This window comes from Galeopterus variegatus, unplaced genomic scaffold (assembly GCF_000696425.1).
Source record: "Galeopterus variegatus unplaced genomic scaffold, G_variegatus-3.0.2 Scaffold3252, whole genome shotgun sequence".
In the NCBI taxonomy this organism is placed as follows: Eukaryota; Metazoa; Chordata; class Mammalia; order Dermoptera; family Cynocephalidae; genus Galeopterus; species Galeopterus variegatus.
Genome location: NW_007729363.1, coordinates 1 through 67548, shown reverse-complemented (window position 1 = coordinate 67548; position 67548 = coordinate 1). Strand labels below are relative to the sequence as shown.

The 67548-nt window shown below is 37.8% G+C and overlaps 1 protein-coding gene and 1 non-coding gene across 2 annotated transcripts; one reads left to right on the top strand and one right to left on the bottom strand.

Moving 5' to 3' along the window:
* Positions 1 to 15617: 15617 nt before the first annotated feature.
* ATP11C (ATPase, class VI, type 11C) lies at positions 15618 to 67171 on the bottom strand. Its single transcript, XM_008584377.1, has 18 exons — positions 67019 to 67171; positions 66227 to 66378; positions 65522 to 65593; positions 63585 to 63658; positions 61814 to 61917; positions 61183 to 61364; positions 59626 to 59889; positions 56342 to 56516; positions 51530 to 51632; positions 50208 to 50353; positions 43716 to 43775; positions 39956 to 40083; positions 35432 to 35567; positions 33229 to 33294; positions 30963 to 31066; positions 27386 to 27539; positions 20771 to 20875; positions 15618 to 18095 (listed from the first exon to the last, which is right to left on the bottom strand). Exons 1-17 carry the CDS (start codon positions 67127 to 67129, stop codon positions 20774 to 20776), a joined length of 2133 nt encoding a protein of 710 aa, XP_008582599.1. The 5' UTR covers positions 67130 to 67171; the 3' UTR covers positions 15618 to 18095; positions 20771 to 20773.
* On the top strand, positions 52513 to 52588 carry TRNAI-GAU. Its single transcript has one exon. It is a non-coding gene; the product is annotated as a tRNA-Ile (tRNA).
* Positions 67172 to 67548: the final 377 nt, after the last annotated feature.

Here is a 67548-nt window from a genome sequence, read left to right as displayed (position 1 = left end):
TTTTTATGGCCCCCCCCCCCCCCCCACTAAAAGGACAAAATTACTCATTAATTTGGCATCTTATGAATATTCTTTTGGAAAATCTAGGCTCGTGCATTTTAATTTCTGCTACCTCTTTTCTCCAATTCTTTGTGAACATTTACTGGCACGACAATAGCATCAGATTCTCAACCCAGGGCATAGAGAACGGAGGTACAAGAAAATCACCCCAATGTGCACCGTACAGGAGAAGACGGAGCGGGAGATAGAAGATGGCTGGGAAAGCGCCCTGGGAATGAGCGGTGTCACATCACGCACAGTACTGTCGTTAATTTGCACCAAGGAGTCCACAGTTACTCCATCATGCAAGCTTGCCATGTTTGAAAACGAAATTGGAAATGAACGGAAGTATCACAGCCCTGGTGTTCTGCATAGCGTTTCACTTGCACCGTGTTTCCCACACAAGAGCAGCTTCTATGGATCAACAATGTATATTTCAGTAATTAGCTAAAAAGGGTCCACTGACAAAGTTACACATGATTCAGATAGAAGCTCTTACTTAGGAAACGGGAGTACTAAACTGTTCAAACTCATTACACATTTTTTCTTTGAGAATAACTGATTTTTCAAATTTTTGTTCATTTTTATTGTAAGAAGAATACATGCTCATTGCAGAAGATTTGCAAACTATGTAAAAGCTAAAGAAACAGAAAAGCAAAACCCAGCCTTAATCACATCACTCAGTGGCAACCACAGTTAACGTTATGGCATTTTTTCCCCAGTCATTTTGAGCTCATACTGTTTATAATTTTGAAATGTATTTTACTAAGCATTAACGCATTCTCATTTCCCATAGCTTTTTAGTAAGTGTGAGGGAAAAAGTGTCTAGGCTTTCAATATCAAACTAGTGTTGAAATAAGGTTAACAGACTACATTTGCACAGGTTGTTCCTTCATACCTCCATTATTAAAAGTCTCAAATAGATAAAATTACATTTTTAATTCCACAAGGATAATTAAAGTAAAAAAATAAAAAGCAAACACTGAAATCTAAGCATTCGATTAGACAGTGATTTTCATCAAATGGTCAGAAGATTTCTCAAAATCAAAAGTATGGCCGTTAGGGGGACATATTTAATATGTCATCAGTGAACACAATATTACATATACCGTTTGATGACACATCAGTGATTGACAAGAAAGAATAGCTATCCAAATTTTATGTACAGGCCAACTTTAAGGCATGGAAAGAAAACAAGATAAAAAACTGTCATCCTTTTCTATTTCCAAAATTATCCAAAGGAACAGATAATTTAAATGTCAGGAAAAGACTTTTCAAAAGCTTCCAGAAATATTGACAAATTGCATAAATAAGCTTTGCCTGAGTAACATTTTTGTCATTTAAGATGGATTCTTACTTTATTTTAAAAAGACACTCTGAAGTGTTCACATCAGCTTTACCTGTTAAACAATAGTACTATTCAATTAAAATGCAAAGCAAATTTATAATTAGATTTCAGTAATACATGTTCATCCTTAAAGGTTGTAATTTGTTTTAAATAGCAGAGCCATCTGTCCTGTGATGGCTCACACGAGTTTAATTATTGGAGAAGTCTAAATGGAATTTCTCCCACAAATATTCATCCCACTGAATTGTACTGGAAATGTACTATTTGACTCTGATACTTTTATCTTACAAGGAAATTACACTCTTAAATTGATTCTATCTGCTTATAAATTCACTATTGAATTCAATATTAGGTTTACTACTTTTTAGTAGTATAAATCACTGTCTTCCACCTTTCACATTAGCTATTGTCTATCATATATTCATAAAAGTTATTACTTCTAGAATTTTCTCACTTATGATTGCTAACCTGTTATTGTCATGATTATATATTTAGGTTTGTCTCATACATAATTTTTAATATATAGACTTTGTGTAATTTATTGCAGTAAAAGTTATTTATTTTGAATCAATGACTTGAATCAAATCTTAAAAGGCATGCCTATCAAATTTGCAAACATCACAGAGTTTGGAGGTAGCATTTTTTTTTTTTTTTTGTGACTGGTAAGGGGATTGCAACCGGCCATCCCTATATAGGATCTGAGCTCGCGGCAGGAGCGCTGCTGTGCTCCCAGCGCCGCACTCTCCCGAGTGCGCCACGGGCTCGGCCCTGGAGGTAGCATTATTACCAGAGATTATAGAATCAAGATTTAAAAGATCTCAGTCAGTTGGGACACAATGTTAAAAACCAGTATAGTGAGGAAGAATAAGATGTAATGTTCTATAGCCATATAGGGAGACTGCAGTCAGCAAGAAATTACTGTAAAACTTCAGGTAGTTAGTTGAGAAGATTTCGAATGTTCCCAACACAAAGAAGTGACAAATGTTGAAGGTAACAGATATGCTAAATACCCCTATATAATCATTGCACACAGTATGAATGTACCCAAACATCATATTGTACTCCGTGATTATATACAATTACCATGGATCAATTAAGAAAAAAATAAAAAGAAAAAAAATTCAGATATGGAAGTAGATTAGAGGTTACCAGAAAAGGGGGTGGGGGGCAGGAAATAGAGGTTATTGCTTAAATGGGTAAAGAGTTTATGTTCACAATGATGAAAAAGTTTTGGAAATAAAGGTAGTGGTTGCACAACACTGTGAATGTAACTAATTCCATGTAATTGTATGTTTAAAAATGCTTAAAATGGCAATCCTTATGTTGTATATATTTTAGCACAGCAAACAAAAATTAAAAAGAAAGAAAAAAAGCCAGTTCAGTGAGGCCTCCGACTTGGGCCTAAAATTGTGCTTTCTCTAGGATTCATCCACATGGGAACATGTCTAGAAGATCTGTAAAGGCAACTTGGCAGTCGGTCTAGAACTAAAGAGAGGGACCGAAGAGCCTCATAGGAAGGAAGTCACATAAGAGAGATGGCAAAGCACGGGGACAGGAATTAGGCTAGTTATTAGAAGGAGAGAGAAAGATTTTGAGTACAGTGGGTTTATTAGTTCATTTGTCCATTCATTCAACAAATATCGAGCCCATACTATTTTCCAGGCATTGTGCTAGCCTCTGAGGGATATATGGGGAGCAAAACCAGACAGGGGCCCTGTCCGCAGAAGCTTATAAGTAGAATTGGGGGAAATATGGAAGCCAATAAAGTATGATGTTATCATTTGATCAAACTTATAAAGGGCTACTTTGTGCCAGGTACTGTTCTAAGCATGTTACGTGTAGTCCACCCACACAACAGCCATATGATGTAGGTACCATTATTATCTCCAGTCTACAGATGAAGAGCCCGCTGCACAGAGATGTTAAGTGACTTGCTGAAGGTCACCACACTTGCTTAGCTCCTATGCCTTGGGATGAAGATGGTGCAGGTACAGGGTGACAGACTATGACTCTCACAACTTTCTCTCAGGTGACCTGGTGCCACCAGTTGTTCAGCACTTGTTCACTCAATAAGCATATACGGAGGGTCCTACTGTGTGGCCGGCACTGCACCGGGCAGTGATGAACTGAGTCACAGCCCTCAATGGAGCCTGCAGGCCAGCAGGAAAGTAAGATGCTGAACAAGTGACATGAAAAAGGAAGCACAGAGAGTAACGGGACCAGATAGTCTGGAACCTTGGCCCAGGTCAGGAAGCAAATGTCCTCATCACTCAGGATGTCCTTTGGCTCAGTCTTATGGAGGAGCAGGCCCCATAGGCCCTCTCTGTCCTAGAGAAAGATGGCAGTATATGTCATCTGCATGAGATATAGACTGCACAAGGGAAGTTGTTTAGGGAGCACAGAAGAGATGGAGAGTGGAATTCCCCAGGACACCTACATCTGGGGAGACAATCAATCATGTGGTGGTGTCCATGGAGGGAGGTGGTATTAGTGTGATCAGGCAGCCATGAGGCACCTTCACAGTGGACACAGACACCTCACTGTAGGGAGGCAGAGCAGGAGCGGAAGAGAACATCAGATGCCATACAGAAAGAGCCTGCAGGAGACATGACTTTGATGGGGGACAGGAGGTCCCACAGTGGCAGGTAAGCACAAAATCATCAAAACACTATACTCTTAATATTATAACCCATTTCTTTTTAGTTTTTGAGATTTAAAAAAATTTTATCACATTTTTATCACAATTTTATTACATTTACATAATGTAAACATTTTTTTGTGGCCCTTAACCAATTTCTCCCTAACCTCCCTCCCCCTCCCCCTTTCCCACTTCTTCTGGCCTCAGTTCCATTCTCTCCTTTTGAAAGTTCAAGGAATTATTGTGGTTATTGTAACTCTTTCTTTCTTTTTCTTATTTTTTTTTCAGTTCCCACTTATGAGGTAGGACATATGGTATTTCTCTTTCTGTACCTGCCTTATTTCACTTAACATAACTTTCTCTAAGTTCATCCATATTGCTACAAAGGGCAGAATTTCATTCTTTTTTATGGCAGAGTAGTATTCCATTGTGTAGATATACCACAGTTTCCTTATCCACGCATCTGAAGATGGACATTTAGGTTGGTTCCAACTCTTGGCTATTGCAAATAGAGCTGCAATAAACACGGGAGTGCAGATAACCCTTCAACATGATGATTTCTATTCTTTTTGGAATATACCCAGTAGTGGGATTGCTGGATCATATGGCAGCCCTATGTGTAGTTGATTGAGGAATCTCCATGCTGTTTTCCATAATGGCTGCACTAATTTACAGTCCTACCAACAGTGTAGGAGGGCTCCCCTTTCTCTGCATCCTCACCAGCATTTCTTGTTCTCTGTCATTTTGATAATAGCCAGTCTTACTGGAGTGAAATGATATCTCAGACTGGTTTTGATTTGCATTTCCCTGATGCTTTGTGATGTTGAGCATTTTTACATGTGTCTGTTGGCCATTCGTATATCTTCATTTGAGAAGTGATTATTCAGCTCCTTTGCCTTTTTAAAAATTGGGTTACTTGTGTTTTTACTGTTGTTTGAGTTCCTTGAATATTCTGGGTATTAATCCCTTGTCTGATGCATACTTTGCAAATATTTTCTCCCATTCTGTAGGTTGTCTTTTCATCCTATTAACTACTTTTTCTGCTGTGCAGAAGTTTTTTAGCTTGATATAATCCCATTTGTTTCTTTTTCTGCTAGTTTGTTATTGGAGTATAAAAAAGCTACTGGTTTTTGTGTGTTGATTTTGTATCCTGCAACTTTACTGAAACCATTTATCAGCTCTAAGAGGTTTTTTTGGTAGAGTCTTTAGGATTTTCTATTTATAGGATCATGTCATCTGCAAACAGGGACAGTTTAACTACGTTTTCAAATCTGGTTGCCCTTTATTTCTTTCTCTTGCCTGATTGCTCTGGCTAGTAAATATGTTAAATGGGAGTGTCTTATTCCCATTCTTATGGGAAAAGGTGAAAGTGTTTTTGGCATTATGACCTAACATATGGTCTATCCTGGAGCATGTTCCATGTGCTGATGAGAAGTATGTTTATTCTGTAGTTGTTGGATGAAATGTCCTGTAGATATTGCCAGGTCCAGTTGGTCTAAAGTGTATTTTAAATCCTATGTTTCTCTGTAGATTTGTTGCCTAGATGATCTTTCCAGTTCTGAGAGTGGGGTGTTGAGGTCCTGTGCTATTATCATATTGGGGGTCTATCTCTTTCTTTAGGACTAATAATGTTTGCTTTATATATCTGGGTGCTCCAGTGTTGGGTGCATATGTATTTCTGATTGTTATGTCTTCTTGCTGGATAGATCCCTTTATCATTATACAATGGCCTTCTTTGTCTCTTTTTATGGTTTTTGGTTTAATGTCTATTTTATCCAATATAAGAATACCTAGTCCTGCTTGTTTTGGGTTTCCTTTTGTGTGATGTTTCTTTTTCCATCCCTTCACTCTTAGTCTATGTATGTCTTTACAGGTGAGGTGAGTCTGCTAAAGACAGTGTATGGTTGGGTATAGCTTTTTAATCCAATCAGTCAGTCTGTCTTTTGAGTTGGGAATTTAATCCATGTACATTTAGGGTTGTTACTGAAAGGTATTTTCTTACTTCCAGCATTTTATCAATTTTTGTTTGGATGTTTTAAATATCTTTTGTTCTTTTCTTCTCCTTTTATTGTTTGTCTTTCGTGTTTGTTGGTGTTTTGAGGTGGTAAGATTTAGTTTCTTGCTCTTTCTCATTTGCATTTCTGTTCTACCAGTGGATTTTGTTCTTTCTTGTGTATTCATGGTAGTGATTATCATTTTTTGTATTCCATAGGCAGGACTCCCTTGAGGATTTCTTATAGGGCTGGTCATGTGTTGGTGATCTCCCACAGCTTTTGTTTGTCTGGAAAATACACTATTTCTCCCTCATTTCTGAAGGATAGCTTTCCTGGGTATAGTATTCTTGGCTGGCAGTTTTTTTCTTTTAGTATTTTGAATATATCATCCCATTTTCTTCTGGCCTATGGAGTTTCTGTTGAGAAGTCTGCTGTCAGTCTGATGGGGCTCCCTTATAGGTGACTTGATGCTTTTCTCTTGCTGCTTTTAGGATTCTCTCTTTGTCTTTGAGCTTTTTCAGTTTGACTATAATGTGTCTTGAAGAGGATCTTTTTGGATGGAATCTGTTTGGTGGTCTTTAAGCCTTCTGGATCTGAAGGTCCTTGTCTCTATCTATATTTGGGAAGTTTTCTGTTATTATTTTATTAAATAGGTTTTCAATGCCTTCTCATTTCTTCTGCCCTTCTGGAATACCATGATTTGAATGTTTGTGTGCTTAAAGTTATCTGCCTGTTCTCTTAGATTTTCTTCATTTTTTTTTTTTTTTTTGTCTTTTGTCTTTTTCCGTGTCCGGCAACGGATCGCAACCCTCAGTGTTGCCCTCGTACCGGACCGGGGACCGGCAACAGGATCGCAACCCTCGGTGTTGCCCCCGCGCCTCGCTCAGCCAGTGAGCGGGAACCGGTCTGTATGTGGGATCCGAACCCTTGGGCGGGAGCGCCGCCACGCTTCCCAAGCGGCGCACTATCTAGTGCGCCACTGGGCCGGCCTGTGATTTTCTTCATTTTTTAAAATTCTTTTTTCCTTTTATGTGTCCACCCCCCTGGGTTATTTCAAAAAGACTGTCTTCAAGATTAGAAATTTTTTTCTCTGCTTGTTCTAGCCTGCTTCTTAATCTCTCAGTTGTGTTTTTTATTTTGTTGAATAAATCTTTCAGTTCCATCAGTTCTGCTATATCATTTTTTAAGATATTAATTTCTTTGTAAATTTCCTCCTTCATATCTTGGATTTTTTTTTTCTAATTGAAAAGACAAGTCTTCTTGTTTCTCATTGTGTTTCCTTAAATTGTTATACAGAATTCCTTTTCAGTCATTTCAAGGGTTTCCTGCTCTATAAGGTCTGGTGTTTGAGAATTACTGTATTCTTGTAGTGGTGACATATTTTCTTGGATTTTCATATTTCTAGTATCTCTAAATTGATGACTGGTTATATGGTAGAGCAGTTGCTTCTCCTATTACTCTGAAGTGGGCTTTGAGGAGAGAGACTTCCTCTTCTTTTTTGAGTCTCTGCTGGTGACTCTTCTTGTAACAATGTTGTCTAGTGGCTGGTGGGCCACCTGCACAGTGGCTGTGGCTTCTACTGTTGAGGTGAGCTGCCTTTGTTGTAGCTGTGACTGTGGCAATGGCTGTGGTGAGCCACCTTCACAGAATTGGTTTTTTGGGCATGCTCCTGCCTTCTGCTAGGTGAGGGTCACTGCCCACAGCTCCTGCCTTGGACCCCAGGTGAGCTCCTTGCCTGCTCCTGGGCAGTGGGGACTGCCCATGGCTCCTGCCTAGGACCTGAGGCATGCTCCTGCCTTCTGCAGGCAGAAGTGATATAATTTTTAAACCTACTGGTGTGGTCTTGGAAGTGGAAATTAGAACAATGATAAATAAAACATAGTTAAATAAAAAGTTCTGCCTTCATGCTCCAAAAAACAATTGTACAATTATAGGCTAGGAAGCTGTAGTGGTTTGATGGCCCCCTAAATATAGGTCCATGCCCTAATGTCTGGAACCTGTGAATGTGGCCTTCTTTGGTAAAAGGGTCTTTGCAGATATAATTAAATTTAGGATCTCAAGATGAGATCATCCTGGATTATCCTGGTGGGCACTAAATCCAATGACAAGCATCCTTATGAGATACATGCAAAGGACAGACACAGAAAGAAAAGGAGGAGGACATGTGAAGATGGAGGTGGAGATTGGACTTATGCAGTCACAAGCCAAGGAACTTTTGGAACTGTGAGAAGCTGAAAGAGGCAAGGAAGGATTCGTACAGAATCTTTAGAGAGCATGGCCCTGATGACATTGTGATTTCAGAGTTCTGGGTTCCAGACCTGGGAGAGAGTAAATTTGTATTTTTTTAAGCCACAAAGATTGTAATAATTCTTTACACCAGCCCAAGCAAAGCAATGGAGGGACCAAAGCTTGGCAACAGTTTATGTGAAAAATACCTGGGCAAACAGTATGATGAGACAGATAAAGAAAGCAGATGCTGTCTTCAGCTGTGGCAACAGAAACAGAGGTAATAATTCTACCGTTTAGGGCTGAGCCTGTGGCGCACTCAGGAGAGTGTGGCGCTGGGAGCGCAGCAGCGCTCCCACTGCGGGTTCGGATCCTATATGGGGATGGCCGGTGCGCTCACTGGCTGAGCGCGGTGTGGCCGGTCTCAAAAAGGACAAAAAATAAATAAATAAATAAATAAATAAAAATTCTACCGTTTAGCTGCAATACTGTACTCTGCTCTTACTGCCACTTTTTAGGAGGAACATTGATGAGTGGGAGCCTAGTTAGAGAGAGGTGATCAGGATGGTAATGATTCTGGAAAGCTTGCCGTACAAAGGATGAATTGATAGCATTGAGGACGGGGATCCTGGAAAAGGAACAGATGAACATGAGGTCAACTCTGGAATATGTGAAAAGCTGTCTTGTCAAAGAAGTCTGTATTAGTCCATTTCTGATGCTTATAACAAAATACACAGAACTGGGTGATTTATAAAGAAAATGAAATTTATTGCTTACAGTTTCAGAGGCAAGGAAGTCCAAAGTCCAGGGAACACAGCTGGTGAAGGCTTTATTTGGTCAAATGCTTGTGCCAAAGTATATGCATTAGTGACCATAAATCTTATTCAGAAAAATCCTTAAGCTTCCTCACTCAGAGCCTTTCCCTCATCATTTCATACACAGTGTCTGATCGTCTTCTCCAAAGAGAAGGGCAAGCTGGAGGGCTGGTCAGCAGCATCCTGGAAGCCTGAGACAGCCTGGGTTGTTGGGCAGTGGCACATGGAGGTAAAGCCTAAAAAGAGTAGCAGTGTCCTATGGAGGTTCCACAAGAGGGGAAGATGACTAGGAAGGCCAGTGGGTCTAGCTCCTTGGAACTGCAGGCATGAGGGGGTCAATGTGAGAAGTAGGTTGGAGAGGCCTAGAAGAACGCCTTGACCTAAGGAGTATCCAGCCAGCTGCAGGGGCTTCTACATGGCTCCTGAGGCTTTGGGGTGGGACGGAGAGGGCACCACCCCAAGAGGGAAGTTCAAAACAATAGTGCACACTCAGTTTTGACACACTCATCTGGATTTTGAGTCAGTTACGTACTATAATTTAAAAAGAAATAAGTAGGGGAAGTTAAGAGAAAGAAGGTAGATATGGATCGATATGTGTAGCAAAAAGTAATCATTGACAATGACAGAGCAAGGGAGGTGACAGGAAGACTATAGAAAGTAATACAATATCCTCCTAAAGCCAAGCAGTATGGAGACATACAAATGCTGGTACCATTGTACTTATTGCTCGGTCCTACAAAGGATACCTGCTGTCATCAAGAGAAGGGGAGGTGGCATTCTGCGCCTTCTGTATGTGAAGGCCGAGAAGAGTGCAGCACGTTATAAAAAGATTTCCACCAAAAATGATCTAAAGGAAAAGTTGCGATGCCCAAAGGGGTAAACTGCAATTATCTAGCAAATCCAATTATGTAGAAATTGACAGTGCAGGATGAAAGAGATCACGCTTTAAAAATAACATAAAAGGCAGCTGTTAAGGAATGTAGCAAATGTGGGGGAAGAGCCTCTATCCTGCTGGGGTATATAAATAAATGAATGAATGAGTGAATGAATGAATGAAAATCATCCTTCCTGAGATTCCCCTTCTCCAGGGGTTTTCTGAGGTTCTTGGAGCTAATGCAGTGTCAAGGTGCTGGAGAAGGGTGAGGACACCTATCTAGTCTTTAGTTATCATCCACACATTACCGTCCAAGAGGTCCAGCATCCCAATCCAATCTGCTTGGTGTCTTCTGGGAGCACAAGCTCTGCTGTGGTCTTGTCATGTTGGGGCATGGAAGTATCTGCCTCGAGGCACCCCACTGTTGTCCTCTTTTCTTGCTGCTTCCCTGCAGGTGCTGTCGAGGAGGAGAGAATAGGTCTGTGCACTCAAAGATCCCTTTCTCATTTCTCCTCCCCGCAGCCTGGAGCACTCTTTTCTTCTAGTCTGGGGAAAGTCTTTTGTCATCACGTAATTCCAAGACACTCTATGCCCATGGCGCCCCTCCCCCCTCTCCTCTGCAAACCTTCTACATTCTTCTTGATAATCCGCCTTTGGAACACAAAAGCCAAGAAGCTGTGCAGGCAATCAGACGCTTTCCTGGTGCTATATACTTCTCCTAAGGTAATGAGCATGGGGCTGGCTGTTTGAATATGAAGAGGGTAAAGCGGAAAATACCCCATATATCGTCATATCCTTTCCTCCTCTGAGTTCAAAGCCAGTTGACAAATTGGCCCAGACATCAGACATAAAATGTATTCCTTTATTCAACAAATATTTCTTAAACACCATCTGTGTTCCTAACACTGCTCTAGGCACCAAGAATACAGCAGCAGCGTTTAAAGCAGACAAAATAGCAATCTATTATTTACAAAGATGCACTTTAAAACTTTGCGGAGTCTGAGATCAAAATGACCTTCCTATTCATTCCCCCCTGAATTGAATGTATTCATTTTGTCACAGACTGAGTGGCTGGATAACTGGCGCCACATCCTCCACTCCGCCAATCTGGTTCCCTGCCCCCAATTAGCTTACGGAGGCGGGGGTGGAGAAAAGAACCGGAGCAGCCTGCAGGCTGACGGCTCTACAGGAAGGGCCACAGCGGGGCTGAACCACACACGTGGGATAACCCCTCCTCCAGCCCCATCAGTCAGCTACTTGACGGGGTGGAGAGAGGAGCAGAAACCTTCTTCCACAGGCTTCATGGGTGGGCGTTCCTATATTATAAGTGGAGGAGGTAGAAACATGGAGAGAGGGAAGAGTATTCCCTTTGCAATTAATATTGTGGCTTTTTATCCAGACCCTGGTGAATTATTCTTGAATTTTGAATATGATGTAGATAAATTCCATGCATCTAGATATGCTAACTCCATTTAACTCGTTTTCTTTTTAATGCTGTGTCTTTATTATTACTAATTAAGAAGGATGTATTATGCAAGGACCTTCTACTTCCATTAATCTATGCATCCATAAAAATGTTATCATCTGTGAGACACTAAATATATTACAGGAGTGACTTCAGATTCGTTTCTCCACATTTATTTTCTTCGTACGGGAAATATAAAGGATAATTACAAAGAAGCTGAAATCTAGCTCCCTAAAGTTTCACCTTTGTGCCTGTATACTCAATTATAATAGTAAATCTGAATCTGACCCCTTAAATCCTTGATGTGCCAGTCCTGGGCCTGTTTCTCCTCAGATGCATTCCTCATGCTTCCCCACTCTGCTCTGTACTGTTTCCCAGGCCCCCCATGTTAGCGGCTTCCAGCTGGGTCCAGCCAATGGGAGGGACAGGAGGCTTGGAGGTAGGAGGAGCCAGGGTATTTCTACCTCGGGCTGCATCTTCAACACTGGCTGAGACCCTGCTGTAGCCCTAGCTGCTCCAGATAGGCTCACTGGGATTCCCACTTCTGCCACGTGAGCAGGCCATAGGTTGCAGGATCTCCTCCTCCTCTCTTTGTTCCCCCAGCCTAGGGGTGGTTCTGCCCTCCTCCCCTTTCTAATCTCTGGGCTGCTATGCAGAGCCCCAATTTAGCTTTTCAGCTGCATCACCTGTGTAAGCAATTAGCTGTATTAAGTCCCCCTCCCCCATTTAAAATATATGGGATAGTCTGTTTTCCAGATTGGACCTTAACTGATGCTTTTGGCATGATAACTATCTTTATTTCCATCTTTCTCAGATCATGAAAACAAATCCCCTCAAGTGAGAGTGGGGAGGAAGGTGTGAGATTCAGACAATTACTAGTTTAGAGAACCTACCTATTGCATTATTTCTCAAAGTGTGTTCCATGGAAAACTTGTTTCCAGTGATTTGTTATTAGATGGTCTGGGCAAATAAGATTCTTTGGTCCAGTGTTTGGAACATACTGGGTTAAATGAACTCAAATGGGTTTCTTTAATATTAGGTCTCTCATGGACTTTAATGTTCTAGTCTGCATTCTAACTTCTCAAACTATCATACACAGAACTTCTCAAGTGTATTTAACCAGTGAACCTACTTTTTCAAGGAATATTTAGTTAACACTTCCCAGGACTCTTAACATTTCTTTCATACAACCCAGTCTGGGAAATGCTGAATTAATGATCAAACTTTTGAAAGGAGTGGGATAGAATCACTTGAGATAGAGTGTGCCAGCAATATCCCCATGTTCTTTAAGTGACTGACATATCTTAGATATCGGAGGTAGGTAGCTAACCTGGTACTTCATTTAATAATTTAAAGCATGCTTGTATTCTCGCTCAAAGGGTGGGAAGCAGGGGTAGGATGCTAAAACTTGCCTTGAGAGACACCCGAATAAATACTGGTGCTTAAGCCCGGTTCAGCACCATCAGGTTAGATGACAGGGAAAACCTGGGCTGAGACATTCTGAGGCCACTCGCTTCAACCCTAAGAGCAATGGCATGACTCCTGTCTATGGTTTGATTTGGGGTAGGACTGACTGCATCCTGAGGAGCCCAACACAAAAATGACTTCAGTGAGGTTTGCTTTTTAATCTTTCCAGAATCCAACAGGAAATGCTTTAGAAGTCCTAGACAAACTGCAAGCTGTGGTACAGCGGGAAACACGAGTCATAACCAAGTTCAGTCCTGAGGGATCAGGGACAAGATAACTAACTTATCGGAGCCTGTTTCTTTACTTGTAAAAATCTGGAGTTTAATAATCTCTATATAGGGCTGTTGTAAAGATTAAATGGGGTATATAAAAACATTCGATAAAGTACTATGTAGATGTTAGCTATTATAATTTAGTCTTCTGCATTGTTTAATGCTCATTCCCATTAATATTTTATGCTTCATTAACTATTTTTAACTTATAATTGAGATAATTTCAGCCTTAAGTTGCAAAAACAGTACGAAGAATTCCCATATACCCTCCACTAAGATTCCCCTAGATTTATCATATATAATCACAGCAAAATTTCAAATATCAGAAAATTAAGATTAATATACCTATATAATGTTATTTAACATACATACTCTAATCAAACCACTAATTATCCCACTCATGTTCAATTCCTGGTCCAGGATCCAATTGAAGATCACATGCCTCACTTAGTTGTCACATCATCTTGGTTTTCCTTATTTGGACAGTTCCTCATTCTTGGTGTTTTATGATCTTGATAATGTGGAAGATTACAAGCCAGTTATTGTGCAGAATATCCTTCAATTTCGGTTTGTCTGACATTTTCTTCATGGTTAATACTAATATTTTGATGGTTTGTTCATGCCATCAGGGGTGGTATAATGATGAAAATATAGTGTCCTAGTTAAGTGCACAGAATACCTTTGTTCAAAATCTGGCTCTACCAAACTGTGACCTTGCTTTTTTTATGACTAAATTTCTTCATCTGTCAGATGGAGAAATGTCAGTACCTATCACCTAGGGTTGGGATGATTAAGGGAGTAAATATTTGTGAAGTGATTACAACAGTTCTGGCACATAGTAAGGGCTGTGTGTTAACAACTATGAGTTGGGTTTTTAGTGGCTTTACTGACAGGAAGCATGTGCTTGGCAATTGATGAAGAGACCAAAGCAGCAGCAGGTATTTTAGCTATGTACATCCTTTACTCATCCCTGCCCGAAGAGTCAGGGCCAAAGACCTGCTGCCAGCAGAAATTCTGGCCCATCGTGAGATGCACTGTGCAGCCACAGGCTTGCTCTTGCTCCGAAGACTATGAGATGAGGACTTGCTTGATGCATACAGCATTTCTTAAGCATAATATGTCCATACACTAGGAACTGAACCCATGTTTCCTTGCCCAACAGTTGCTGGGAAAAATATGTTGAACTAATAAAAAAAAAGTTGCAGAATAATTAAGCCCCCCCCCCCCCACAACTATTCCCAGAATTCAGGCCTTCAGGCTTAATTAGTATGCATCTAGCACTTCACCCATGGGCACATTTGCTGAATAACCATAGTGATAACAGCCCTAATCATTGCATGTGCTTCTTATTGAAGGGACCAAACCACTCAGACCCTCACAACACTCACTGTATTGGCCAATCCTGGGCAGACTGAGCAGTGAGGCAGAAGAGGGAGATCCCCACAAGGCTGGATGGGGGAGAGAGAAGGGAAGGAAGCCTGAACAGACTGCTTCCAAGAAGCTAGAAAGCATGTAAGACATCTGTGAAAAAGTGGTAAATGACAACTGTTCATTAAAAAGTCAAAGCAATTAAAAAAAACCCCAAAACCCTTAATATAAAAATAACAATGCTTACACCTGAATAGCAAATGAGTCTAAGGCCATACCACCCTGAACACGCCCGACCTCATTCGAACAGCAAATAACACTTTATAATGCAATTTTGATCCTTTACATCATTTGCATCCCCCGTCCCCACCCCAACACAATTTTACAAATGAGAAGAGAGGATTGAGAGGTGACCAGCTCTAAGTTGCAAAGCTGAAACTTTAACTCAGGTCTTGCCTCTGATTACAGCACATTTTCCACTTAAAAAAAAAAGAAAATATGCACTAAATATAGGTAAAGGACTAACACTATTAAAAGACTACCAAGCATAGAGACTGAAATGTAAAAATAAACGCAACCAGCTTCAGTAGAACAACTTTGGTCCCAGCAGTTAAGGGGCAACAGGGTTTCTCAAGAAAAGGGATTTCACAGGTCTTGCGTGCAAGCTGAGCAATGTAAGGGGTGTGTGCGTGTGTGTGTGTGGAGACACACACCTTTGAACCAAGTTTTCAACTTCACCTTTAGCTACTTAAGATTTAAATGATTTTAATGGGTTGGAGACACAGTCCACACATCACGCTACCTCCAACGTGTGGGCAGCACCAAGCACCCCGCCAAGCACACAGCAGACTTTTCATACGTATTTGTTGATTTGGCTGAATCTCTATCTAAGCATTAACAAGATACAGTATTAGTAAAAACTCCCACAAATATCTTACCCTCCTGAAATTAGGTACTGCCATAAAATGCCAGTTCAACTCATGTAGAAATGGTCAACCTTTTGTGAATTGTACAGGCAAAGAGGAAATTAGAAACTTATTTCCCATCACCAAATTGCTTCTATATTATTTTAATGTCAAACTGAGACCTTTCCAAAAAAGAGGCTAAAATGTCAATCATATCATACCAAAGTTTATTGGTTACATCAAACAAAAATTTCTGTAATGAAAAAGGCAAGTTGCATTCCTAAAAGATGGCATTCACATTCATCTTAGAAGGTGACAACATAGATGTAAAAAATTACTTAAGTGAAAAATGTAATATTGCAGTCCCATTTTGCAAGCGGAAAAATGATTTTGTCAACATTTGCATAAAACCTGCACATTTATATACTGCATGTTATTAAAAAATTCCATCACTATATTATGAACTTTGTAAATTTACGCTTATATCTATACTGTTGCTGGTGTATATGTGGTAGATACGGAATGAAGGTTTTTCAGTTTACTAGATAACATCCTCAAACAACAGACAACAGTTGTGAAAATAAATTTGATAGTCCAAAATTATTCAAATTATGGGTATATGATCCCATTACATTTTCCCCCTCTCTTTGTCACAAATAGGATGGTTAGACCATAGTGCTAGGAATACTGGACGGCTTATTTCAAGTTATTCCATCTGTTTAACCCCACACTAGCCATTTTTTAGCTCATTACTAAAGTATCTTTCAAAAAGGAAAGCCAGGTCCCTCTCAGAGATCTAGGCTGTGATATTACACATTGCTGCCATTCTGAATCTGGGCTGCAATGTACAGTGTAATGTGTACCTAAGACATAACTCTAAATCTTCCTTACTCCTCATTTAACTTTCTTCCTGGCTGCAAGGAATTTTACATTCAACCAGTTATATTTCTACTACCCTGGATATTCTGATTATGTCAACTCTCCAATGGTTCTGCATTAAACAAGGCCCTCAATTGTGGCTCTCTTATTTGTATTCACAGTCCCTATAGTTCTTACATCAAACAACAATAACAATATAGCAACAACAACCGTAAGAACAAAAACAAGATTAACAACACATCAAAAGCTTTCCTGGATTAGATGTTTTAGCTCTTTGGAATAGGCAAAGAATATAAAGACTTTGTTTTTAGTAGATTACCTCAAACACAGGCTGCCAGAACACAGTACACTTTAGGTAAGCTGTGAATGACATCTAACAAAGTACTGCAAAATAATACTGATAGATGAGAACAAATGAAATAATGAAAAAGGGTCAGTAATGATGAAATGGTTTCTGATAACTGAAATTATGTCCTTTCTGGAATTTAAGAAAAATTACACCTAAACATTAACACAAAATGTATAGAGAAGAATCAAATGTGCCATATGGACTATATAAATATATTGGTACAGAATGAATCCAAATCAAGGTACAATAAAAACATTAATAGTACAGGAATGCCAGAAAGAGACAAAAATGAAAACTGACAAAAATATATATTTTTTAAGACCATTTCAAACTAGCAGTCAAATGTGGTCAAAAAAGTGTGTTTAACCATGAATAAAGACATTTCACATTTATTTCTATGTTTTAAGTGAACTCACTAGGAGGCTAAAACCTCCTTTTAGTCCAGCAAGCCAAGGACTTTTAACAAGGTCAATCTCATGGTTTAGAGTTAGACCACTGCCCTGGACAAGTTAGCTACAAGTTACAACACTCATGTTTATAGAGTCATGGCTCTACAGGTTGAACCACCATCTTGGGATGGATCCCTCCCCTTCCCAAATTGGCAAGTTAAAAAAAAAAAAAAAAAGTGCTATACATATGCACAAATGCAACCTCTTTCAAATAAAAACAGTTAGCAGTTTAAAATATTCTTCCTTCCTCTGCACATAAAATTATGAAAGGCTGATGATGCTCAGAATGGCCTTTATTTTTGTATAACTATAGTTCTACCCACCTTACCTCATATCCCAGTGAAATTAATACTTTCACGTAAGTGTTCAAGGTATTTTTTGGCAAGAATATTCTACCAAGACACATTTAGCATGTGGGTGAACAGAAAGGATTAACTATTCTGTCTGATGCATTGATACCATTTAGTCCTCCTGTATTTTCAAGTACTCCTTTCATGTGTTTGAAAAAAAAAAAAAGAAATAACTTAAGATGATCATTCAGCAGGAATGAGAAATGTGATCCAAACAGCCTATTTCTTCTGCCAGGCAAAGAAAATAACGTTAGCAAAATATATTCATTCCCATTGCATGACTTCTGCTTTACACTAATATATTGAAATCCATTCACAAAGTTCATTGGTTAGAAGAGCATCCATTTGGTAGTTATATAATTCTATCTAAAGCCAGAATTCTAAGTACTCTTGCTTTCAACTTTCGTATAATTCTTAACTTAGTGCTTTGGCCATATCGGCTACTTATAATAACTGTAAATGCTTAAGAGAGTCATTTGGTATTTTAATGGACATTTATCCTGAATCCTAGACATAAAAGATTGGTTTAGTTTGTTGCATATCGAGTATCCTGAGATGATAACTTTTTGTAGTTGTTTCTTCATGCTTCCTTTTTTAGCTGTAACCACTGTCAGTATGCTTGTAGGACAATAACATAGGCAGTTCAAAATTCGGATTCTGCAAAATTTAAAATATAGAGAGTTAAAAGGTTTATTTTAATAATAATGTGAAGCCAACTGGTTAGCATTTTCAAAAATAAATCAAGTAGTAAAGCAACCACCTTAGCAAAGTGCCAAGTTTTATTCACATGCAGGGGGAAAAGAAGAGTGACATAATAACCACATTTTAATCCTTTCTTCATTTGTCACCTGAATAGATTCAGGCTTGCTTTGCTTTTGGATTGCTCCAGGGTTCTCCTAATACTTTTTACCTCTATTATCTATCTCCTAATACTATTTACCTCTGATTATCTAACACAGCAGAGGTTTAGCTCACTATGATCCCTTCTGCTAGGCTGGGAGCTCCTTGAAAACGGGGACATTTTATTTATCTTTTAGTGCAGTGTCTGGCACATAGCAGATGTTCAGGAAATGTTGAATGAATAAGTGGATGACTTTTTTGAATATGTTAATTTTGACAGAGGAAATCTGAAGATATATTCAGTTTTGAAAGATTATTGTGAAAATATTCTTCCTTTACTTTTACTTTTATTCTTCCTTCCTTTTGGCAAGTCATGTATTGATGAGTTGATTGACTCTTCCATTTTTCTTATGCATCACCTTTTTAGAAAAGGGATCACAGAAATTTCCCTAACAAATCTACAGATTCTTCTCTGTCCTCTAAACATCATCAAATGGTATGATCAGGATGGAGCATGACAGACAAACTGATCATTAAGTATAATTCATGTAATGTTGAGAAATGGAAGTCGTTATGTCAAGGGACGGAGCCTAACTTTGATTCTCCACTCTAAAATTCAACTTTTTTTTTTTTTTTTTAAATCAACGTTTTTGAATGTGAGTAATGGGAAGGCCTAAAAATGTGTGCTATTTTCTTCCCATTCTGGGATACCTTCCTTGCCATGTTTGGACTATAAGTCCATTAGAATACCTTCCATTTCTATTTATGTTCCACATTCTCCAGAACCATTGTTAGCTCTTCAGGTAGCTCTGCAGGGTTGTGGAGACTCTAACCAAAATAAAGTTCTCATTCACACTGAGAACTTATAAAAGGAATCAGATAGTTTCCTCACCAACCAAGGAACAAACTCAGTGGCTAAACTAATTGCCAAATATTTTCATAGAGGAGAAATGATGCCACATGAAAATCTATTCCTGAAAAAAATAACTACATTAAATATATCACAATTGTTTTTAAAAATAACTTCTTCAGTTCTATGTTAGACATTGTAGGAGTTAAGGCCCTGGAGAGGCCAAAAGCAGTAGCAGTATCTGCTACCCAACCCAGTCCCCCAAACCACAGACCAAGCTGAAGAAAGCAATCCAGGGGGATACAAAATTAACTGGAAACAATATAGCTAAAATGCATCACACAGTTTAGGACAAAGCAATCTGGAACAAACGGGTCAAAGACTTTGAAGGCTACTGTGTAGAAGATTCATTATTGAGGGGAAACATATACAGGTGAGTCATTCAAAAATGAGTAAAGAGACGCTGACTGCAGCAAAATGAGTCTGCTTCCAAAATAACACTGCAGATGCAGACTGTGATCAACTGCAGAAGATACAAGAACCAAAGGATTCAATGCATTAGTTTAATTTTTATTCTTTGTCAGAGGGCGGGGGAGTTGATAGCTAATGAAAAAATGAGCCTATGAAGTGGACTCACAATTGTTAGCTTCAAAGTGAACTGACCCACAATTTTGTTCATGATCGTTAATTTTTATGTGTGCATGAAAGATAGCCCTGCCCTAAGCTGTATATATAGTTGTTTCCAAGCTGACAAGCTTATAAACCTTGTTCATGAATTACTCTCAATTCCTACAGATGAATAAAATATCTCTAAAAGTCTGGGATGCCAGAGGCCCCTGCAGTGAATAATACAGGGTGCACATAAAGGAGTCATTCTGAGTTCATGGGTTCCTCCCATGGTATTATCATCAATTCCTTCGAAATATTTTTGTGGTGTAAATGAAATATGTCATAATGTGAATATACTCATTTTTGAAACATTACCTATGAAGTATTTTATATCATTAGGCAAGCATCCCCCTGAATGGCTAGAAAAGATTTTACCTCTGAAAATTAAAACATTTAGCTTGAATAAAACTTGACATTAAAAACAGTTATGATTAGAGTAGACTGGTTCATTAACACATATTTGGGGATCACACATTTACAAGGACATTAAGTGTATACCTGCAAACACACAGACACTGCACATGAAAGTACAAACACATTTAATTATTTTCACATTAATTCCCAAAAGAACATGCAATGCTAAACTGATTTGATATTATACAGATGCAATTTTGGAATACTTATTTTCAATTTTTCAAATGATCTTTTAGTCAAAATTATATTTCTTGAACAATATTAATGAATATTTTCACATCATGGCCCTGCCATGACAACTTGCCCCTTACAAATTAAATATACTGCATTACCATTCAGCTCTGAAAAATGCCTAAAATTTTATTTGGGGGCTTATCAAATTTAAAATATATATTTCCCTGTACTCCAAGTAATGCATCTTTATATTTTTGCAAAGAATACTATAAAGCTCACCACACCAACAGCAGAGAAAATTTAGAGAGTGATATTTTCATTATTTTCCTTATAATGCTGTTAATCTGTTTCTTTAAAGCCAGCCCACTTATTTAACACTAGGTACCTGTTACAACATATTAGATTCATCTGAGAATGTTCGTAAAAGAAGAGGTCTGACTGAAGGTCTGGCGGATAATGAGTCAGATGCCCTTCTACAGCTCAGATTTCTCTGTAATAGTGAGGCAAAGATACTTAAAGCATTTGAAGATTGGTTAACCTACCTGGTGATAAAAAATGTAAAAGAAAAAATAATTTCCCATAGACCATTCCTCTGGCCAAAGTACAAATCATTACACTATATAGAAAATGCATAACATTCAAACGAACACATTTAAAGGCCTAAGAAAGTTTCCAACTGGAATTGAACTGATTTTGTGGTAGAAGTAAATAGACATTAGTAGTATGTGGCAAACTTGGGTTTTTGAAATGGCACTGGTAGGTTATATGGTCAGATGAGTCAATATGGTTTGATTAGTAAACCTTACCATCCTTTTGGTGAACACCTCTGAGAGTTGTGCCAGTTCTGTGAGTGTATCAAACAAACAGAAATTTGTGCAAAACATTCCTGTCCTAGTAAACAGACTAGCTCTAACACACCATGGCTACGACTGTATACCGTGGATCAATATTTACAGACTTATAGTCCAAGCCTTTGAAAATTACTTCCTCTCCAGTGTGACATTTGCAAGGTGAACAAATGATTAAAAGAAAATGACAAAATAATCTTAAGTATCAATAGAAGATATAAAAATGAGTCATGGGAAGTAATTTTTCCCAATAAAGAATCAGAAAATGGTGTCAGGCAAGTGAGAATGCAAGCAAGTTGGAACATTAAGAAAGGAAATCACCTTATTCACTCCAAGAGAAACTGTGATTGCTGGAAGTTTGAGAAAGCATGAAGATAGTAGATGTTCCTGAGGAAGGGAGACGTTTCGTTACCTTGTTCACAATTGCACAAAAGGTGGAAAATTGCAGTAGAAAAAAGAGAAATGCAGAAACCAAAAAAAAAAAAAAAAAAAAAATAAATATTCTCTCAAATGTTAAGACATTTAAAAAGAAACCTTGAGAACACGAAGTTGAAATGACATGTTAGTTCTGACGACATTACTTCCTGAAGTAAAAGTAGAGTTAGTCTATTTTTTATATGCCAACTACTATTTCTCTGGATATCAATTTAAAATTATTTTGTTAATGGGAAAATGGACTACTTAAAATAATTTTAAAATATCTTCATTAAAATAAGGCTTATCTCTAACCATTAATTCAGTAACCTACATTTGTTCAAAATCCATTGGTCAGTTAGATATTCCAGGATCCATCATCAATTTATCTTGAAGTAACTTTCTCCCCTATTCAATTGCACAGGTACATTATGAAGGGACTCACCGCCCTTGAGCAGTTGCAGGTCAAAAACCCAATCAAAATGAATATAATAGGAAAACATTTGATGCCACCACACTTCAGTACCATTTGCCTCTAGACCAGTACTTAACTTCCTTTCTTCTAACATAATTTGATTAGTTTCCCTGTTTTTCCTACAGAGACCTCTTTAGACAGGTGGTCTAAATTTTTTCTAAGTAAGGTACAAGTTTTCCTTTAAAACACTCAGAAAAAAGTCAAAATCGATTAAGTTTAACTAGCAAACCTAAGAGGTTATTTTTTTCCCCTTCTTGTTCTGTGCATGAAATTATAAGGCAATTTACAGACGTGGTTTTGGCATTGCCCAAGCAAAACAGAAGATGAGTAGTCAACTATGGGGATGAGTTGAACAACTTTGCTAAACAACATTACCCATATTATCTACTTAGCGACTAATGAAAATAGGCTTAGAGAAAGAGAACTAAAGTAATATATATATCCAGTAGAGTTTAATATAAACAAACTTTTAAAGACAAATACTTTGATTTATTCATATGTTGGATATAAATAAATAGTGACAGGACTATATTTTTACCTGTTCATATTTTACCTTCAATGAAGAAAGTTGGTGTCATGTTGATAACATACAAACTACCAACTGATAAAACTGGAGAAATAAACATTTAGTTTTTGAGAAAAAAAATTTAATTACTTCTATCTTCTACTTTGTGGGCAAAAACCCTACGACATGATTTACATGATACCAAGTCTCCCAATACCATATTAAATGTACAGCCTATCTATTTAAGCCTATCATGATTTACATGATACCAAGTCTCCCAATACCATATTAAATGTACAGCCTATCTATTTAAGCCTATCATGATTTACATGATACCAAGTCTCCCAATACCATATTAAATGTACAGCCTATCTATTTAAGCCTATCATGATTTACATGATACCAAGTCTCCCAATACCATATTAAATGTACAGCCTATCTATTTAAGCCTGCAACTGTAAGCACATTTTGGTGTGCTCAAAAACTTGTATCTAATTGTCAGAGATAAATGTTTCTCCATGAAGCAGAAATCTTAGGAATTAACAGATTAGTGTTAAAACTACTTTATGAAGGGGGAAAAAAAAGGAAATATGAAAGTACAGAAAGCATGGAAAGAGTATCTAAAGCAGTAAAAAAAATGATATAGCTAGCAATCAGTAGTCGGGGGGTGAGGAGGACAGGAGATAATGAGCTAAAACAATATGAAATTTCCACACTCCTTTGCAGTCATCTAAAGAGCTTTGACACCAACCAGCTCAATTAGCAGTATGTCAAAGAGACTGATGGATAAAGGCCCATCTCAACAGCCATGCCATTAGGATTCAACTTTACTTTTGTCTAATCTGGTTCTCAGAACTATTGGTTGTATATGACATTGTAAGAATCACAATTGTAATCATCATTATTACCACTACAATGATAAATTGTATTCCCCAAAATTTCCAAAGTGCTTTCTCTGGGTATTTTGCTCAAACATCTGACATTCTTCCATTCATTCCCTGCCTTCCACCCTGAAAGAGCCCCCTATATATAATGGAATATTTCTTTCCTGTTTGTGCAGACATCCAATGCTAGGTAGGCATGGCCATGTTGCTGGATCCATTTCCATTAGATTATAGTCTTCCCATGTCTAGCAAACAAAGCCAAGCCTCCCTTTTCATTGTGGTTTACATGAGAAAACTTTACATAAGGACAAGTGGACAATTCCATTCCCCCACTGGAAATGTGAAGTGGTATATACTACTTGGCCAGAGGGTCCAGGTGTATTTCATTGATTTACACACGTCCACCAACTGTGCTTAGAGGGGGTACAGCTTTTTGCAATGCCAAACATCCTAAACTTTAAACTTCCTTTGAAGTATTATCCTGTTGTTCTGCTGTTCAGTCCTCAATGGTAGTTTCATCATACACCATTAGCAGCATGGCTATACAGGTTATCACTGTATGAGCTAACGAAAAGCCCTATGATCCTTGATAATAGGACTTTAGCACAAAAACCAACCATATTGCTGAAAATGCAGCTGAAGTATACATCGCTTAACTACAACCCTTGAGTTGAATGACTGAGAGAATGTATTTTGAAAGACAGAATTCTGCTAGCATCATGATAACTCAGCTGTGGTGGAGGCTGCCATACTAGCCTTTTTACTAGAGGCTTTGGGAGACAGTGATTAAGACCTTGAAATAGCTAAGTTGTGTTATAACAAGCCAAATCATTGATTTGACTGTTCTGTTTTACAGCTGCTTACAGAAGTGTTCCATACAAATGTCCTTTATAATTTAATTGAGTGAGAGCTCTTTGTGAGCTGGGGCCATGTCTGATTCATCTCCGAACTACCAACACTTAGTATAGTAGCTAAGTCATAATGGGTCCTCAGGCAATGTGTACTGAATTAATGGAATTCAACATAAGGCTGCTTCAAAAATTATTAAATATATACAGCTTAGCTTCTTTCTCAAATGCCATAGAGACATATTCACTACACTGCTGTGTCCCCTTCTCAAAGCAGCTGCCAAGACCCACATGAGGATATCACCAGCAGCCTACACACCACAGGCATTTCTGACAGTGTGTATAAAGTGTCCAAGATGTTTACTGGTTGAAGTCAGGAGATATTCTACTCTCGGTAGAAACATACACTGTACTGCATTAGAGAGCCTGTCAGTGTATGAGGCAGACCCAGGGTAAAAAAAATCTTTTGCATTGCTTTAAAATGAGGCCAACGCTGTAGCAAGGAATATTGAAGAAAGTAGGAAGTCACCTGGGATATCAGACTGTTGGTCACTAAGCATAAAGACCAATATATTTTGGGGAAAGTAAGATACTCTTTTTCCTTCACCTTAGAAATTGGCCTCTGCCTCTCTGATATGACCAAATAGGGACTTATTTAAACAGATGTGACTGATCAGAATAGCTGTGGCTGCCATATTTCAGTCGGTCTTTATGCATTCATATGCACTACTTTGCTCTTGCATTTTCTCACAAGAAAGAAAAAAAAAAAAAAGGTAGTGCGCTTCAGTGTCCCCAACGTTTTGCCTCTTTTACAACTCTCAAAATCCCACAGAGTCTGAAAAACCACTGAGCCTTTCAGACATTGGATGTAAAGAGAGATGTTCATCAGTAGGCGGTTCAACAAATATTTATTGGTTGAATGAGGGTAGAATAAATGAATAAATGATTGAATGAATGCAAATGATTATGGAAACTCTCCTGGTTGTTCCAGCACATCAGCACGCCAAGCTACAGCACAGACACTAGAATTCCTTCTACCATGGATATAACCTATGACAAATTTCATGCTGAACCCCTGGCAACATTCTATGCTGCTAAGTAAAAAGGGCTGCAGTCCCAGAACTCCATACTTTGAACAGAAGTTCGGAATCTGCTGTTTGCATGAAAAGAAAATGTTCTAAATCCCTCCATTTAATGGCCTATATGAAAGTCATTTCCAGCCAGTGTCCAATTTTTTAAAGAAGGGACTAAGGAAGAAAATAAAATATGTTTGAAGGTTTTGATTTCTGACATTTTTATATCATCTTCAGAGCATGAAGCTGGGTGTGAGCCATTATTTAACATGAGCTCCATTACCCTAATAAGAAAAACATTTAGGAGCACACCAAAGTGTACTCCCAAATAAGAACAATTGGAAGAGCAACTTGAAGATCCTCCCCTGACAAATTCTCTACTATAAAAAGGCACCAAACCATTTCTTACTGTAACATTTTTTATTTGACCTCATGCAAATTGCCACTTGAGTCATTATGGGAGAATCCTATTGCATCAAACTGTTTTACTCCCATTCAATTGAAACTAAGGTATAATCAGGTAATTAAATGCCACTTTTCCATCCTAAAACTAAATACCAGGGTGGAGGGAGTTAGTTGAAGATCTACTGGATGAATTTAAGAGTGGACTAAGGCAGTCTTAGCTATGCTAACATTATTGTGTCCAGTTCCAGCCCATAAGACATGCAGAAGCAGGGAGTTCAGAGCAATTCTGACCACCTAACTATAGATTGATTGGCCTTGTATACCAAGAATCAATGTAGCTTATGCCACTGACAGTTCTGTTGCTTTTTTTTTGCTGGGGGGAGAGGAGGGGAACTGGCCAGTAAGGGGAACCAAACCCCTGAACTTGGTGTTACAAGGCCATGCTCTAACCAACTGAGCTAACAGGCCAGCCCTGTTCTTTGCTTTTGATTGGGGCTGACACTGACTTGAGAAACACAAAGCTCCTCTTTTACACTTCTCATCACTGAAGATTTTCCTACTGTAATCATTTCAGATCCCCATGTCTACAAAATACCAACTACTGGATTCTATCAACTCAATAGGAAAAAAAAAAAATCATGACATACCAATTTTGTAGCTAAACTAGTTAGTCACAGCTTAGACTATTTCCTGAAAATACTGTCTTGGAGGGGCTACAAGATGTAGCTGGTGTCAATATGGTACAAACAGGTTTTGTTTAGCAAAATGAGCTAGTGTTGGCAGGAATATGACGTACTTAATTAACCTGTTGTTCAAAATCTGCTAGAAGTTCCACTTTCCAGGCTAATGATCCCCTTGTACTTTAAAGGATTTTTTAGAAATTTTCAAAAGATATCAGACAATGTGATATAGGAAAATAACGTCTCATTCCCACAAGAAATTTACAATTTAAAAGCAAAAATAAAAACACACTCATAAAACAATCTTGAATTTTTACACGTGTGTTCTGGAGGGTAAGGATGTAGAAATCACATCCAGAGAATTATCTTTGGTTCAAATATACTGCTGGACAGACAGGGCTAGAAGCAACACAGAGATTAAGCAGCACTATAATTAAAGGAAGGGGAAAGGTTTGAAAGAGGCAAATTGGGATTATGAACAGAAAAAAAATCTGCAAACAGCCCACAGGGAAATTTCTAAGGATAAAGCTGAAATGTTGGTGTGGAAATTCCTGGTGTGAAAATTCTAGGCTAAATACAAAATAAAATCATTTGTTTCTTTTTAAAATTCCATATGGAGCATATGAGATACTCCATATGGATTGCTAAAGGTCACACAGAACACTATTCAGGGATCTACTTACCACCTGCATTGGATAACGAAGTTTTTATTATACTTTTTATGCAGAAGAGGAAATTAAATGATGAACCTGTAAGGAGGGGTTTAACATGCTGTAACTAGTGGAATTCTCTAAATAAGGTTTTTAGTTCATGGCAGATATCGAAGCCCCTTCCAAAAACTAGGCTATAATATAAACTTAGTTCTTACCCTGGCACTTCTTCTTCTTACATTCTTTAATACTATCCGCAGAATCTCAGGGAAAAGGCTGATAAATATTAGAAGAATTATGGCCAACCACATGGATACAGAAGATAGCATTTGAGCAAATATAAAATACATTCTCTGTTGTTTGAGAAAAGGCCTGGAGTGGAAAGAAAACACATAAAGAAAAAACAAATCAGTTCCTGTTATGTGAAAAGAAGTTTAATAGAAACTGTCTTTTGTGTTTAAAAGGAATCTTCCTTACACGTGTTAATAAAAAATAATTTTCTCTAGAATGTCCCAAAAGTAGTAAACAAATTCCATTTACCAAATGTTTGAAAAAAAAATAAAGGAGAAAAAAGATAATACAGTGCATTTGACTTGCAAACAATCAGGCAATCAACTCTTAGCTGCCAACTTGTGAATATTTATGTGCATTAGAAAACACTAGAGCTTCAAAGATATTCAAGAGAAATGATGGTTCATCTTTATCCTAACAAGTATTTTTTTCTCAGCTGTTTTATTAATGAGGATGAATTTGTGCTCTACATTCAGAAACTTAAGACATTTTAATAACTCTCTCCCCACTCCAAAAATTCCTATGTAAGGATTAAAAAAGGACTGTAGAGCTTATCTCTCTCAAATAGGAGAAATCTACCATATGCATCCACAAATATATATTGAGTAGCAGTGTGTATCAAGTAGGTGGCTAGAGAGCAGACTATTGCTAATAGGATATTAAGCCCTGTAATCCAGAAATCTAGGAAGACACTTCATTCTGAAGTTAGATTTCATTTCAAGTCAGGCACAGAACTGTTAAGTGGCCATTGAGAAGCACAGGTAGTTTCCCTTCCCCTGTCTGAGATGAACTACACAGAGCCTCACTAGACAAACTTATTGTTGTTCTGAGCTGAGGAGGAAGAAGTGGCTGCTCCAGGCCAGGATGCACATCAGACTATCCTAGGCTTAAGAGCTCTAGGGAGACAACTAGTCAGTACCATTTATTAGACCATACATCATACTTGGTATAGATAAACTGGTTTATTATTTAAAAATTAACTTTTGTATCCCCTTATGCAACATGATAAAATCAAGCTTGTGGCTCTGCATACGTGAGGATTAGACTGTGGAATAAAAGTGAGCAGAACAGTGAAGTGCAGAAACACATGAGGCCTGGGCTAAACAGGCTTTCTAGGAAAAGTCTACTACACAGAAAAGACTTTTGCAGAGGTCTACTCCAATCTATTCTGAAGATGACCCTGAATAATTTTCTAGGCAGTTAACTGAGCCATAATAAGGGTCTAGCAGACAACTGACAGCTAGTCATGGGGTGTTTTTTCACACTGTACCCACAATACTCTCTGACTAATACCTCTAGATTTTTTTTTTTTTTTGTCTTTTGTCTTTTTTCCGTGTCCGGCAACGAATCGCAACCCTCAGTGTTGCCCCCGTACCAGACCGGGGACCGGCAACGGGATCGCAACCCTCGGCGTCGCGCCCGCACCTCGCTCAGCCAGTGAGCGGGAACCGGTCTGTATGTGGGATCCGAACCCTCGGCGGGGAGCGCTGCCACGCTTCCCAAGCGGCGCACTTATCCAGTGCGCCACCGGGCCGGCCCTCTAGATTTTTTTTTTAAACCTCAATAGCATCTATGGAGCTTTGCAGAAGGACAGTAAAAAACAAAAGCTATTATTCCTAGATTGTGTTTGGGGTTCAGAAATCATTCTCACTGCCAAACCTGAAAGAGGGCTATGTCTCAATGCCTCGGGGTAGAACATGTTCACAGACATTAGCTGTGACAAGAAATCAGCTGAAGTTTCACACAGTTTCTAGTCACATTTTGCTGGTTGCTTTATGACAAGTTTATTCATGTAGTAGCTCATCTCAGACAGCTCTACTTAAGGACAGTACTTCAGGAAATAAAAAAATAGATTAATATTTCCTTTCTAGTAAGTATCACTAATGAATAGAAACAAGTGTGACAATGTCTTAATCATTTAAGGGATTTACTTTAATAAGAAATAGTCTGTGGGGGCCGGCCCGGTGGCGCACTGCTACAGTGCACCGCTTGGGAGTGTGGTGGCGCTCCCGCCGAGGGTTCGGATCTCACATACAGACCGGCCGCTCACTGGCTGAGCGAGGTGCGGGAGCAACACCGAGGGTTGCGATTCCGTTGCCGGTCCTGGCCCGGTACGGGGACGACACTGAGGGCTGCGATCCGTTGCCAGTCACGAAAAAAGACAAAAAGACAAAAAAAAAAAAGAAATAGTTGTCTGTGGAAGGGGTTAGAAACTTATTTAGTTTGCTAGAAATTTTATTCTTGTGGAAATTTTGCATAATTAGTTGAGATGCTGATTACACAGATTCATACACAGAATTACGGTACTCCAGGCAGACATACAATTGTATATTGCATTTGGTTAATCAACATTGATTCATTTGTATATCATTAAAGAAAACAGACTTCCTTCAGCTTCATTGCTCTCAATCATTACCTACAGAGGTGTCGAATATATGCTATAATTATACTTGGTACCTCTTTAAGTGATTAGATTTTTCATATTTTTATTTCTTAAAGCTTTTATTTAAAAAGCTTTTCAAAACGGTAAGAGTTTCTTCAAATTAAATCTTAAAGAACATAAACATCTCTGATAAAACGAAATGTCTTGTACATAAGATTTTGCTCATAGCAGTGAAAATTCCAGCACTCCTGGAATCTCATTCCATGGCTTACTCTAGCCACATTCTCTGCGGCTGGCATCTCTGGCAGGGGAAGCCATTGATTAATGGAAACAAATTCGACATTTAAAAACAAAATATAGGCTTTGAGGAGTAAGAAAAGGAGATACAAATCTAACTTATTTTCATTCGTGATAGCTCCTCCAATCACAGCTTATGTGTCCCTTACTGGTCTCTTCATCTCCTTAAGGCACAGTACAGTCTATTCATCTCTGTATCCCATAGAGTACCAATCACAAAATGTATTCTGAATAAATACCTATGAAAGCAAGATAACTGAATGAACTTTAAGGTCAAGCTGTAGAGTCTGCTTTCCAGCACCTCAAAACAGTGAGATGGTGATTTCAAGACAGAACCCTATGAGTATTAAGGGCTGTATATCCTATACCCTGAGCACACATGTAATGACATGAATGATAGTTACATACTGTAAAGAGAGAGAATAGGGTCCAAATGGGTAATAATGTATCTATTAGGCCAATATATTATGGTAGAAACATCACAGGATGAATATTTCCACTGGCAATCACATGGGAGGTCATGTTAGAAATTAGTTTCACTTCACAGAGAGAAGTTTACACACTTTCAAATTGAAAAATTTGGATAGAGGTACCAAAGGGAGATCTTTTGAGTAACTTATGCAATCTATACACTTGTATTTGAAATCTTATCTGAAATTAGCAGCATTATCGGCTATAAGTAACCTGCAGTCCATTAATATTAAAGACCTACCATTTTATATAATCAAAGCTTTAAAGGTATAATGAATGTTTACATATACAATGTACATATACATATATCTATTTTTAATTTAAATATTGCTTACAGAGGTACAACTGCTTACCAAATAATTCCTCCCCAGAAGAATGAGAAAAATACATAAAAGGCTAAAGAACCCCAAATCACAAAGTGATTTATCCATGTCCAGAATCGAGTATCCAAGGCGAGCTGAAAAGATACAACAGGAGAGATTTCATGACGGGAACAAATTGCACCAGGCAATACACTATGGTATCTGATAACTTACACACAATATCATAACTGTGGGAAGATCTAGCATGGGCCAGGAATCTAGAGGAGAGTGGAACTAAAAAGAACAGAATCCAGGCTTTAAAAAGAGCTAGAGTGGGAAAGCTAAGCTCTGCCCTAAGGTCTATAAACTCTAGAGCACAAGCATAAGAAGTGTGGCCAAGCCACATAGTTGGTAGGTGTGGGGCTGCAGATGCCTCAGTACGGGGGACGGGCAAGTAATGGAGATATACAGGAGGCTGGAGCCCCAAGTCTTCAGGTAGCGTCAGCCATGGAGATGATGGCAAAAGGAGAAGGCCTAATTGGCAGAGGGAGGTATGCTGAAAAGCAGTAGGAGAGGAAAGGAATAGCTAAGAAAGGTAGACAAAACTATACAAAGGAATCATGAAAGCTCAAACACAACAGACAGGAGTCACTAAATGTAAAGGCAACCAGCTCTACACAGCTAACACAATGTAGCAATGGATCATGGGTCTCAGTTTTGTTACTTGCTGTGACACCAAGGTCCTCAACTCTGTTACAGTTTGTCATTGTTGACACAGCCCAAGGCTGGCCAGTTAGCTCAGTTGTTTAGAGCGCAGCCTTATTAACAACCAAGGTGACTGGTTTGGATCCCTGTACTGGCCAGCTGCCAGAAGAAAAAAAAAAAAGTGCAGCTGAGTCTTGAATGCTGACCCTCCAGGTTGCTAGGGAAAATGTCACACTAATACTCATCTAGAGAGGCAGGAGTTGATGTCTTTTGAGGTACCCTTGAAACACGCTGTGGTAAGGCTGACTTTAACTGTGAAGGGCATCTGGAAGCCCTGGGGCCATATGCAAAGCCAGGAGGAAAAAGGCTGGTAGGATGGGATGGGGTGGGGTGGGGAGGTGGGGAGGCAGCTTCCATTTCAAATCATGATCCTGAGAAACATAATAAATAACAACAACTTGTATTTGTTGTAATGAGCACATTCTATGTGCCAGACACCATTCTAAGTGCTTTATATGTATTTCACTAATTGACTCTTCTTAAAAACCCTAAGAGAGATAGGTGCTACTTTTATCTCCATTTTATAGAAGAGGAGACAGAGGCAGAGAAAAATGAACTCATTTGCCCAAGGACACACAGGTAGTAAGTGGCTAAACTGAGATGAACTGTAACATGTTCTTTTAAAGTCCTAAAATATTACTGAAATAGTAGATGAATAATGCAAACATATATTAGCTCTATTTGGTATGAGAAATGAACCAGGAACAAAAATTTAGAAGAAAAATGATTAGAGAGGTCCTTTGACAATTATACTTCTGAATTCTGGTTCTGACCATTGGACATATTGGAATTCATTTAAAGGTACTCATTCTTGGATCCCACGTGAGGTGTTTATTACTAAAATGGTCAAAAGATTTTGATTACGCTTTCAACTATAAAAAAGTGCCGACTCATAGGCCTCAAAGGTAACATTCAGAGAGGCTTCACATCATTATTACATGGCTGCATGTCAATGCCAATTATTTTGCCAAAATTACCCTTCTTGTAAGTTTTACGTGCTGTATATCTTCATGCATTTCATCACTAATAAGGGTAAATTTCAGTGATGAATACATTTTATAAAATTTCATTACTACCAAGTTCTTTTGCATACAATATTTGGCTCATAGACATCTATTTAACTGTCTTAAGTACCCAAATTTCTTTTAAGCCTAGGTTCTGAAACAGATGTATAATTTTTAAAAAGATTCAAGTACTTAACATAGAAACATACACACACACACACTCACACAGCCTGTTTATATACCACTTACAATGCCTTAAAATAGCAGCAAAAAGGAACAGATTTCCAACGTAAGTACAGTGTTTAAATTATTTTAAAGTAAAACAAAATAGAGATGATAGAGAGTATATCGAAAAACACCTGGATCCCAAATAGTATATGAATGTCCAAATCCCTAGTATCCTACACATTTTAGTAAACCTTTAGACAAAGGCTTGAATGACAACCCATAACAAAAATAAAAATTAGGAGACAAAAGTGATATATTAGGATAAGACCAGAAAATATTACACAAATAGTGTTAGATATTTGAATAAATAAGAATCTAACCTTCAGAGTTACAGTGAATACTAAGACTGTAAAAACAATGGTTCCAAAAGTCCAGTTTCCATATACCTGAAAAACATTTAACAATTACATGTACCATGAATACACAAACCTGCTAAAAAAAAAAAAAAAAAAAAAAAAAAAGCCAAGTTTAAAAGTTTAATCCTGCATGTAAATGCCAAAGATTTTCTTTTATGAATTGTTTATGGAAATAGCTAGTCAATAAGGTCAGGCCACAGAGCTGGATTTTCCTGTGACCCTAAATTTCATGGACAGGTACACCACACCTGTGGTTGGTGGGTTTATTTCCATTATTCCATGCAGCATTGAAAAGGGAACTCACTGGTGTGATAAAGGTAGGAAAAAAAAAAAAAAAACCATTCCAGTAACAGCAATGTTCATCAAACCAAGTCTTTAAATGTTTCATGTTTCTAAAGAGGTTGATATGGGATTTTCCTATAATATCAAACTAAAGCTCTCAAATAAGCAATAACTTGCAGACAGATGGACTCACATTTTTTAAATGAATCAAATTTTTTGGCTGTAAATACTAGAGCTGTCAGCATGTGCACATCAAAAAAGAGATACCACGTATAAATCCAAACGATGGCAATGAATGGCACATATGCTTACCAAACGCTGTCAAGATCTGAATGCATAACATTAAAACAGAAAATGAGATGTAAAAGGTTTTTAAAGAATAAAAACAAAAAATTAAGGTTAACAGAAGCAAAAAAAGGATTCATTCAAATCATACATGGGTGTTACGTTTAGTTGCTGATAGCAGTTCTCACACTTACTGTAATTTTAGCAAACATTTAGAAGCATGGTGACATATACAGTAAAACCTCATTAATTTGGACTTCAATAACTCAAAACAGGTAAGGAATTGGACAGAGGCTGGGCTGATGCTCCTCATGCACCACCTGGAAAGTCTGCTGAGCAAATGATTCATGTCAACAGGATTGCAGAAGAGTATCAGCACATTTTGGAGCAAATTCTTTTTAAGCAGTAGGCAGCTATATACAATTTTTGTGCCAAATAAAAACTGAAAGTCACGGAATAAGTCATAAAGGTGAAGGGACCCAAGGAATCATAAAATCAAATCTACTCTTACTGATGGGCAAAGTTGACTTGGAGAGCTGAGGTGACTTTCCCAAGGACACACAGGATTTAGCAGAACACTCTCCTCGGCAAATGCTACATGTGTCTACTCTAAAGTAGATCTGTATTTCCTCAACAATTATTTTGTAATTAGTAATTTTCATGGATTCATACTAAACTGATTTCTGTTAGTCCAAATTAGAGAGGTCTTGACTGTAGTACCTAATTTCAAAGAATCATTCAAATTCACTGAGCCTGTCACTTCTATAACAGGTGTTAATTGTCTGTGTTCCAGACATAGTCATTGTACTCAGTAAATTCTTTTTGAACCTTCGTTTTGCTTCACATTATGAGTATAAAGAATGAATGACCATAAAGAGGAATCCCAGAAATGGCAAAGGAGCACACAGTGAAAGCAGCATGCAAGGCACTGTGTTGGGTTTCCCATTGTGTGACTGCAGGATGAAGGCCTCACTTGTTCCCTGTCAGTAATTCTCTCCAGGGCAAAATCATCCCAATGCAGCTGCTGACTGATATAGTAACTTGCTGGGAAGGCACTGGCAGGACCAGTGCAGCCTCTCTGGAGAAAACCATGCTCCCATTTGGAAGAGGAAAAGGGAGAGAAGAGAATTCCCTCTTTTCACCTTTTGGGCAAACACTCCAAAGATACAGCAACTATCCCCCTCCTCCCCACTTTAACTCCAAGCATAGAAGGCCACTATGAATAAGAACCGAGCAGGGCCAGACTTTGCTTTAAAAGAGACAAAGTCTTTCTCAGATGAAGTCCTTCTCACATCAAAGTGCAGGGGTCTAAAGTCTGAAGGTCCAGAACTCTCATTCATGTAGTAAAAATTACAACCAAGTTAACCTTCCAGAAGGTTTGCACATAAGCTCTCTAGTTAGCCATGCACATAGGAAGTGATTTCTTACTTCAACATTTCTATTGCTCTAAAGAAGTTGTGAGAACTAAATATTGTATCTTAAGAAAAATAGCTTGCCAAATGATTACAGCTAGCACATGTGTATGACAGATCCAGTTCCTATGTTAAAGAGATAAGCCATGCTTACAATACCAAAATATGTAATGACATGTTCCTTTTACCTTTCCATTTTCTTCTAGGGATGTAGTCTGGAAAAGAAAATAAGTCCCAAAGAAGAACACTGTCCCTTCAAAGGCAGCCAGAAATGTCCAATACAAGAAGGGGCCCAACTGTAGCATGGCATTTCCAGAAATTTTCCTATTGAGAAACGGAGGGGCGGGGAGAGAAACAGGTTAATAAACCTCTGTAGATTGATCACTTACAGATAAAGAGAAATGCCAAAGATAGACATGAGATCTGACCCTGTTGTAATGAAGGGGGCTACCCTTATGGACTGATAGGTTTTAGGTAAAGGGCCAGGCTGAGCTGAAAATTCCTTCATGCAATCAACTCCTGACTGAGGCATTAGATTAAACTGTCAAAAGCTTCTATAATTCTGGTCACTGACAACAATAACATCATCAGTAGCAGCACTCGTTTAATGAGTACTCATTATATGCCAAAAACTGGGTTAAGCATTTTATATACATTAACTAATTTTATCCACTTTAAAAACTACATGAGATAGGTGTTATTATCACTCCTATTTACCTCAGAAAGGTGTAGCATAATGGTTCCCAAACTTCGATGCACATCGGGATCACCTGAGGATCTTTTAAAAATACTGATGCCTGTCTCCCATCCTCATTCTGATATAACTGGCATGAAGTGTAACCTGGGTATCAACGTATTTTTAAACTCCCCAAGTGATTTTAATGTGCAGTACAGTTTGGGAACCACTAGTACAGTAGCATGCCAAAGTTCACTCAGTAAGAGAAATATGCTTGCAACCAAGCTACGAAGTTTTCCAATTACAACTGTTAAAATAATTTTAATCAAGATTTCTTCCTAGGGGGAAAAAAAAATTCTTCCTAGAAATTTATTTTAGGTCTTAGGGTGTCCTTTATATTTTTTCCATTGAGTCCAAATAACATGTTTGAAATTGTGCAATGATGCTTTGATAAATGGCAGGTGGACAGATTAAAAGTTTAAATTTGTCAAAAATAGTACAATCTTACCATAAGTCAAAATGTTAAATAAAGCTACCAATTCTAATGGAGCAGAAGTGCAAAAAAGAAGATGGATTTATGCATGTATTTCTTTTGGCTTCTATTTCAAATTGCTCTTAGCATTTATCAAGCAGTGTCTATCACTCAAATAGCACACCTATTGCTAATACTACCGAATGTCACTGGGCTGTATCGAATAAGAAACACCTTTGTAATGTAAATTTAATCCATTCTTGTTCAGCTCTTATTGAGTACTGTGGGGTTTCCTGAGAACATGGCAATTATGCAACTTTTACCTAGGATTTCCAGGTGTATGCAGGAATCTGAAATTCAGGACATGATGTTTATCATAGAAAAATGGCAGAAGGAGGTAGTTGCCTCCCAGAAACAAGTTCTCCCCTCAGCCACTAAGTCATGTTTTCAAAGCAACTGAGAGCCACAGTGAAGGCATCTCCCTAAAGATCCTTGCAGGGAATGCCCATCAACTGCCAACCAATGTGGCTTTTGCCATTGATTTGGGCTGAGGCAGAGAGGGTAAAAGCAAAAGTGGTTCCTGTTTTTACAGATCACCTGTGGGAGTTACATTATATACAGTGGGAAGAAGGGCAACGGTACCATGGTATGTTTGTTGGATTATAGGTCAGGCTTTCTAGCTGCACTCGGATGAGTAAAGAAGCCCTTGGAAACCCAGAATAGGACAAACACCATGAAGGAGAGCATGAGAGTGAATGAAGATCTGGGGCTGACCAGCAGCACAGGCCTGAGCACCTACATATGATGGCAGGCAGCACTATACCAGAACTCTTCCTTTCACCTTTTAAAGCTGTCAAAGAAACAAACTGTACCTGTTTTCTCTATAGAACTACAGTTTACTTTTTAAATTTCTCTTAAAAATATGAAAATATCCAATTACATCTTGTTTCACATCAAAGCATTTGGAAATGCCCAAGTCACTAAATCCCCGAAGGTGAAATCTATAATATGCTACACAATGCCACTGCTAATGTTAAGTGGCACACTGCAGAGAGAGCCACTACGCATGAAGACGAGGGCTTCATGTTTACAAAGAACAGTCAGACTCACAGAGCAATCTACAATCCAGTAACAGTCTGAGAGCAGTGTCTGATCAGAGTAAGCAATCACTACTTTAAGAGTACAAGATTAAGAAGGAAAGCTGCACATCAGGCTGGACAATAGCCATGCCCTGGCCTTTACTTTTGCACTAGATGTGGCAAGTATACCCTCTACATAAAATTGTTAATAATTCATGACCTGCACCTGCAGTGCAGTAACTAAAACTTGATGGAAACCCTTACAATATTTGGTACTCAACAGCTTTTTTCAGATTTTCAACATTCTTAATTTATAAAACTGTTCAGCACATCTCTGAAGGTATATGGAGGAGGGCATGAGAATAATAAGATTAATAGCTACCATCTATTAAAAACTTACTATGTGTCAGGCAGTTTTTTAAAGAACTTTTAAATGGAGTGACTCAATACTCACAAAACCATTGTCATTAGGTGCTATTATTGTCTATACTGAAGATGAAATTGAGGATCATCTCCGTCAAGTAACCTGCACAAGGTCAAACAGTGAGCAAGTGGCAAAGGCAGGATTTGAGCCCACGAGGTTAGCCTGAGCTCTTGGTGGGACTGAATGGAAGGAATCTCTACTCACTGCTCCTCAACCCCATTTCAACCAGAGCAGCTGCACCACGGGGCTTTACTTTAGTGGTTGTCTGAAGACAACTGCTGTTCAGTGTTTGAAAACCACCAACCTGGGCCGGCCCAGTGGCGCACTGGAGAGTGCGCCACTTGGGAGTGTGGCGGCGCTCCCGCCGAGGGTTCGGATCCCGTGTGGAGGCCGGTTCCCGCTCACTGGCTGAGCGCGGTGCGGGCGCAACACTGAGGGTTGCGATACCGTTGCCGGTCCCTGGTGCGGGTGCGACACCGAGGGTTGCGATCCCGTTTCCGGTCAGTAAAAAAGACAAAAAGGAAAAAAAAAAAGAAAACCACCAACCTGCTGGAAAGAGCGCAGGGCTGGTCATCAGGAAGACTAGATTCTTATCTTTGTTTTTATCTCTGGTTAAACCTGTGTCCTTAGGTAAGTCATTTCTGGGCCCTGGTTCCTCATTTTCAGAAAGAGGGTATAGGAGCTGATGCTCTATGAGATTTCTACCAAGGTTTCTATAATTTCCCTCTAGAGCTAATTATCCCCTTATAACAAATACAGGAATCAGTGAAACATTCTAAACAATGTCATGAGGATGCAATTAGCAAACTAGACTAGGGAAAACTTTACAACTTTACAACATAAATGATCTGGTTTTGTCAACAAACAGATTGCAAAGTTAACCTACAGATTTAAAGAGACTCAAGAAGCACATTAACCAATTGCAATGTATGGACCTTATTTGGATCCTGATGCAAACAAACAGCCATAAGAAAAAAAAATCAGTTGAAATGTGAGTGGATGTCTGATATTAAGGACTTGTTAAGTGATAGAGTACAGTTATTTTTTTAAGTCCTTATCCTTAAGAGACACAAACTGAAATAACTGTTTTATATGTTTGAGATTTACTTCAAAGTAAGTTGATGATAGAGCAGACAGGTTTATTAATGGAACAAGATTGTCAATAAATTGATATTTGCTGAAGATAAGTGAAGACACAGAAGTTCATTATATAAATAATATTCTTTCTACTTTTGCATATGTTTGAAATTTCCCTTAATAAATACTTTAAAATGATTATATACTTTATAAATCTGTAAAATTCTAATAATTACTAAATGTAAATTTTATGAGTCATGCTGGTTAAAGGAATCTCTTAAATTTTTGAATCTTTGTTTCATACAAATAGATCACCTGAGCTTCTCTACTGCACTTGCTATCCACTGTTTAGCAATGTTTATAATCTGCTGTAAATTAATATCTTTATCTTAGCTGTAGGCTTAACTTCTAAAAACACAATTAAATCATAAGTTAAACAACTGGAGCTAGTGCCAAGTCCCCCATCCATAAAGAAAGGGATCCATTTCCAAGTGACACAAAATGAATACAGTGGCTTAACAGGTTAATTATTTTCTTCAACAAAAATAGTTTTAGAATAGGGCTAACAAAGAGGGGTGGCTAATGCCTCAGGTGCAGTTTATAAGAGAAAGGGTAACAATCTCATCAGTTCAATCAGTACAGGCAGGAATCAATATTCGAAACTACCAAAGATCTTTGTGTTTGTTTTTCTTTTTGTAGTTAAAATATTATCTTCCTGTAAGATGCTGGAAGACTATAATAACGTAGGTTCAAGTTTTAGGAATTAGTGATTCTGAACTAAACACGTCACACACATTCAAGTACAGGACCCACATCTAGAAAACATAGCCTTTTCTGGTGAATGGTCTGGCTTTAGTAGCTAAAGTTCCAAACAGAAACAGGTAATCAAACAGGTAGGCAGTTCTGTGTCCTTCCCACATGCAGATGAAATAAAACCCACAACTTTGAAAGTCTAATGGGGTTTTAACTATATGTTCAACTTACATATACAATCGGGGATCTGAGGTCAGAGTGTCAATGTTGATGTGCTGTTCCAGTAGACTGTAGGCCAGGATTGGCAGGGATGTGAAGCAGATATTGTACATTGTAAGGTAAGCGGCATCATACAATGGCTGAAATGACAAACAACAGAGGGAATAAAGAACTGTACTGTAATAATCATCTACAAGATGATATTATGTATTTGGAAAAATCACTAGCTAAAATAAGACAGTTTCCCTTCATACTCTTTGTGATAGCAAAAGAAACATTGTAAATAAGGTCACTCTACCTGATAACTATTAAAAAAACTGACATTTTGTGATGTGTCACATTAATATTCCTTTCCTTTGATAGGATCTTATTCAGAATGTTTACATGCTATAAGTTGTATTTCTAATAGACATTAACTAATAACTTTTCAAAAGATTTTTCAGTAGCTAAAAATTCAGCTATTCAGTAGCTATTTCAACAAAGACCAAATAAGTATAAGTCAGGAATCCTTAGAGAAACTAAATATAGGCAGTAGCAGCCTATGTCACAGTTTTCTCGGTTAATATTGTCCAAGTCCAAATCCCATAGTAAGTCTTTTCTAACTCCCTCTTCCTGAGAGCCCCAGAGTTCCCCATGGTGCGTGTTCTCCCTCCCAGCACTAAGTAAATAAACCTATTTGATCAACTACAAGTGTGTTCCTGGTGGTCTTTGACAATCTTGAGCTCCTAGAGCAGAACTTGGCATAAAAAAACTCAGTAAATACTGAATGAATGAATGAGTACAGATTGGAAGCTACAAAACATTTATTAAAAACATCTGATAACTATAAATCTTCCTTTATTGAAAATATTTAAGGTATTCTATGAAGCTCATTCTGATGAAAGTACTTATTGGGTTTACTATTTATCTACACACTGCTAAATATTGTCATACACCCATTTTTTGTGGCCTGAATAGTAATGCCTCATACTCATATGTATTTTCCACAAATATAAATGTTCCTTGATTAATAAAATATATTTAAGTGTGACACAAATTAACACAATTATGTATTTTCGATCAACAGCTCCTAAAGACAACTAATATCATAATGGAGATCAACACAAAAAGGTTGGGAACTTGAATGGAGCATTAGTTCATTCCTTAGTTGACTTCAGAACATTTATTAAGTACCCACTAAGTGCCAAGTACTGGGGACTGAGATGATTCATCCCCTGTCCACCAAGGAGCTCAAATTCTAGTTGGGAAGGGGGATGCACAAGGAAGTGGGGGAACCCAGAGGAGGGAGGCACAAGTCTGGCCTGCAGTAGAGATGAAGAAAGAGATAATGTGTGCAACATTCTCAATGAAGCTAAAAGGATGGTTCTATGTAGAACATGGAGGTACTTCCCACATACTTTCCATAAACAAAGATTTAAACTCAGCAAAAATATTCCACTGAATTAAAAAGTATGAAAAGAAAAAAAGGTGTTGCATTCCTTTTAATTCTCAAGTCCATGGGACACAACACTACGTTTTCTTTGGAAACTACCCATTTTCATTAACAAGTAAATTTTAAAAAAAGAAAAAAGAACCTCACATTGACTGGTGTGTAATTTAGTCTTGAATTGTATTCAAACAAAAGAAGCATCAATCTACCTTTGTTTCACTATGGTACTTTAAGATTACATGAGAGGTGACTGTAATTCTTAGATGCATAAACAGAGAGGACAGAATATCCCTTAAACAAACAACAGGTTTAGTTGATAACATTACATATTGTTAAACCTGTTACAAATGTTTTCTTTTCATGGAGAAAAAAAAAGACAAGTACTACCCTAGCTTTGCTAAAGAAAGAGTTGCTTTATGCTTAAAGAATCTGAATCCTGGGTTGTATTTCTACATTCTTTACAGCCTACTTTCCAAACTCCAAAGAACCTACCTAACGTGGTTCCGGACTGAAAAAGGCTGACTAGCCATATGTACACTACAGATATTTGCAATAAAGGTTGCTATGTTCAGCACTAGCACAAGGCCAAAGTCAAACTAAAGATTTCACACACCATGTCACCTCCTCAGAGAGACCTTTTTCCAAGCTATACTTTTCCTCTAAGATGTCTACAAAGCTCCTTCCTTCCCTCAACTCCTTTAGGTCTCTGCCCAAATGTGGCCTAATCAGAGAAACCTTTTTAGATCACCTCTAAAAACAGCAGCCCCCAGTGACATTCTACCCCTTTATTATGCTTTTTATCTGTTTATTTTCCATAAGAGCACATCAGTATCCAACATAATATATTTGATGGTTGTCTGTCTCTTCCCCTATCTACTATACCGCAAGTTCCAAGAGGGTAACAGTTTGTTTTGATCACTGCTATATCCTCAGCACTTAACCTGACACAAGGTAGGCACTCAAAAAACACTTGTCAAATGAATGAACCTACCAGTTGAGCAACTGAGGAAACCAAACACCAGCTCCTAAGGAAACCTAAGCAGAGCAAGGACAGTCCAGGGTCTGAATCTCAGCTGGCTTTATAAGAAATAAGCCCTTTCTTGCTTCATACAACTTGTGCTTGGTAAAATGTTTTAAAAGGATAACAAAGCAACAGATTCCTTTCAAAATAAAAACAATGTTTCAACAGATCAAGCCAATTTCCCTTCGGCACTTTACTACAAAACTAGTTAAGTAAAAAAAAAAAAAAAGAAATATTTTTTAATATTTGCATTCATTCAAGGAAGTGAGGAATTAGCAACACTTTGATCAACAGTAATTTGAGTGTTCAAGAAAAGCAGATTGATCAGAATTTACAAAATCTCCATAACTTATACTATCAGTTTTAATACAAGAAGGCTGATGGTACTTCCTACAACTGGAAGATGATTAATTTATAACGTGATCTGCTTAACTGGCACTACCGGGCTAATGACATGGCACTGATAGACAGAATACCAAATGGCAAAGAGGCAAGTTCAAGAGAAAGAGAGCAGTCATTTCCCATTGAGAAGAATGCATTCTCCTGATAACACTGCCAAGGAATTAGAAAAAAATCACTTCCTACCATGAGGAACCAAGAATAATAAAGCTTGCCTTTGAAATTTAGAAACTCAGTGGCAATGTGGTAGCTCAGCTTGGCAAAATCACTGAACTGCTCATAGATTAACTACCAAAATTCTGAGTCACTGGGCTCCTATATTTAGCTATATTTCCACTAGAAGCAACGTAAAATCCATTTCAGTTTTTAAACAAACATGCCTGCCCATCCCACCACTTATGTATGAAGTTAATATATAGCATATTCTTTATGTAAATGTTCAGAAAACAATAGAAGGCAAAACATTTAGAGTTGCTTTACGTAATCCAAGGCTTTACCTAGGAATCACAGCTTCTGGGTTAGCTTAATGATCAATGTGTTTCTATAAAACCAACCTGAGAAACTGCAATGGTATGAGATTTTATTTGATGAAATAAATATTAAACTAGAATATTTTAGGATTATTGGAACACATTTCATACACTGATATAAAGAAAGAAAAACCAAAATACTCATTTCAATGTTATCCAATTACAACAGGATGTACCAAAAGCCTTTCAAAAAGAAAGTAAGAAAAAAATTAGTAAAGCAAAGACAAACATTTGTTATTGTCAAAAACCAGTCCAAGAAGATCAACTGTTGAACCAAAAAAGAAATCCTTTTACTTTGGACAAACCTCTGTAATTCCCATAATCAATACATAAAAAGCAATTTATTAACAGCAAATGTAAACTACATTATAATGAATAACTTGGGAAACAAACCTGTTGTGAGAATCCACAGAAGAACTGGAACAAAAACTGTGGCAAAATGAAACAAAAGTTCTGGAAAAAAAAATTAAAACAAGGGTTAATATTTTCACTTGATAAACTTTCTAAACTAAAATAGGAAAACTATACTCCGAATAGTCTACAGTAAATCCTAAATCCTTCTAATGTCAGAATGCAATAAATTTCTACTCCAGAGATTAAGAAAACAACTCAAAAACAAAGGATTAATTCATATTAAGACTTTTGCCCTACCAAGGCAGAAGAGGACCTCACTTACTTTATGAGAACCTCTTGCTATTCCTCTTGCAGGGAAAAAATGAGCTCATCCAATATGAACACCTAATGATACTATACCTTAAATACCAATTAGGTCTGCAAAATCATCATAAAGTATACTGACATAATGCTGCAAGTGTATATTTTAAAGTCAATTAATGTCAATATATAGGAAATTATTAGGCTGGCTGGTTAGCTCAGTTGGTTAGAGCACAGTGTTTGGATCCCCTTACTGGCCAGCCGCCAAAACAAAAAACAAAAAGGAAATTATTATAGATTATGTTGACAATAAACATAAGGAAATTATTATAGATTAATGCCTTTATTACTGCCTCATCAACAATCAACATATCATTATTGAGCACAAGCTATATGCAAAGATGGCACTGTGAGTGATACCAAAAAAACCAACTTTTCTTTCTTTTAAGGGTCTTATTGTTTAATTGTGGGAATACTAAAAACAAGCAGATAACAAAATACAAGCTGGGAATTCATAAGGCAGTAAAGGTGACTATAAAACACTGAAATTAATGGCTTCAAGGCAAACTACCAGAACTAGTATTTTCAAATGAGTACTGTCCTTCGAGGTAGGCTGTGAGTTTATTCAAGAGCTGCTGCCACTGTTCGTGATGTCTCTGGAATTCTCTTTGGGAAGCATCTTCAAAAGCCCATTTTTTAGCCATGTCAGAAAACCAGTCTCCTTCCTTCTGTCACACATTCTCACTTAGCTAATTCACCAGACTCAACTCTGGGAATCTTGAGACTGCTTTTAAAAATCAAATGCATCCTCCACGGATGAACATCTGCCTTGGCTGAGTATATTTAGATGACTATACTACAGGCTCTGGAGGACATTCCTAAAGAAACGTGCTCTACATGTTTTGAATTACCCCGGCAGCATGAGAATGAATGTCAGAGCTCCCAAGGTCATCACCTGGAAGAGCAACACTCATTTGTAAATATCAGTTCTGGTACGATGCAAAATATCACCAGCAGATTTTGAAAAAATAAGTGTTCTGAGGTTGGAGTAGGCAGAACTAAGTGAGGATAATGAGGGTACTAATAAGAAGGGGGGAGTCCACCTCCCCCACTAGAATGTAAGTTCCATGAAAATAGGGACATTACCTGTCTTGTGCCATGGTGAATACTCAGTGCCTAAAACAGTGCTTGGCACATGGGGTAACACATTCAAAACATATTTATTGACTAGATTGAACAAAGAAGTTAGAACTTGAACTAGATCTTAAAGATAAATAGGATATGTTAAAAGCAGGAACCAAGGTAAAGAAGTATGTATTTTAAAATGTATATGGCAAGACCGGGTCAGACTGTAGGGTGACTTAAAAGCCAGACTAATCCTTAGACAATGGAGAGAAAAGTTTCTAAAGAACAAGTTGAAAAGTGGTGTTTTCTAAACATTAACCTGGATGAATTATGCAAGGAGGATTGAATGCAGAAACAGAAGGCAGGAAGACCTGTCAATGAAGTAATTCAGGAGTGCAGCAATAACACTTTGAAGATGCAATGACACGAAAAGAGGAAGGAAAGACTTCTTAGCTCAGCCAAAGAGGACTGAAAATATTAGAAATCCTCTTGGGACAAAAGATAGCAATAAAAAAGGAATACTGCTAAGTCAGCAACAAAAATGATAATTTTGATAGAGATACTAATGAAGATAGAGGGCATCATCTTCATAAATAATCTTCTATGTTGAAAAGAGAAGACATGTCAATTTCTGACCACTGGTCAACATTTGCCATTTTAATGCTTGTTTTGTTCTCCTTAACAAAGCATCCTTTCCATCTGGTGGCAGTTGCTTGAATTGCAGGCCAAATTCCTAGAGAGGCAAACCAAGCCTCTGAAATAGAGTCAGATTGCTAGGCAGATCTGTATGGCAAATCTTCATGGAATCTCCTACTAGAGAAAGGTTAAGAGAGAATAATCATTCAGTGTAGCTCTGTCACCTCCTAGCTGGGGAGCCAAAGGCAAATTACATCAATCTCTGAGCTCTACTTTTTACATTATTTTAAATGGAGATAATACTACTTGCCTCCTAGAAGGATTATGAGGATTAAATAAAAAAAATAAAGTGCTTCTGTCAACCAGCAAAGTACCTCCTATATACTGGGTTAATCATCATGATCACCATAATCTCCCTCCTACTCATCATCAGTGCTTAGACTGGCTACCAGTTCCAGTTGATACTGGCTGGCAGGATCTTTGCAAATCTGTGAACTGTGGGTTCTCAGTTGTGTGTATGTGTGTACTTTTTTTTTTTTTTTTACAAAATATAAAGTTAATAAGAACTGGTTTGATCACAGACAACTGACCTACAAAAGAAGTCGCTGAGCTTTCCCTCCTGTGAAATATAGGGTATGAAATTCAAATATCATAACTGTTTAAATCATTTAAAACTGGCACGCATACTTGATACTATACCTATAAACTAGAATCTAAATAAGAAATTTGGTAAACTGTATTCCCTGGTAGACAAAAATGGGTATCCAAACTCAGTCTAACATGTACTCTAGTGCTTGGTGGTATAAAAAAACCAAGGTACTGAAGAAATAATCTTGGTATTCAATAATAGGGGCTTGAAATATTACACAATTACTGTATTTTAGAAGAATATTAAACTGGGTGAGAAAAATGCTCACCATATATTATTAAGTGAAAAAGGCAAAGTATAAAACAATATGTATTGTACCAATAGGTACTGAGTTTCTTTTTGGAGTGATGGAAATGTTTTGGAATTAGATAGTGGTGATGGTTGGCCATCACAGTGAATATGCTCAAATTCACTGAATTGTACACTTTCAAATGGTAAATTTTATGTGAATTATCTCACAAAAATTAAAAAAACCCTGTACTGTAGTGTATAAAAATAACATATACATACATTAATATGTACAGACAGAAAATAATCATAATCACATAACAATGTTGCCACTGGTTTTCTAGGTTGGTATGTTTACAGAAAATGACAGATGACTGCAAGAATTTCATTTTAGAAAAGAAACTATGTATAAATTTAAAAGAGGGATTTGAGAAAAGTCACCTTTGCATAATTCCCATCTTGCTTAGAGCATTAGCTCACTAAGTAGCATCCTCAGAAAACTTCATTTTGGTACAGGTCTTTTAGAACCATGCCAATGTTTCACACACTCGAAAAACAAATCAGAATTAGAGGGGGAGGACCCAAATAAAATGCAAATAAAAACATAACTATATTACAATAAATAATCCAACCACACTGGAGTGGTGGAAAAGAAAAAAAAAACAACTTGAGAAGACAGTATTTTGACTATAAACTCTAAAGCTAAAGATAAAAAAAAAGAACTGCATACAACATTGTGACAACATGGATGAACCTGGAAGACATTATGTTAAATAAAACGAGCCAGGCACAGAAAGACAAATGTCACATGACCTCACTTGCATATAGAATCTGAAAGAGTCACAAGAGTCACACTCATAGAAACAGAGAGTAGAACGGTGGTTACCAGAGAGGGTGGATTGGGGAGATATTGGTCAAAGTGTACAAAATTTTAATTAGATAGGAGGAATAAGTTCAAGAGGTCTATTGTACATCTCGGTGACTATAGTTAAAAACAATATATTAGGGCCGGCCCAGTGGCGCACTGGAGAGTGCGCCGCTTGGGAGTGTGGTGGCACTCCCACCGAGGATTCGGATCCCATGTGGAGACTGGTTCCCGCTCACTGGCTGAGCGCGGTGCGGGCGCAACACCGAGGGTTGCGATCCCGTTGCCGGTCCCCGGTGCGGGCGCGACACCGAGGGTTGCGATCCCGTTACCGGTCAGTAAAAAAAAAGACAAAAAGGAAAGGAAAAAAAAAAAAACCACAAAAAAACCCCCAATATATTATATGCTTGAAAACTGTTGAGAGTAGATTTTAAGTGCTCTTACCACACAAAAAATGGCCAAATATGTGAGGTAATACACACATTAGTTTGATTTAGCCATTCCACAATGTATACATATATCAAAACATAATGTTGTATACCATAAATATATACAATTTTTGTCAATTAAAAGAAAAGAACTGAACACAAATACCATACTTAAGTTAGTTTGTTTCTCACAGGAGTATGAGTTAGCAACTCTGAAACTACTTTAAATATCTTCTAGGATTGAGCAAATAAGTACACATACTCTGCATAATGAGAACCAGGTTTCTCACCACTGGACAAAAGGAGTTACAAATAAAGAAGAGCTGGCTGGTAAGCTCACTTGGTTAGAACATGGTGTTATAACACCAAAGTCAAGGGTTTGGATCGCTGTACCAGCCAACCCACACCCCCCCACCCCCCCCGCCCAAAAAGGAAAAGGTTAAAGCTAGAATAAACTCTTCGGTGTTGGACTGGAATCAAAGGTATCAGTACAAACAGAGTTCACATACTGAATTCATAGTGATACCTTTGATTCTGGTCCAACATATGTATGTGTTACACACATATTTATACACAGATATAAATAGATTTTTGGTGTATATCCATATATATTTCCTAGCTCTGTCCACTGAGAAGGCTTAGAACCAACTTCAGCTCAGCAGCAATGAGCACAACTTGCATCCAGATTTTGATTTCTAAATACTATTTGCAAACAAAATAAACCAGTGTTTCCTGGAGAAATGTCTGAATCCAGGGCTGACGCGGGAAATATACAAGATGAGCCTAGAACACCATGTGGTACAGAAAATAAAGAAGTCTTTGAAAAATGATGGGGATATGTTAGAGGGTCACAGGGGCTCCCAATGGCCAAAATAAGACAATTTGAGTATCAAAATAGATAGTGATAGCAATGAATTTTAACTCACAGAATAAAATATCTGTTTTAGTAGCAGAATTCTCTTTTCAAATGAAATTATACAAAGCAAAAATGAGGGGTCTTGAGACCCCCAAAACACCATTTGAATCAAGTTATCAAAGTTAACATTATCACTGAGACCCACAATATATGCCTCCTGATATGATGCACTAAAAAGGTTACAATAATACTTCTGTGGTGTTTGTGCCAAAAAATGCATAACTGGAATCTAATAATAAACAAACATTAGATAAGCCGAAGTAGAGAGACATTCTAAAACTAACTAATCAGTACTCTTAAAAATTGTTATGACCATGAAGACTATCAATGTGCTGATCCTGATAATTATGTTGTGGATTATCTAAGGTATTAACAGTTGACAAAGCTGAGCAAAGAGTATACAAAAATTATTGCACTGATTTTGCAACTTCTTTAAAGTCTGAAATTATTTCAAAATGAAAAGCCAAAAAAATTTTTAAAACACTATCAAACAAAAACACAGGAGAGAAGATCCAAGTTCTGGCCCATATCAGCTTAAAATTATCTATAAACTTTAGACCAATTATTTCACCTTCATGTATGCTAGTTCAACATGCATAAAATTAGTGGCCTAAACTACATTCATGGATTCCAAATTGTGCTCTGAGGAACTTCTGGGGCAGGACAGATCCCATCACCTTTCTTTCAGTTAATGCAATCCTGCTTTTATCTGTGCAATTTCATTTGAACAGAGGATTCTGCTACTAAAAAAAGTAGTTTGAAACACTGTTCAGCATAGAAAGGGAACCAACTATTCATACATGTATGAAGATCAAAAACATTATACTAAGTGAAATAGGCCATACACAAAACAGTATATATGATTCTATCTATATGAAGTTCTGGAACAGGCAAAACTAATGTGTATATTACATATATTACACTTATATCTATATATTCTACATCATATATATCACTATGTATGGTACAGTAATAGAAATCAGATTAGTTGTTGTCTGGGGGAGGAGTAGAGGACAATGACTGGGAAAGAACACGTGAGAATTTTCTGTGGTGATGGAAATGTTTTTTTTTTTTTTTTTTGATTGGAGTGGTGATTACATGGATGTATACATTTGTCATAATTCATGAAACTGTACATTTTTAATGGATATCGGTTATTGCATTTAATTTATACTTCAATAAAGTTGACTTAGACTCATCTCAAATTTCTGGCACCAAGAGGAATTTCTGGCTTCTGATTCATTAAACAGACCACCTCTGCTTTGTTGACTGAAAATTTCAGTAAAAAGACAGCAAAAGAATCATGGAAAAAAGGAAAAAACCATGACCAAGCTGAGCCAATGCTGGATTAAACAATTTAAATTACAAATATCTTATCACATACCTTATAGAAGAAATACTGTACAAGGTGTGCTATTCTCACGTAATATAGATGTCCGTGAGCCAACAACAGTTTCTTTAAATGTTTAAACTTTGGAACAGAATAATCGCTATTCCTAGCTGCTTGGCGACCTTCTTTGCCTTTAATACCTAAAAAGAGAATATCTCTAAAGGGTGAGTATTTTATAGAATAAGCAACCCCTTGATTTATTTCTATGTTTTCAAATTGCTTAAACATAGTTCAATTGTAGTTTAGCTTTGCTTTTTTTTTTTTTTTTAACCAAAAAGGACTTTCTTTAACAGTGACATTGAGACTTACCAAATAAAAGTAAAACTAAGTTTAATTGGTAACTACCTATTTCTAACAATATAAAACAATTAAATAAAATCAGAATTTCAATCATTACAAGGCAAAATTATCTGGATAAAAAAATTTGACCTGAAAATTAGTTTTAAGGCACTCAAGAAATACTTAATTGTGTATGACACTAAACTAGGTGCTATATTAAGGCAACTCAGAGACCTGGGGTTTGTGGTCTAGGAGCTCAATGAAAAGATGATGAAGTCCTTTTACTGAAGGAAACACTGACTAGCAGCCCAAGGATTCCATGAGCTCATGCAGCTTTAGGCCATTTTCACATTGGATAACCAATGAGTTGAACTTAAGAGTTCCACATGAAATAGGGCTACTTCCGAATGGAAAGAATAATTCAGGAATCTAAACTATTGTACAATTCCCGAGATACTAATTCTATATCTGTTCCTAACTCCCTACCAAAAAAAACCTTGCTGGGGTGTTAGGTTTGTTGCCTAACAGCAGCCTGACAGGTGAAAAAATGGCACAGGTAGTAGAAAAGCTGTTGTTGCATGTCAACATATAAATTCATTACTATACCCCAAGCTACCCATAAATACTGCCATGTGAAAAACCGGCTAACTAATGATCACTTCTTAGCTCCAAACAGTTAAGAATCTGAAAAGACAAACTACAGCAACATAGCAGGCAGTTTGGCCAGGGGAGGAAAATCAATAAAATTTCATGCATGCTGTCTAAGGGAGAGCTACACAATCAATTGTGCTGCCAGATTCACTTTACTTGGCTAATATAAAAATATCCGCTAACTCTGTATTGCTACATTCCCACCAGGAATAGGGCCTTGGGATAGACATTTTCCACGATCACTTGAGGACCTTCATTAGATTAAAAATTATCATTCCCAAATTCAAATTCAAGATAAGCAACCAAAACAATCTATAATATAAGACCACTCTACCTAAAAGCAACATGGATATCTTATAGCTGCCATCTCATTAGATGTTTCTTACCTATTCCCACATGGGATTCCAGGATCATACTAACATCATTGGCACCATCACCTATCGACAGTGTTATTGGGCTTCCTTTTAAATTCTTCACCATTCTGACAATCTAAATATTAAATACAAAAGAGGTATAAAAAGGTCAAAGCAGAAAGTGAGATTTAACTACATAAGGGCCTTTTGCGTCATTTACACTTATAAATGGTGGCCTTGCAAACAGAAAGGTACTTTGTGCATATATGTACAATAGTCTTGAATTCTTAGAGGCAGAACATAGCCATTCAAAATATAACACCAGCACCCACTTGTTTCTGGTTCTGTGCATATATGAACTATCAAAAACCTTGCCTCCCACACATATTAGAGGTCAACATGTTTCCCTCTTCCGTCATTGTTTCATATGTCCTTTGTGGAAAGCCAATTTGGGGTAACCTGTACAAGGCCACCAGAACAAATGTCAGAAAACAATGTTTTTGGTTACCTCTCTCTCCTCTTTGCTGATACTCCTACCTACTCTAGGAGTACCCCAGCCCTTATTCCCAGGAACTTATCTGATGTTAAATTCTTGTACCCATCTAGCTGCCAACTAAACTTTACTAAATCTCCCACTGCCCAATATGATTTGACCTCTCCTATAGGTAGCTGCATTTTAAAAAGGGCATCGTAAGGGGGGTGTGATTTGCAGAAAGATGCCCAAGATATGTATACAAAGCCTGTCACTATTCCCTGAGTGTTTCTTTAAGATATGTAAATGATACTGTGTAGCTCAGAGCTGTGTTCATGACAGATACTGAATAAAATGTTCATTTCCGGTGTCGAAACACTTCTGCTTTGGTGTTCTCCAAAACGTTCTCCTGGCAGTTAATTGTGCGAAAGGTATTGGGTAAGCAGCTGACCTCCCACCCTATGTTTTAAATAATCACTGCCTGATGTATCAACTCTCAAAACTCCTTGGAATTTAGCAACTTTAGCAAAGCTTAAATAGGGCTGGCTGGTTAGCTCAGCTGGTTAGAGCGTGATGCTGATAACACCAAGGTCCAGGGTTCAAGATCCCTGTACCAGCCAGATTAAAAAAAAAAAAAAAAGCTTAAGAATTCAGTAGCTCAATAATGCAAAAATTCTGTTCTCAGGATTGCTCTGACCAGTTAACATAAATGGAATCCATTCTCAACATAACTGAAGTGATTAAAATAATCCACACGAGGCTAAGGCACCTCACAGTTTTCTCTTTAAACAAAATTCAGTCAGGTTTTAGTTGTATTAAATAGTACACGCAAACAAAAAAACCCAAATCCAATTCCATTTAACACAAAAATGATGTGACTGTGAAATGCCAGCTTTCCCCCAGTCCCACCCTTCAACTTTGGTTCTTCTTAACAATTTTATAAAAGACTGTCAGAAATAACCTGTAAATGAAAGAGTCAAAAGCAAAATTACAGAACCCAAACTAAATTTGCTTTTGGTGGGCTACAATACTGGTTAACTAACTGCACCTGTTATACTGTGTGCAGTAATGATTTGCACCTCAAGGAAAAAAAACTGCAGCCAGGGAAGGTCTAGGGAAGGTAATAAAATTACCATGGGTGACAGCTTCTGCATGAAAATATAAAGTAAAAAGACTGAAACTCATCCTCGGGGAAAGATAAAATATATAGTCATGGACTGTAAAATTATGAAGGATTTAAAATAGATAAACACGTAGTTTTTTCACTGAGTCCCAAGTCACCTGGGTTAAGAGCTTCTCTTCAATCTCTAGGATAGCTTTCATGAAAAAAAAAAATTTTTACCAAAACTATTCATCAACTATAACTGCACATAATACACTGTGCAAAGCAATGTGTTAAGATCTAAAAAAGATAAAAGCTTGGTCACACACTGTAAGAAGCATATACCATAATGAAGTAGTAGACAATAGGTCATGAATACAATAATATTAGATAACCAGATTAACAACACAAGATAACAAAACATAGTAACTGTGTGAGAACATATGACATTGTTGTCCATCTGAAAAGGCCTATGATGTCAGAGAAGGGAGAGAACACTATATGCCAGAGTATTCAGGAATGATTTTACAGAAAAAAGAGTAATTTGATCTAAATCATGAAATATTAGTAAGATTTACATGGACAGAGAAGAGGGGAGTATTCCAGAGAAAGGGAATGGCACATTCAATGATACACAGCCAAGTAAGTACAGTACGTGCTCAGAAAATAGATCTGGCTTGATCAGATCAATGAATTTTCACATAGGGAGGGCATAGACAGATATATGTGGAACCAGATCAGCAGGAAGTGGTACTATGAAAGTGGCAGCAGGATGCAAGAGGAACTGAATAAAAGCAAGACTGCAGGCAAAGAAAGAAGTTATGTGGCTATTTAAAGGTGGAGTTCAATAAGCTACTGAAAGGCTTGGCCCTGGAAGGTAATAAAGAGAAAGGAATAGATGGAAAAGACAATGTACTCAAAAATGAACAGAATTTAGTGACTGAGGCTACATGGAACAATAAAGCATGAGGGAAGTCAACACAGATTTCAAGGTTTTGAATCTAGAAACCTGGAAGTACAGTGAGCTCAGTCATAGAAATAGAAGACACAAAGGAAAATGATGGCTGGGCTCTAGAGAAGGCAGCTCTAGAGAGGTGGGGTGATAATGAAACACCCAAGAAGATGTGTTTGGTAAGCAGTGGAAGAAATAAAGTAGAACCCCAAAGATATGGACTAGAGATAGTGACTGAACATCACTCATATGGACATACAGATGAGGAGGTGATATCCTGGAAGAAGTGACTACAAGGAGAGAAGTAAAACAGACTAAGGACTGAACCACAAGGGCGCCATATTCCGGTTGGGAGAAGCAGCATGGGGTAGGAATTCACATACTTTCCTGGGCAGTGAAGTAATCAGAACCCAGGTGAGCAATTTGAACAGTAGTCACTATATGTAAGAAAATTAAATTAAAAAAAAAGAGAGAGAGGGAGAGAGATCGCTTTCAGAGGCAAGCCTCCGACTAAGGGGACAAATTCCTTTGGATACTGTTCTGGTTGGATCTGATGCCCCAGCTGGGGCTAAGTGAGGTTCTGAAGGTTGAAGAAAAGAAAGAAGAGCCTCTGATTGCACTGCGGACTATGAGCTAAATAAAAGGTAGACATAGGCAATCCCCAACTAGGATGGCGGGTTGGTGGGAGTGTGTGTTAAGGGGAGGGGGTTGGGAAAGTATAAAAGAAAAGCTACAGACACAGCCATCCCCTTGTCTAGGGCAAGGAGCTAAAACATCTGAAGAAGCAAGACTAACACATACGAAAGGATATCCTACAGTTTACATGGAAATGAAAAAGTATATAACTGAGAGTCTATGTTTCCTTGTACCCAGTGAGTACAAAGAAGCAAGGTGAAGCAGATCAATTTGGGCTGACGGAGCTGGAAAAGATAGCATACAGAAGGTAGCTCTTGAGCTGGGTTTTATCATGAGTAAAGTTTTTGTGAGGCCAGGGGAATTCAGAGCGTTCCAGATGAGGAAAGGATATAAGAATGTTTTGGAAGTTTTCCTGATCATGGCACACAGAAAAGATGTGAACGGGAACAACCAAGAGGAGTGGAGGATTTATGCTGGATAAGGAAATGATAGTGGACACAAAGTACATAGAGACACGTTAAGGGACAACCACGGGGAGCCCCAGGTGCCACATTCAGTCATCTGTCCTTCATTGTAAGGGACTATGAAGTCACTGAAAGCATCTAAGAAAGACTATATGATGGTTTGGAAAGAGACTGAAGGGGGAAGGAGGAAAGCAAGATCAATGAGGAGACTAAATCAAATAGTCTGTGTAAAGTCATAAGGGTTTGCACTAAGCTGGTGGTAAAAGGTTTTAAAAGACAGCACCAAAATAAGAGCTATGACAAAAGGTAGGATTAACAGGACATGGTGACCACATATGGAGGAAGAGGAGAAGGATCTAAGGTAGTTTAGAGACTTAGGAAGCAAAAGAAAAATGGCACCAGTAACAGGAATAATATAAGACAAGGGAAAAAACAAACTGCTCTGAAGAAGAAAATTATAAGATCTGCCTTGCACACTAAAATTTAATGTGACAGCAGTGGGGAATCCACATGGAGCTGTTTAGCAAAGAGCTAGAAATAAGAGACTTACATCAAGGAAAAGTCAGGGTTACAGACACATCAATGGCCATAAGAGAAATGGATGTGCTTATCCAGAGAGAGAGTCATAAAATAAAAGGCAGAGGGAAGATTTTGCCCTAGAGAAAACTGATAATTAGGGAGAAGATAGAGGATAAAATAAAGAAAAAAGACACTGGGTTGCTAAAGAGGGTGGGAAAATGTCAGGACCGTGGACCATCACAGAAAACAAGGAAGGAGAGTTTTAAGGAAGATGTAATTGATAGTGTCAGCTGCCGTGGAGAAATGAGGAAGCGAATGGAAGACAGCACAAGGGACTGGGCCAGGCTTGCCCACAGGCAAGCCAACAGAATAAGAAGAATAGAAAGAAGGCATGAGGCTAATGTCATAGGGGAGCCGGGGGACAATGGAATGGAGGCAGCAGATACCAAGCACTCATTAGAGAAGTCTGGAAAGTGAGGAACTGGACAGCCAGCTTGAGGGGACACCAAGGTGCAGCAAAGGTTTAACTATAAATGGAGGAAGACTCCCGAGTTTGATCACAAAGAGGAAGAAGCCAGGGGGAAAAAATTAGAAGGTAATAATGGCTCTTTGAAGAAGAAACAAATTAAAAGTAAACCAAACATTTGCATATATGTGTACAGAAGTACCCAAATTGGAATATTAATACCCACACAGTTACCTGGGCTTTCTGTAATGGTGCCATCCGGCAGCAGAGCACTGCAGTGCACTTCATACAAATTTGTAGGAAAATGCTTTTGTAATTGTTTGAACTAGAATCTTGACTAGAATTTAGTATGAGTGACAATGTGGAGCCATCAACGATTAATCCAAATTCCTGATGTTCTGTCCATGCTCTGAAAAAGAAAAACAATGCTGTGTTTCAATCTATTGTACATTTCTATTTAGGATCCTGGGTTTTTGGGTTTTTTTAACCACAAAGGGGAGGGTCCCAGATAAGACAAGTCATCCATCTGGTTCTTTGACCCGTTCATTCTAAAGAAGCAACTACCTGAATAATGGTACAACAGTGACTTTCAGTCTTATCTTTGAAACTCAAGTTGCCCCAAATGGTATAAAAATAAAGGCGGTTGAGCAGCCTGATGCTGACATATATTGATATATACAATACTGATACATATTCCTTAAGTAGTATATTCCATTTTACACTAGCTCAGTGGTTCTGAACCCTAGCCTTCCCTAGAATCATCTCGGCAGCTTTAAAAAAAACTGCCCATACCCAGGGTCTATCCCCAGGCCAATGAAATCAGAGCACCTTGAGCTGGTCTTGGTTATATGAGGGTACTTCAAAAAGGTTCATGGAATAATAGAATTAAAAGATAATATGAATCTTTCCATGAACTTTTTGAAGTACCCTCATGTATAGGTACATATAACTTAGGTGGTTCTCATGTATAGCCAAGGCTAAGAGGTACTAGGTGCCAGGAAAGAAAAATGTAACAGATGCCAAGTAGGTCTAATATACCTTATCATTCCTTTATTCCATATTTCTTCAGTGTATACTGCTAACAACATATTTTGTACTTATCTATATTTTTTCATAATTTTATGAGCACATTTTATTTACTAATAAAAGCGACATCAATCACGTGTTCTTCTTTGCTTCCCTACTCATACAGCTGACTTACTGGACAGAAAACAGCCACTCAATACTCAAACAGTATTTGTAAACATCAACGATAAGCAGGACATATAGAAGATTTATTGACTAATTTTTCCTTGGAGAATAGAAAATCTCCTTGGGGTAAGAGAACTCATACCCAACCAAACAAGAACAATAAATGATTAATGCTCAATTATTGGGACAATAAATCCACACAGGAAAGAAAAGTGGATTCTTTGTGAGGTGTGATATCTAAAGTGGGACTCGAAAGACAGGGCAGAAAGAGGTTAAGGGAGAGAATGTATGTTGTGTGTTGTGGTGCTCTAGGAAAGCAAGTTGAAAAGGTCACTTGAGGCCTTTGGCGTGACCTGAATCTGTTGGTAATTGGAGAACCATTAAAAGTTTCAGAGCAGAGTTGTAATATAAACAGTGCTTTACGTAAAGACCACTCATCTGAAGGCTGACCGGTTAGCTCACTTGGAAGAGTTCAGTGCTGATAACACCACAGTCAAGGGTCTGGATCCCTGTATCCACAAGCTGTTAAAAAAAAAAAAAACCACTCATCTGGTAGAGGGGCTAGGGATTTGACGTGTGAGGTGCTAGGCCTCTGATGTGGAGCACCAGTGGTAAGAATGGGAGCATGGACAAGGCTTGCAGGCTGATTTGAAGGGGAAGGGGTAAAGGTGATTCTGGGTTTGAAGCCTGTCTAATTGGGGGAAAGACTGTGCCCAGCTCCAAACAGATAACCAGGAAGAGGGGATGATCTCAGATAGTGGTGATGTGTTAAGTTTTCCATAAACCCCGGCTTTTACAAGTGTTCCAGAGGTGTTGAATGGCACTATGAACTGAATTGTGTCCCCCCAGAATTCTTATGTTGAAGCCCAACCCCCAGTGTGATGGTATCTGAAGATGGGACTTTAGGATATGATTAGATTTAGATAAAGTCATGAGGGTGGGGCTTTCATGATGGGATTAGTGCCTGTTATAGAATGAATTGTGCCCCCCCTAAATTCATATGTTGAAGACTTAACCCCCAATATGATGACATTAGGAGATGGAGTCTTTGAGAGATAATTGGGTTTAGATGAGGTTATGAGGGTGGAATTATAGGATTACTGCCCTTATAAGATAGACACCCGAGCTCTCTTTGCCATGTGAAGACACAAGGAGAAGGTGGTATCTGAAAGCCAGTGAGAGGGTCCTCACCAGAACCTAACCATGCTAGCGCTCTGATCACAGACTTTAAGCTTGAACAACTGTAAGATATAAATCTCTGTTGTTTAAGCCATCCAGTCTTTGGTATTTTGATATGGCAGCCCAAGCAGATTAAGACAAATGGACAACTAAAATGCATGCAATTTGGACTGTCTTTATAAATGCCATTTGTCTAAAGAAAGGAAACATTTCTCATAAGCAATTAATAATTCTCTCTTGATGCCCAAGTACCAGAAGAACAACAGCTGTTTTAGAATTGGCCAACCCTGTGTGATCTTGAACAAGTCATTTCATCTCAGTGAGCCCCAGTTTCCCTATTTGTTAAATAAGAAAAATAACATTGCCTAACTGGGTTGTTAATGAAGATTAAATGAGAATAATCATACGAAGCACTTAACATTGTTCCTGGAACATAAAGTACACTCAAAAAATGGAAAATAATATTGCTTAGGGTTCTCTGGAGTTAGTGTGGGCATATCTGGTGGCATTCCAGAAAGGAAATCGATTTGCTTATCACCAAGGCAAATCCAAGTAATTGGTTTAGACAAGGCTAAGCCTTGGTCGATGGGAAGTACAAAAGATATCTCTGGGCAACAAATTGTTTTGGATCAGTGGCTTCCCTTGAGACCCTTCGGTTCTACAAGTTCTTCCTAAACAGCTAGATGAGAGCAGTCAAAGTGGTCATGTTAACAAGTATTTGGGTCCCTTTGAAGCTCTGGGGCACAAGAAACAACACAGTAAATGGCTCCAGGACCTCAAAATGAATGGAAATTGGTTATATTACATTCAATTTAAGAGACCGTGAAACGAAATGTTTTTTCTTAACATGGATGAGGCCAGAATATTGATATTAAATACTCAGACTCTAAACATTTAGAAATTGAGTTATTTTTCTAAACCATGAGAAATGCAGAGTTTTCTTTTAAGTTAAAAGAGAGGTGGAATGTGCCAAGTAATCTCAAATGGGCCATTGGCCAAGTCCTCAGAGAAGGTTTTAACTTATAAGGATAAAACATATGCAAACAGAAAATGATAAATTACAGAAAATGGAGGTTTTTGCATAAGCAGCTATGATTTACATATATACCAATGTCTAAATGTAAGAAACTTATTATGGACTTTCTTACTTTTTAAGGCTTCTAGTGCTTTTAGGAAATTCACGCAGCAACTTCTTACGATATTCTATCAACAATTCATGTAATCGATCTTCTTTCCTTTCACTTTCTTCAATAGTTTTTGTGGTTAATTCCAAGAGCTCGGTGCTGGTTTGGAAAAGGCGGCAGGCATAGCACGTGGATTTGGCTGTCTCCATCTTGTCCCCAGTTAGCACCCAGACTTTCAGGCCTGCTGCATGCAGAGCTTCAATGGTCTCTGCAGCTTGATCTTGTAGCCTAGGAACACAAAAGAAACCTTGATATCCTCTAAAATTCCTGACAGAGATTCTCCAAGATGGCTGGTTAAAGAGGATATTTTTACAATTCACAACAATTCTAGAGTCCTGACACCTTATCAAAGTTGGTTTTCTTATATATCCCCTACTCTTTCTGAGAGTGCTGTCTCTGGCATAGTTTTACTTATTAAAGTGAATTTCAAATAATGAGGTTCTGAAAAGTTCATGATATCTCTTGAGATAACTGGTATTCAACGGCAGAACTGAAAATTGTTACTCTAAGCTAAAATGTTCAGAAACTCAACAAACGTTTGTATTCACTGTCATTTTAGCAGATTTCACAAAAATAGAAAGAGCCAAATACATTCTAATCAGACACTGAGGGGAGTTAGTGAATCTGCATCCCCAAGGAGCTTTAAAAATAGGAAAGCCAACCATCCTGAATGAGAATTTAAGTATAATTGTAAAAGGCAAGAATAGAAGAATTATACTTTCTTCGGGTTCCTTTTGGCCATAGAATAACAATGAAAGTAGACTAAATGAATTTCATTAGACTTTCAGTACCTTCCAATGTGATTGAACATATGTTTGTAACTTTTTGTTTGGTTAAGTCTCATAATTTGCAATTATCGTTTTTAGAGAACTATAATATTAAGAATCTAAAACTTATTCTTTCCCGCAGATCAATGCTGGAGTCCTGCAATCAGGTCTGGCAGCTCAGCCTGAATTACATAAATTGAATAAAATTGAATTGAAATAATAAATAAAAATAATTAAATTCTGAATAAAATTGAATAAACCGAATTGAATAAAAGCATAGTGTTTTAAAGTATGTAAAAACATACTTGGTCTTTCAAACCAGTTTAGATTAAGTTCTCATGTGGTTTGCTCTACCTTGAAGTTCCTCTCTGCTCATCTCTGTCTGCAAAATCTTACCCATTCTTCCAGGCACCAGCTTAAATAATGACTCTAGCATCCCTTCCTACACATGGCAAGACTATTTCATAAATATCTGCACAAATAAATGGATGGCTTAGTAAATATTCAAAAGACCTTAGTGATGATTTATTCATTCTTCTAAGTTACATGTATTTAACTTAAAAATCATTCCCACAAATAGCTCAAAATCTGATGTAATTTTTCATACTTGTTACAGTAAATTAATCTTTAAGCCCATTTTGACAACAAAAGCTAAACCAAAGACTTCAAAACTTGAAAATAAATTACTAATCTGGATAGGTCCCATCTTAAATGACTGATCATTAAAATAACAAGAGTATCATTTTCGAGTTACTTGTCTTCCACTGCAGTGGCTCCAATTAAATTCATGTTTGTTTCAATATCATCAAAAACCTTTTCCATTTTTTCTTCTCTGTCTTGTAGGGCCATTTTTGCCTCTATGAGCTGTCTGTTAATTCTTTCATAATCATCTGGAACAATTTCTTTGAAGGCTACACAAAGTGTCCGATACCCATCCTAGAAGCAAAGTAGGAAATCAGTAGTTATCCTAATAAAAACTGGGGAAAAAAAAAAACAAAAACAAAAACCATACTCTTTTTAAATACTCTTTCTTTACCCATATGTAAAACAAAGAAATGCTGACACATTTTTAGTTTTACAAAAAATAAACAGATTGCGCTAAAAAGGTAACCTTCAATTAGGTTCAGAATAATAAAATACTTGCTCTTTTAACAAAGATTCTTGAAAAGTCTTCAAGCTTTCAAATTCTGACCAGAAACTTGCTCCAGGATAATGTTTTATATTAAAATAAGAAAAATAATATTTTTAAATCTCCAAATATAAAAAAATAGACCATAAAAATAAGCTAAAATTCATTTAAACATCCACTTAAAAGGAAATCCCATAGACATGATCATCACCAGCATTTCTCCATTTACTTATTGGGAGAAGGAGTGTAGGCTCACCATTGCATTACGTTCCACATGGGCTTTAGTTAACTCAACTTCATGATTTTGCACTCTCGGAAAAACTGCTGAGTCTGCTCCTTTACAAAAGAGAAGTATGTTCCCTAAAATAAAGAACCGAAATGCTCAACTTAGAATTTTAAGACTGGTATTGGGATTTTAATAATAACAGATAATTATTAAGGTAGCCTCTTCCACCCAACTGCTGTGTATTCTCAGCCTGCCATGAAACGCTCACCCAAATGGAACCAGACACCTTGATCTTTAGTCTGTCTAGAGAACAGTCACCAACTCTCTAGACCACTGTGGACACAACTAATAAGCCAGAGTTTACAACACGCACTTTCATTAAAATATACTTCCTCCCAGTAAATCTTGGAGAATTGGGCTTGTGTCAAGGAGCTGCATCTGAATTCTCTTTGAAAATGTGGTCAGCCATGACCTAGAGTACACAAACGGCATCTGCAGATGTCAAGAACCAAACTCAAGCTTGAACAAGGTGAAATCATTTAAAATAAACTATTACAAGTTGGCTTTTAAAACCCTAGCTTGATAGTTTTTGCTGGAAACTTGAAAATAGCTTTGTAGAATGCTGTTACAAGGGCAGCTTTAGATCAGTTCATGCACCCAGGAAATATATACAGTTGAGTGATACACTTCATCCTTATAAGGCAAAGAGCTGAGTTTGACAAATTAAAAAAGTGTACCTCTGAGGTCAATTACCTTTGCAGACCGCTTCCCCAGACATCTCACCATTTGTACTAGAATGCATATGTGGATGTGTACATATAAGAACAGCAAGTATTTCGAATGTTAAGCCCTTTTTCTTTTCATCTTCTCTCACACATTCAAAGTGTGTTTAAAAGCCAGAAAACAAATTCCATGGTCACATACTAAAATCAATTTCATCACTTTGCAGTCATATCATAAAGTGTGAATAAAGTGGAATATGTTCCCCAAAGGGTTTTTGTCTGTATCCTCCCATTCTCACATTAAAGAATTTGGAACAGATTTAATACTAAAAAGTAAGTTACTGGGAAATAAATCAAGGATATTTTGAAAACAGACCACCTGGGCATGCACACACATATGCATCTGAGAGCCTGCAAACGAAGCAGGAGTGCTCTCCCACAGGTCTTGCACAATCTAAGCAGAAGGCAAACCACCATAGTGCCTCCCAAAGACCTGGGGGAGCCTGGGATGATGATGCTGATTCCTCTGCAAAGGGCAAGATTTACTCTGTCAAACACAGAGCCCTGATCTCTATAGGGAAATCTCAGTGCCCGTTCCCAGAAGCTTGGCCCTTAGTCATCTCTACCTCACTTGTTTCCATGCAGTAAGGGAACTAGGAAGGCTGGGGAGAGATAACCAGCAACTTTCTATACTCAAGGCTTCTGATGCTACTAATCCCTAGATCATCCAATTATATCAGACTGCTACATGTAAACATTACTGGAGACTGGTCAGTACCCTGAACCATATAAAAGTCACTCTTTCAGCTCCTGTTTTGACACCTGGGGCAAAGGAATACAGTTCGGTTTCCAAGAAAATGCATGTAATGTCATACCAGGGATTCTGTCACTGACAGTTAGGCAAACTGAGCATATTTGTTTAAATAAATACATAAAGGCATACACAAAAGCTACCGCTTTGCATTACTTTAACTAATCCTTCACTACTACATGAAATGTTTCTCTTTCCTGAAATAGTTGATCAACATCAAAACCTACTAATGGAAAAAGAGAAAAAGTCAAGTTTTTAAGACGTGTACCTCCTTGAGTCTTCACAATTACACTCATACGTCGGCGGATGGCATCAAAGTTTAAGGTGTGAAGAAGTTCATACCTTTAAGAGAAGAGAAATGAAAAAGGTAAAATACCTTGACCAAACTGAGAAAAACAAAACACAACAGAAACATCTTAAGATATTTAAACATCTTAAATGAACAGATAGCTCTCCTCTTTGGGTAAGGGCTGCTGGTTGTGTGCATAACTGGAACTTTCTCTTGTCTTTGTAATTTCTCTGCATGTAGAACATGCTGGCAGAGGACACCAGTGTTGGTTAAGGGGTATTTATATCCTTTCATTACTTAAAACAGTAGAATGACTACATAGGAATGGAGGACAAAGAGCTGCCCCACCAAGCCATAGCTGGAAGAGTCTAGAAATAGTTCCACTCTACCAATTACTTTATTTCCATCTATGCAGTGCCTACTATGTGCCAGAAACAATGCTAGATGCTGGGAAATAGAGATGAATTTGCCCGAATCCTTTCCCTCAAGGAACTCACCATATGATAAGGGAGACAAAGGGTAATGAGATAACTACCCTCCCAGTCTGTCAAATACTGTAATATAGGCACTCACAGGGGAGATAGGGGAGGCCGTGCCTGAGCTGGGTTCTGCAAGAGCGATATGATGAAGAAAGAAGGCCAGATATTCTGAGTAGAGGGAAGAGCACATACATGCAAAGGCCCAGCAGTACGAGAGCATATGGCCCATGGGGCACTTAAGTAGTTCACCAATGCCTGAAAACTTCATTAACAGGAGAAAAGCTAGAGATAAAGCAAGGAAGGTAAGCAGGGGGCTGGAAACTGAGAACTTTGTGGGCCACTTCAGAAACTTGGGATTGGCAACAGGAAGCCAATGAAGGGTTTAAACAGTGGAATAACATAATAAGATTGATCAGATCTGTGTGTGGATTGCTGAACTGTTGATTGGATGAAAGGATACAGAAGAGTTAAAATAAGCATTAATAGAAAAAGTGATGGAATATTTTCTTGAAAATAAACAACTTGGATTACATGTATTTAACATAAAAATATTTACTAAATAGCTTGTTTTTGGTGAGAGTGAGTGGGTCACTGGTGTTTGGGGGCAGGGGGGCAGTGGTAGTGTTTAAGACATCTACATGTAACTTCTTGTTTGGTGTTGGTCAAATGGAGGCACTGTTGTGGACTGGCTAGAGACTGGACTCTTACAATGACTCTGGGTTCCTGGCAGTCCAACCAAAAAGCCTTCCTCTGAGCTTCTGAGCATACCTCCTCAAGGGGGCACATTACTCAAGCACCTCTACATGTATTATAGGTTTCTGAGATTGGTCTCATGAGATCCTAGGGGCCAGAATGGAAGTCAGACATGATAACTGCATTTCAAGTTCAGATGAAGAAATTTAAATTAATCACAGAGCCTAATTAAAATCCGCCATTGGCTTTGTTCGTGGGAGTCTTTGCAGCATAAGAAAGATTGTGGAGACACTGCTACATCAGAGTACTTGCTCTGAGGCTCACACCTGAACATCTAGAATAAGACAAAGTTTCTGATTAATACATTATTGGCTGGGCCGTCAATTACAGAGTGACTGCTTGGGTTTTGGACAGAAGGTTTCATGTACGCTTATGATTTTTCTTCCAACATGTGTTTGAGACATGAAATGGCATCTAAATTTCAGAATCAGTCCATGCAGACTCTCATTCTGGCTACTGAACCCATATATGAACCAAACTGGAATTTCCACCACAAATCCCAGTTTCTGCCATTCTATGAAAAATAGCTTCTCCTACTCCAAGTACATTTATATAAAACTCTGAACTGGGAGAGCAGAGTCCTGTTTTTATAGGTGTGTTCATTTCCTTTGCTGCCCTTCCTGAGTCCATTAAAGTTGACTGTGGGGTTAGGAAGAGACAAACATCAAACACAGATCTACTTACTCTTCTATTTCTTTTCTTTGGTTCTCTAGTCTCATCTGTCCATTCCGATTTCCTAAAAATGTGAACCCGTACCTATCAAAAACAATAAAAGACCTTTGTGTATCTCTAAAGAATGATTAATTTTCCCTTGCACTGGGACTACTCATGCTTATTTATTCTTTTCTTTTCTTTCATATGATCTCATCTTATAACTACACTTCCCTCTCCTGGATGAGTTGATATCACAGAACAAGTCAATGTCTAGTCACAATTATGATAACTAAGGAAGAGGTAATTTATAATTCCAGTTATGCAGCTAACACACTGGGTGACCTGTTAGCCTCTTAATCATCTTGGACTTCATGTGTAAAACTGGACTGTCAGTTATCAAATGACATCAAAATTGCTGGGAGCACTTCAGAAATAACATGAGTTATACAAAAAGTGGTCACTGTTATGTGATTAGCAAAACATAATATGAACATCTAGACTTCTGGCTGGCATGCACAAATAGTAAGGCAAGTTACATCTATGCATTGCCATTTTCTTTTTGGTCTTAATTAGTTTGGTTTGAGAATTTTTCACAAACTTTCAATAAAGTGGTCTGGCTTTTACTTAAATAACAGATGTACTCAATAAGGTTATTGAAGCAAAGAGAGAAGAACCAAAATAACTCCTGTCCTCCTGTGATTTCACTTTCTCAGAAGAAGTACAAGAAGTGCTCACTTTTTAGCTCCTTTCACCAAAGCAATTTCATCTGGTGAAGAGGAGATATAGGTTAATTCAGCTGATTCTGTAGCTCCATCAACAGCATCATTTGTTTTAATTTCTACAGTATGACATAAACACAAGGCACGCAGAAAGAGCTCTTCTCGATTCTGTAGAACAGAAAAATGACTTATTTTTACTATGATCATATAGTAACTAGGTATCGAACAGAGACAAGGTATTAATGTGAGAGAATATTATAACCTCTAGTAACAGAAATTTATAAATTCCTAATATTCAAATGAGGTACATATCAGCTAGCATACCCTAGAGGACGCATTAACTCATTCAGGTTATTGTAGTGCCATGTAAACCAAAATAGTGACTTCCACACGGCCTAAGAAAGTTCATTCAGTATCTAATTCACAGTCCAGCAATAGTCCACGTGTACAGAGACTCTGGTTCATTTAATGTCTAAACACTTCTGGGCTTTAATAATTTGAACAGACATCACTATTACAGGAGCTTATGTTTTTAAAAATGAAACATAAAAAAATTATGACCACACAGGCAAGCAAGGAAGTTTTACCCAAATGCCATTTCCCACACTTCTCTCTACTGGTAAATTCTACTTGATTACAAATTACAAAGGCGTAATAAAATGAGAAAGCTGAAGCCAAAAGAACAAATGGTTATTCAAAAGTCTATATTACGCACGTACTGGAAAATTCTTTATTTCTATTATAGAGGGTTAACACAGGCATACATAGATAGATTTCTCAGGTAAAATGGTAATACAGAAAATGCTACCTTATCTGCTTTGTCACAATATGTTAAAGGCCCATCAGTCTGAGATAATCCAACCTCCTGAGTTACACCTTTATACTTGTGCCCATCTATGCAGCATTCAATGAATTCCATGCTGTTTTCAGTAAGTGTGCCAGTCTTATCTGTAAATACATAATCTACCTAAAAAAAAGAACACAAACATACATATTTTCAGTTTCTTCAGTGATATTAATTTTTAGTTAGCTGCAAGGCAGAGCTTTTTTCATATCCGTAGAAAATCACCTCTTATAAGACTTCTTGTCAAATGTCAGGGAATTACAGAGGCAATATTATATAAAATAAATGAGAAATGAATATTTTTAAAGACACTGAAATAGCATCACATCTAAGGTAGACATACTCAAATGTAGAAAATTAATAGGAAGAAAAATGTGGCCATTTTATTAAACTAAGAGTCCTTCAATTAAGTCCTTTAGTTTAAATTAACTTGCTTTGGGGGGAAAATGGCGGCGGGTCTGGAGCGCCCGCGTCAGGAAACAGCGCGATCCTGA

What these genes read in the sequence shown, in the direction of transcription:
- ATP11C (XM_008584377.1), bottom strand. Translation starts at nt 67,129, where the DNA reads ATGGAATTCATTGAATGCTGCATAGATGGGCACAAGTATAAAGGTGTA. An exon ending in CAAAGAAAAGAAATAGAAGA is followed by an intron (nt 63,659 to 65,521) that starts GTAAGTAGATCT and finishes CTTCTCTTAAAG; the next exon opens with GTATGAACTTCTTCACACCT. An exon ending in TTCTGGGGAGGAATTATTTG is followed by an intron (nt 27,540 to 30,962) that starts GTAAGCAGTTGT and finishes TTTCCACTCCAG; the next exon opens with GCCTTTTCTCAAACAACAGA.